We start from the raw sequence: 72,089 nt of genomic DNA, 5'->3' as shown, positions 1-72,089 counted from the left end.
TATCCTACAACTCGAGTTACTATTGTGTCCATATAACAAACCAAGCCTCCTTTAATGTACTTTAGAATGTGAATGATTGCATTCCAATGTCATGCACATGGACAATTAAGGAATTGACTTATCACATTGACTGCAAAGGAGAGGTAAGGATGGGTGACCATAATGTTGCTTATTTTCCTAAACAATATTCTGTATCTCTTATTATTTGAAAGTTGCTTCCCTTGACTTGGTTGAAGTTTAGCATTGTGATCAATAATTGTGTTAAGGGATGTTAAGAAGTAGACTTTAAGTCTAACTCAACCTTACAAAACAGGCTTATAAGGTGAGATTTGTACCCACTTATATATTGTAAATTGGCCTTATCTCTAGTTGATGTGGGACTTCCAATACACCCTCCTCTATCAAGGCATATACATCTTGAGCATGTGACTAGACATTAATGGGTGGTTCAATAGCGGTTCGATAGCAAGTGAAACAATAGACCTAACAAACAACAAATTTCACTAGGATAGACTCTAAGTCTTGGCCCTGATATCATGTTAAGAAGTGGACTTTATGCCTAACTCAACCTTACAAAACTGACCTCTAAGGTGAGGTTTATATACTGTAAGTTAGTCTTATTTCTATTCAATGTGAGACTTCCAACGAGGAACTTGGAATTCATTAGCTCTATGTCCTTTAAAATATTCAATGTTTATTTTCTTTGAGATATTACAATTCTACTTTTGGATTATGTTGTCTCAATTCCTATGAAGTATATAGGTTTTTTGAGGTCTTTTTTCTGAAAATGATGACAAAGGTGTTTTTTCTTTTTGTAAAATTAATGGTGATTGCTACCTATTAGAACAATGTCGTTAACAAACATTGCTTGATAGATACACTCAACTCTTGAATGATGATAAAACACAATGATCAGCCTTACTTCAACTAATACCAAACTATTTGACTTATCTAACAAAATTGTCTTCAAAATCACTTCAAAATCAGGTAAATCTTTGACCATCTCATATTTTTACATTTTGAGAAGCCCTAGATAGTCATAATGCCCAAGTCTCTTGTGCCATAACTCAACAACATTTTTTTTTACTGAAAAAACTACTTGCCCCTCTAGAGTTGGATTGAGTGGAAAACTTTTGCCTCTCATTTTCACCTTGAACAAATCTATCTTGACCTGCAACATCCTTGATTAAGCAACAATTGTCCTCAAAACACACCTTAAAGCCTTTTTCTAATAGTTGATCGACACTTAACAAGTTTTGGTCTAGGTCAGGTACATACAATACATCATAGATTATTCTATTTCCTGGAAGTGTTGGAATGACAATGGTTCCTATTCCTTTTACTAGAATATAACCGTCATGACCTATCTTAACTTTTGAAAATTTTGAAGGCTTAAGTTCTTTGAGAGCTCCTTGTCATGAATCATGTGATTGGTGCATCCATTATCAATTAGCCAGGATTTACTTGAGATATTGCTTGAAAAACAAGTTGCAACAAAAAGTTGCTCTTCCTCTTCTTCATTTGCAATTTTAGCATCTTCTTCTTACTGCTCAAATTTTGTTGTTGAAAATCAAAGCTTATTTGAGTCATTGTCGGGTAGTGTAGAAACTTCATAGTCTTCTTCTACAGCTTCTCATAGATCTAAATCCTCCAAGTAGGCTTGTATTCCAACATTCCAAATATGATAATTTGCACCGTTGAAGACTGGTGGTGCTATTGCTGATTGAATCTACTTCAATGCTTTTAGAATTTACTCTCACATGTTCCTTAAGAATGAAGTTCTAATACCAATTGTTAGTAATAGTCCTTCAAGAACTAAGCAGTATTGCAGCAATTGAAACAAATCATCAGATGAGAAGAAGTGCAACTATTTTGTTTTATAACACACAATTACAGTGTTACAACACAGAAAAATCAACTTCCCAAAAACTAAAAAACATAACTTCCCATTAACCAGCTTCCCAAAAACTAAACATAATTTCCTATTAACCAACATCCTATGAGTCAGGATATAACTCCTCTTAACTGCTTCTTAAAACTGAAATAATGTTTTGATAATTGAAACAACAATAAAACAGAAGTAAAATCCTAAAGCAAACTCTTAACAAGGCTTTTACACTAGAACTGCAGCAATTAAGGCTTCACCCTCTTGAAGACAAAATGGCAATGAAGGTCGAAAGTGGTAAGAATAGAGACCAGGGCTCTAGGAAAATCCTAGAGCTCTGATACCATGTGAAAAAAATAACTGTGGAAAGTAAGCAATTATTATGGAGTTGCTTTTCTTAATGTGAAAGAAAATACATTGGTATTTGTAGGAAAAACGAAATCCTATTTAAAAGGTAATAAATCTCCTGAAACAAAAAAAAAAATCTTCTGAAATAAAGGAAATAAATCTCCAGACACAAGGACTCTAATTTTGGAGCAAACTTACCAAATAAACTCCTAATCCCAATCCCTTAATTATAGGGATTTCTTACAAACAAATCTATATTTATTATCCAATCAATCTATATTTATTGTACAGTAAATATGCAATATTTACACCATATTTCAACTCATACGTTTTCTTTTAAGGCCTGGATCATATATTGTGTGTAGTTTCATTAATTTGAAGTTCTAATATTTTGTCACATTTCTCTTCTTTTTCAGCGGAAGACCTTGAATCATTTTAAACATATAATCTTGCTATCTTCCCCTCAGGTTTTCCCTTGTCTTCTGACTATTGAAATCATTTCCAGACACTTTACTATCATTTTTTAACAGTGAATACACTTGCATGGGTAAACAAGATTGATCATCTATTTCTTAATAAATGTTTCGTGTCTCATGGTGCCTCTGAAATGAATCCAAATGCCAAATAAACAAGATTTCTGGATTTTTCATTTTTTTTTAGAATTTAAAGCTGGTTGATGAACTTTATATTAAAAAATAGTAAGATTTTGTTGGAAATATTTTATCGTTCTTAATTTAAGATCAAATGGAATACTAAGTGGTTGTTTGGTATTAGAAAATGCTTTTGCTTTCACTTTTGAAATAAAAATGTCACTTATTGTCACTTTTGCATTTTATTTTATTTTTGAAGCAAGCTTGTAAACAAGAAATAAAATGGAAATAAGATAGCTTTTTGCATTTAAAAGTGAAAACTATAAATAAAATATATATATATATATATTCAAAGTATGCAGACCTTAAATATGTAAGGAATCTTATGTGTGTGATAAGGCACCATTTCTAAGTTAAGGAAATCCGCTTTCAATCTCTGCGTTTTTCTTTTCCCATCCCTATGGCTTATTATTGCTTTTACTTGGATTTATTTGGTTTACTGCTAAATAATTAATTTTTTCAGGATGGTTATGTGCCTTACCATTCTGCTAGAATTGAGTCATGCCAGGCTGCTTCGCATGACAATTCAAAGAAGGGTAGAGTGTTCCTAGAGATGCTCAATGATTGTTTGGACCAAATTCGTGCCAATCCCTCCGAACATCGAGTTTTCTTCCGTTGTGATGTTAATTTTGATGCTACTTCCTACGGCAAGAATTTAAACTCTATGATTGGGAGGGCTGCTCATATTGAATTTCTGGAGTCTGACATTTTTGCAAGGTTCATAATGTGGTCATTTCCGGAATTATTTCGATAGTGATTCCTATAAAGCCTTGTTTGCATTCGTGTTTTGTAGAGCATTCCCACTAAATATCATCAGAGACCAATTCTGGCCGGATTTCAGTCACAAGTTTACTCCGAATGATCTCCGTGGTATGTGTAAATTGGCTGGAGGATATAGACGTCTAAGCTGCATATATTTAGTCTGCTTCAAGATGTTTATTTGCCACTCGTGTACACATAGCTTTAGGAACAATTCTCAGTAGCGATGTAATTATTTTAGGTTGGGTAGATGACTCTTAATGCATATACTAAGCTTTTATCTTACTGATGGAACGGATTGAACACGCATTGGCACGTATTTAAAATTTTTAAATGTGAATTTGGTTTTCTTTTTCTGTTCTATCAGGGAATAAAACAATCCAACCTATTCACCATTGCTTTGTTAAGTTGTGCAATCTACGCTCCTTGACATTTGAAACCGGAGTTCATATTGTATAAAAACACAGAACTATATATCCTTTCTTTGTGACAGCGGGTGTGATTCACAATTCAATTTTAAATCAGGAGGAATTTGGACCAAACTTTTGCCCTGCTGATTAAGAGGCTCCTTCTTCCTGCACCCCCTATCCCTATCAAAATTACCTAAGTACCCTTCATTAGAAAATGTTAAAAACCTAACCTTTTCCCCTCCATTGTCGGAAGGGTGGACCTCCATCATTGGAAGAAGCATGTAACGCATTGCACCTCTATTGGTGGAAGTCGCGACTCCTTGCAAATCCATTAGTCATAGGCACAACTATCTGCATAGCAGCTTCAACTCGTTGCACCTCCATTTGTTGGATGGTTGTGAAGAGGAAAGCATCGAAGAAAGCATCCTGGGCAACACGAAGAAAAAAACTTGAAGGTTTGATTCCCATTACTTGTATGTTTGTGGGGCAATTTTTTCTGATTTGGAATACATCCCGGATTGCCAAATTTGTAACGTATTTTGGATTTGTTAAAATAATGGATTCTATAAATCTGCAATGTGATTTTGGATTATGCAATGTGATATGTATTTTAACAAAAACATTAATTGTTGTATTTCAGTTTTGCATTTTCTACGTCTTAAATGAATATCAACATAGTATAATTGGTTTTTCGTTGTCACGAATTCCTCTTGTTCACTTTTATTGTTATTAATATGTTAGTCGACTTCACTAACTTTTTTGGTTATGTCAATAACCATTGATTGCTTATTCGTTTTCAATCTATTAGTATAGGATTGATTAACTAATGTACCAGAAAATTCATGACTACTGTTGTTACATAATATCTTCAAACCATTGTGATTCAGTTTACCAAACAATGACAATCACACTTTTTTTTTTATCTCAGATACTATGACATTTTATCCCTGTTTGTATGTCTTGTACTTACCTCCTCTTTTTGTAGCCTAACAACATTGTAGTCTTCCTTCTTTGTTGTCCATTTGTCATGTGAAACCTTAAAATTACTATTACAAAACCAAAGGCATCCCAACATACCCATTCAAGTAAATAATCTCAGGTTCCAAATACCTATATATATACATTACAACTTTAGTACATTTCCTATCACTACTTTTTCTTTTTCATACACACAAATTAAAATCAACTAACCTCATTAAATGTAAATGGCAGAAGGCCATCCTTTCCAACAATTTCATGTTTATTTTCCCAATAGCTCATATATTTGACTATTCCATCTTAGACAACTGATCTACCTCATCCAATATATTACTTCAATAATTCATTTTGAGTAAAATTACATCAAAACAACACAATAAATTCACTACTCAAATAGAAAATTAACATTATGGATTGTACAATCCGTAATATAAACATACATTCCGATGTTTACATTACGGATTTCACAACCTGATATGTAATAATCATTTTGGATTGTATAATTTGTAATGCAATACAAATTTTAGATTATAATCTGTAATATATATTTACATTACAAATAGTACAATTCATAGTATATATTTATTTTTAAGATAATACAACCATAATGTATATTTACATTGCCAATTATATAGTTGATAATGTATGTTTACATTAAGATTATACAATTCATAAGGATACTTGTATTCTAAAATGTATGTTCAATTTATCTTCGAAATTGTATAATATGGTATGTTATTTTACTTTTTAGATTGTATAATCTATAATAACATTTTACTTTTCAAAAAATATGTAATTCAGTACAAGTCAAATTAACTTAAATTACTTGCCCAATTGTGTAATCCGTAACATTTACATATTACGTAATCTGATACTATGATAAAAAAAATGAATGAAATCTTACAGAAGAGCGCAATCAACCATCTCTCACAATCCAACCACAACCACAACCACAACCACAATACCAACCACCACCGTCACATGAAGACCAACTCATATAAAATCCCAACCATTCCTCACACTCATTTGTATTACTTTTGATCAGAAATATTTTTGGAATTTTAAAAAGTTTGAGAGTACAAGAAGAAATACTGTGAGTAATATCATCTTTTTTAGGTCTTTTTATATTACCGAAAGCATGATGTCATATGTAATATAAAAAAAATATACATGATGGGGACAAACTAAACTCGTCTACAAAAACTAAATATACCTATAAAGAGTAGAAGATATTTATTTAATACTAAGAAAAAGAAGGCATAATACCATACAAACAATTTTTATATCAAAGTGGTTATGTCAGTTAGTATTATTCCTTAGGAACAATAATAAGTCAATTAGGGTTTGTAGTTAGTTAGGATCGGGGGATTTTACCCATTTTTGCTTTTTCTCTCTGATTTGCAGGAAACCTGTATAAATTGGGGTTTCCATTTTTCCTCTTGTAACAGATCAAAGAATCAATACACAAAATATATGAGATTTACAGTTTTTATTTACCTTTTCCGATCTTCCTCTGCTTCCCTGTTCTTCCACCTCGTCGTCGCCATGGGTGTTTCTTCTACTCCAACCTTCTATTTTCATTACCATCTTTGATATGGTATCAGAGTAGGTTAGCTGAGTGCTCGGCCTCTGCTGCGCCAAAGTTCTTTGAATCCTAGTGCCTAACCCATCTTTCTTTCATTCTTGGTATTATGGAGCATATGGACCAGTCCATCAACCCTTCCAGCCCCTTCTACCTTTATCTTGGGGAGACTCTAGGCCTCACTCTCCTATCTCAAGTCTTAAATGAAACCAATTATGCCTCTTGGAGCATAAACATGAGAAACGCCCTTCTCTCCAAGAACAAAGTCAAATTCATAGATGGGAGAATCAAGAAACCCCAAAGAAATGACCCCCTATTTGATGCTTGGGAAAGATGTAACATGATGGTCCTATCTTGGATTATCAAGACTCTTTCCTTACAAATTGAAGAAAGTGTCATATATGTGGAAGATGCTAAAGAATTATGGGATGAATTGAAATAAAGGTTCTCAAAAGGTAATTACTTCAAGATTTTTGACTTACTTCAAGATATTCACTCCATCAAACAAGGAGAAAGAAGTGTAAGTCAGTTCTTTACTGATTTAAAGATCCTATGAGAAGAATTAGAGTCTCTTAGACCCGTACCATGTTGTGCAATATTAACTTGGGTCGAGCCCGACATCGACGGTCAAATTTGGCACCGATGTCGGGCTGTCTTAGGTTTGTGTGTTGTGTTTTGTTCAGTGTGTGAGTCCTATTTGCGTGTTATATGTTTGTGCGTTTTGTTTTGTGCCAAAATTAGGAGAATTGGAGCTATTTGGCATGTTGTTTGCATAAAACCATTAAAAACCTTCGAAAATTAACTTCAAAACCACTATGAATAATGCCATGAATAATGTTCAATTATCCTAATTAATTGACAATTTTTTTTGGTAGCTAGAGGTGTTATTTGTAAGAACTTAGAGAATAAAGTATTAGCGTAGATAAGTGTATTAAAATAATGAGACCGAATATTTTATTATAAAATAATCTTATAATATAAATAGAGTTTCCTAAATCTCGTCTCATTATCTAAATACATTTTATCTCTCTAAAACACTGTTCTATTCTCTTCTCTCACTTCTCTCGAACTTTTCTCACTAGTGGATCATTTGTTCGACGATCAGGAGGTGTCTAAGCGATCCTAGCGTCGAGACCTACCTTTCCAACCGATCAATTTCGTGATTCGTCGGTAAATTCTATTTCCCTTTTTCTTAGTGACTTCTTGACTCTTGATCATGCAAGGAATTTCTGTTTGCATGTATCAAGTAGTATTTTCCTTCAATTCTTGGCTCCATTTAGATTCTAAGGTTTGTTTTCCTATCATTAATCGGTGATTTGTAGTTTTTTCTAGAGTTTCCTTGCTGTGCAAGCATCGGTCGTGGTTTTCTAGAGTTGTGCATAATTTCATTGAGGTAAGGGAAGTTAGAATTTCTTTAGTTAGTAATTACTTGTGTATGTTTGGTAGTTTAGGATTTATGAATTGATTGAGCTGAATTCATCATGTTAGGGTATATGAAAATGTGCAATTTGACTGTTTAAGTGTGAAATTGATGAATTGTGACAGTGAATTGAATTAGATGATGTTTGATTTGTTATTGGTTATTTATAATGTGAGAAATCTGTTATAATGTGGGTTGGTTGTGAGTAGAGTCATATTGTCATGGATTAAGGTTAGTTTTGAGAAAGAGGAGTAGTGAAAATGATAATTTGGGGTTAGATACTCAATTAGTCTGTTGTGGTAGTTTTGGTAAGTCAAATAGGACTGATTTGGGCTTATAAGTTGCTTAAAATTGTGCAAAAAGTGGTAGAAAGTGATTTGGGTTTATAATTTGATGATTGGTAGGTTTTGAAGAGTGATTTGGTTAGTAAACACTTTAGAATGAGGTTAGAAAGGTTTAGACACACTTAGTTAAGTTTAATTAAGCGTATACAAAATCTAGAAGGATTAGAAGTTGGGGAAAATATTTAGAATTGGTAATGTTAAAATAGAATGGCTCAATTTCTCACTCTAAGAGCGAAACTGAATTGGTGAAACTTAAAAACAAAGTCTTTTAAAATCTTTTTTCTCAAAAGGTGATGCCTTTAAAGCTTTCTTGAAACGCAAGGTAAAAGACTTTCTAATACAACAAAAACTTAATCGAATAAGTACAGAGTAAATTCGATTAAAAGTAAAAGAGTAGGGATCAGAAAATTCAAACACTGCTTTTTATACTAGTTCGGCCAACCTACCTACGTCCAGTGTCCTTCCAACCACAGGAAGCAAATGCACTATAATAATCAAGGTTTTTATAACAAGGTTTTTATGGAGACCTCAGGTAAAAAATATAAAACACCTCTCTAACCCTCTAATCAAATATAGGCAGTACAATAACTAGACCAGTAGCAAGAATCTCCTCTCGTGTTATCTAAACCCTTTGAGACACCTCTCAAAGTCAAGAACGCCACATGCTCTTCTTCTTGTAGTCACAATAGGGAACCTCAATCCAATCTTCACAAGATTGTAGACTTTGATCTCACAGTTACACCCAAGTGTGCAGAGTTGATCAACCTTTTGAATACACAACAAACTTTCTCTTCAAGAAATCACAAGGAGATGATCACCACGGTCACTTCTTGATTTTTGCAGCTCTTTTTCTCTTTCTACAAGATAGCACTTTCTGAAAAATATCACACAAACTGTTAGATTCACAAAACTTCTTACAGAAATCAAATTCGCGTCAATTTATAGAATAACACATCTTTAATAATTACTAAATTCGCATCAATTCGCGTCAAATTCGTGTCAAATACGCATTTTAATTACTAAGCTACTAATGTAGTCGAATATAACAATTATGTTATAGCAATTAGCAACAGTCAAAACAATTAATTGAATTCCCAATTAATGCAGTCGAATGACATTTAATTCTTGGTCAACATATTTAAAAATATGACCGTTAGACATTTATATCAAGCATTAATATAATTTCAAAACAGTAACATACTTAGTCGAATGCAGCACGCATATAATCGACTATGTAACACTGTAAATCATAGTTTTGAAAAACTTTCTCTTTGAAAAATCTTACAGCACACTTTGAAAAAGGTTTATGCAAAGACACGAGTTTTAATCAACTCACCCCATAATGAAATCGAATTAAAACTGTTATTTTGCCACACAATTAAAATTCAACATTAGTGCTTGTGGTTTTTCTCATCCAGAAACATTTGTCATGCATTCATGTATAAAATCACATATATAACAAAGTGAAATGCAGTGAAATACAATGAACAACACATCAACAACACAATCATGTTCTCATATACGCATATAACATGTAAGCATAGAACATGTAACACATAATTCACATGTGTTATCAATTATGCGTTGTCATCATCAAAAACTCAGATATTACTGAGATTATGGGTTCAGCTAAACCAGTGCTCCCCTATCAACAATCTCAACAGGTAAATTTTGGAGTGAGTTGGGTAATTCTGCAGTTTGGTGCTACAGAATTATGCAAATTCGTTGAGCGAGTAAAGTCTCTTAGCGAGTGGTTGAGGAGTTGGGCACACTGTTTGGACATTCGCATAGTGAGTTGTGTCGCTGAGTGACTGCTTGGAGGGTCTGGATCACTTTCTAGAGGATTCGCACAGCGAGATGAGTCGCTAAGAGAGGGGTTTAGGTTTGGGAACACTGGAAGGTTTATTCGCTCTGTGAGCAGGGTCGCTGAGCGAGTGTTTGGAGGGTCTAGACCACTACTTTGAGGATTCGCCTAGCGAGTCGCATCGTTGAGCGAGAGGTTGAGGTCTAGGATGACTATGAATTTTATTCGCACAATGAGTAGGGCCGCTAAGCGAGTGGTTTGGCGTTTTGGGTTATTGCTTGTGTATTCGCATAGCGAGCTGGGTCGCTATGCGAGATAAGTCTCGGGTTGCTTAGCGAGGGGTTCGCTGAGCGAGGGGTTCGTTGAGCAACTAGTCCTGTTTTGGTTTTATTCTTTCTTTCTTTGTTTTGACTGATTTGAGTTATGTACTGATTTAATTGAGATTGATTATGATTGTGTATGATCAAAGTGATGAGTCGTGATTCAAAGTATGGTTTAAAATTGACGAAAGTAAGTTTCAAAGTGGAATCTCTCTGTGAGATTCAAGTGTTTTAGAATGAATACATGAGCTTAGTATTGGGGGTTATCCTAACACTCTAATGATCTTTCAAACTCACATAGAGAATATTGATACATGTGGTGAGAGTAGTAGGAGGTCCTAATGTAGGCACTACCTGAAGGCCTATTGCACAATAACGGACTAACCTTGTGTGTGTGGTAGGGTGAAACCCATTGGCAATGACTTTGCAAAGCAGTAGAGGCCACCACAAGTGCACAACCCGCCATAGTTCGGTATTCATTCTAAGTCCAGACAGTCAAGCATAACATGTTTAGGATGTTTGAAGTTGGTTATTTCATGTGCATGAATTGAGTATGGTTGTATGTTATACTAATGTATGAATCTTTTTATATCTAACTTACCCTTCTTTTTGTATTTGTCTTTGTATGTGGTTGTGTTCTTCGATTTGCAATGATCATTCTGTGGGTGTGAGCAAAGGGAGATGAACTGTCAGTGGAGCAGACTATTGGTGATGAAGACCCTAGAGTTTAATTAGCTTTATATTAGTATTTGTACATAGTTTTGGTTTATGCGGTTTGTATATAAAGTTTAAATTTATAGTTGTTTTGGATAACTGTATGTTAGACTTTATATTATTGTCAACTGTTCTATCATATCATATCTGTGACCACTCTTTGATATGGTTTTATACTATATTTTTGGGATGTTACATTATTTTTCGTTGAAATTTTTTGTGCTCACTTCTTTTGGTCCATATTTTGATAGAAAAATATCAGAAGCACTTGTAGTAGTTCTAATTCTGAGTTACAAATTTTTTTGAAAACATGACATTTGATCCTTTTCTCAAAATTAGACATATCATATATGAATTTCTTGTAGAAAAAAAAATGTTTCCAACCCAGACTCTGTCTAGCGACACTCAGATCTCCAAAAAGAGGTCATTTTATATTTCTTTTTATTTTTGAAGTTTTAATGCCCTATTTTTCCATACTTTCTTTTCTTGGTAAAAATAGTTATATTTTTATATTTTGATGTTGTATGTTGTATAGACTATAAAATTAATAATTGCACATTCTATACAAAGATTTTGGATGATAAAAGCACAATACAAAATAGTGGCGTGAGTCTAGAAGTTGAGTCGCTATCATTTTCCACATCCAAAGATCAAAATCCTATGGTTGGATCAATGAGATATTATGGTAGAATACAAGAGATATGGGAGGTTGATTACACTAAGTTTTCTATTGCACTCTTCAAATGTAAGTGGGTTGACAATAAGAGTGGTGTCAAAATAGATGAATCTAGTATGACACTAGTTTATTTTCAAAAGGTTGGTTATGGAGACGAACATTTTATCATGGCATATCAAGCAAGTCAGGTTTTTTATGTCAAAGATCCTGCGTCTGACCATTGGTATGTCGCTCTTCAAGAAAAAAGACAAATTGAAGATAAAGAAGAGAATCTAAGTAATCTTCATATTGCCATCAACCATCCATTTAAAACAACAATAAATTTGGATGACGACCCTCTAGTTGATGATGTATATGCAATTCGGGAAGATCACAATGAGGGAATATACATATGACCAATCCATATGATTATGTATGAATTTCATATTTGTGTAAAAATTTATGGCTTTTGTTAAATAATATATGTTATTTTATAAGTCTTTTATTAATCTTTCATCTTATTTATTGTGACAGATATATGACTGAGGCACCACATTTTTTAGGGGATGAAGTCCCCACTTTTAGACCCAATAGAGGAGGGACGAGCTTAAGACAACTTATCCTTAGAAGAAATGCAGGTGAGAGGACACCTATCATTATTGACGTGGTCACTAGAGTAGCACCTGGACCAAATTCAGATGTATTTAGGTCTTCCCTTGGAGTAATAGCACGTGATTGTATCTCTATACTTACTCCATCCCTTGACCATGTATCTGATGCTGATCAGAATCTTATCTGGCAAGATCTATTGGTAAGTTAATCAATATTGCTCCAAATTCTAGTTTAATTATATTGATAAATTTGTATTGATATAAGGTTATTACTTTCTTTATTACAAATGACATTTGATATCCCAAATGTCGCTAGCCTAAGGAGTAGGTGTTTATTTGCAATTGCAGAAAGATTTTGGGAGTTTAAGACAAAATTGACGTCCAAATATATATATTTGGACCAAAAAAAATGAAACTCCATGTTCTAAATATTCTACAATTAACGAAGAAACATGGCGTCAGTTTGTACAACTTCGTTCATCCGAGACGTGGCAGGTAAGTGTAGGTAAAAATCATTCAATTCATCATTCATAATTTTATATCATAACAATTGTTTCATTTTTTCACAACAAACAAGGTCAAAAACACAGGGTATAAGTGCTCAGAATAAAAATCCACATGTATTATCTCGTGGTGGATACAGGAAGCTTGAGGAAAAAAATAATGAAGCAGAAGTCAAATAGTAGACTTTCACTTTCTGAGGGTGGTGACCCTCCTCGTCCTCCTTCACCACCATCTCAACAAAAGAAGTGGAAGTTAGCCTGTATAAGATTATTGGGGTCCTACACTTTCGAATCTGCTAGAGAGATATCTGAAAGAATTGTAAGATGTCATTTCTCATATTTGTTATATATATTACATAGATCTTTCAAATAATTATGAAGTTTTATTATGTTACAAGACTCCTTGGTTGAGCAGCGCTCCCAAGGTTGATTCACAGAAAAAGGTCGTCAGGATATTCTTGCTACAGCTATTGGATGACCTGAGCACCCAGGATGGGTGCGTGCTATTGGGACTAGCATAGGCATATGACAGTTCTTTGGGTCTTCCTCACATCCATCTTCATATGGATTAACTAAAGAGTATGAACAAAAGCTGAAGGAGGACATCAGAAAATAGATCACGCAAGAGATCACAAAGAAGGCCCGGGCAGAGTTGTATGATGAAGTTGCTGAAATGGTTGCGTGCCAGTTTCAACAGCAGTTTGAGCATTATGGCAACCGACCTGCGCCATATCTTGTAGCGGAACATGTGTCCCCTATAGGTAAACTTAATAATCATTTTTGTTTATTAATTTACTTTTTGTATAACCTAACATTTAATTTGACAGGTAGAAGCGACAAAGGAAGTTGCTTAGATGTCGGTGCACTAGGGACGACATGGACGACATGGACGACACTTGTTCATATCAGCTATATATTCTTTCTCCTACTAAGACCATGCTAGTGGCTCGTGGCATAGTCTATGAGGTAGCCATTATAGTGCATGGTGTAGAGCTAGCAGAAGATGAGGTCAAGGTCACGGTGGATGAAGTTGTCATACCAGATGCCCTTCTTCCTGTGCCTACAGAGGAGTTTTTCGCTGTGGCATAGACATTTCAGTCCTTCGCCGCCTAGCCTAGACATTTGGTTGGTGTTGTATCTGACCCCCCGGTAGACACTCCTACTATATATACTCCTCAATTTTAATATTTACTTCTTATTGACGTCAAAACATAACAATTTTTTCATGTAACAGTAGACAGGTCAAAAGGGAAGTCCTACACCGAAGAAGACTCGTTTATCTGAGCACGACCCTCTTGGTGCGTTAGACGAGCTTGTTAACATCATTGTAGTTGCGCCAATGATTGTACCATGAGATTCAACTACATTTGGAAGAGATGCTAAGATCCCATTATACTTACATCAACAAGATGTCAGGGATCTTGCATAAGGGAGAGAAGAAATTAATATTACACTCATTCAGTTGTGGATGATGTAAGTTTATGAGAACTTTTTTATATAAAATTGATTTATCAAGTTGTTTATATCATATCATTTCTTCATTTCAGGTATATGTTTGGTGTCAGTAACAAGATGGGGTTCAATGATGTATATGGGTTCATTGACCCTTATATGACTCATGAAAGAAATAAATTTGATGAAATCCAAGCATACATCACCACCTGCTTTGCAATGGGGAAAGACATATATTTTCTCCCTTATATACTTGCGTAAGTGAAGTTTGTTAACTTTAAAGTTTCATTCATGAATTTTGGTATATGACAATTAAGTTATTACTAATTTCAGGCATCATTGGCAGTTACCTGTGATCTCCATACCAGAGAACATTGTTGTTTGGTTTTGTTCATTGCACAAGTATCCTCCCAACCCTCTTGGACAAGTAGTAGATTGGTAAGAACCTCAATATTTCAACTTTCTTTGTTATATAAATGTATGATAAAGCAATTTTTTTTAATAGTTCCCTTGCAGCACATATGATGTTGTCTGGGAGATCTACTGCTATAATTAAAAAGCTTGCATGGATGACCCTTAAGGCTTGATATTTTAGTCCATACTTTATTACATTTTGTACCATTCCAATGATGGAACTTAACATTTTATAATTATGATGATATATTGTAGTGTAATAGACAAAACGGGTCATATGAGTGTGGTTAATACGTCATGTATTAAATGATGACCACTATTCGTGCACATTACACCAATGGATGGAAAACAGTAATATTTAGGTTTGAATTTTATTTTCTCTATAGTTTAGATTTCATATACACTAATTAAAATCATTGTGTTTTATGCAGAGATTCAATACTCCAATTCCAAAGAAGTTACTTAAACTCGTGAGGAAAGCATTGACTAAATATCTAATTCAACTATATAATAGTAAGTAGTAGATATTAGGATATAGTAAGTTCTAAGTTTATGTTTCTAAGTTGTTTTATGTTTTTGTACATTACTATTAGTTTAACTTTGTACATTGGATTTATTTATGCTTCAAAGTTGATTTATGATTACATTGAATTGATTTATGCTTCTAAGAAGTTGATTTATGATTACATTGAATGCATTTATGTTTTAATATAATTTTTATTGCAAATATATGTTTCTGGATTGTTTTGAACTATTTTGAATATAAAAATATATGCATGTTTGTTTCTGCAGTTGAGAATGTTACAAAAATAGACACGTTCTTAAAAAAACAAGGGAATACGCCTCAGTTGTGACCATAACCGAGACAGAAAGTCCCCCTATGGTATCGATTAAGGTCACAACCGAGGCAGAAAGTCTGGCAAAAAAGCAAAAAAATAAAAAATAAAAAACACTCTATTGCCTCGGTTCAGGTCCCAACCGAGGCAGTAGAGGCCGACATACTGCCTCGGTTCAGGTCCCAACCGAGGCAGTAGAGGCCGACATACTGCCTCGGTTCAGGTCCCAACCAAGGAAGTAGAGGCCGACATACTGCCTCGGTTCAACAGGAACCGAGACGTAAAGTCGTTCGAAAAAAAAAATAAAAAAAAAAACAAAAACCCTACTACTTTGGTTACCTTTGAACTGAGACATAAAATGTTAGACTTTTTATCTCGCTTGTATATGTCTCGGTTCAGAAACCGCTGCTTATGGGTGAAAATAATCGCTGTTGTTTCTCCTGTGATTACTTTAATTTAAATGAATTATTTTTTTATTCACTGCAAGTTCAATTAATTTGTTTATCCCTAATTTATTGTTCCCAACTTACGCCTATATTCTACCATTACAATCTATTAATATTGTAATGTTTGTTGTCGTCCCTTTTGAGTGGTCAACCTTCTATATTGTTCCGGCCGTCTATTGCTAACTACATTATAAGTTGGTTCTCCTATTTTTATAATGTCCTTTTCATCTATATAAACAGGTGAGGATGGTTAGATATATAATATTTCGATCATGATTACCAATTATATAAAATCATTAGGCTCACTATTGATAAAATAAATTAACATAAAATGAATTATTCATTCATAAAGCTTCACCATGTCTGCTGATATTTCAAAGTATCATTTTTGTGCCTTCTTTGCATACATAATCACAAGTCGAAATTTCATAGAAAAAACATTCATTATATTTTAACACTATATTTTCGTGGAAAAGTATAGAATTACAAAATCAGGGAGGAAACAAATAACTAAAGTTTAGAAGCAAAAGCAAGGTTGAAGATTTCATAAGTTAATGATGGACGGATATACAAATGCTGTGTTGATTCAATTACCACATTGGCCACCGGGTCCTCCAAATTGGATTGTATTTCCGACATTTCCTCCTTCATCTCCATAGTGTTCGGCATTAAAACAATCAGGGTCGTCGACAAAAGCCTCTGTCATGTGTTTTTCAGGTCCAAAATCTGTTCTTCCTCGATCTTGAATGGAGATATATATAAAGTAACAAGCATGAACAAAGTTGTTATCTGGAAAATAACCAGATCCCATTTGAGGACTGATAGTGTTAGGAGGAGTAAATGTTCTCCCACCCCACCCCACTCTCTCTGCCGAGGTCAGGTTTGAGAATAATCTCCCTGGATAATATCCAACATCATGCCCAAACAGATTCAGCCACCAATTTTGAGTTTCTCGGTCCTGAAAATGTATATATATACTTTTTTGTCAATGACATAACATTATTCTTAATTTTCACACTCAAAGTTGTATACAGTTGATTGTGAAGTTGTATAGACATCGACGTCACCAAAGTAATAGTAAAATTAGTCTCAATGGAACGCCCTCCGTAGATAGATACTTTGCCCACGCGTGAACCAAGGAACATATACGGATGCGTTTGGACAAAACCTGGGCATTGGAGATTGTAACATCCCGTCTTGTCGAAATTATCTGTCTGCAACATTTTATAAGGTTAGTGAGGATCTTTTTACTAGAAAAAAAAGAAAGTAAAGATTATAAACAAGTCTCTTCTTCTTACTGTCCATAGTGAGTAGAAATAAGTTGCACTGTTACCACCGTATATTTGTGGAGCCACCTTTAACACAGATTAAATGATAAGTATAAAAAAACCTCAATAAATGTAATAATGAGCTAAATATATTTTTATTCTTTAAATATTGTTAAAAATTGTATTTAATCTCTAAATTAAATTATAAAATATTTAGTCTTTTTATTTTATGAAAGTTACGTAAAACATCAATTTTCACAACATGTAAAATATGTATAATATATAACATTCACATGTTATATGTAATGCGTTGAAGAGATGTTTTATATGACTTTCGTAAAATATAAAAGTGAAACACTTTACAATTTAGTTTAGGGATAAAATACAATATTTTTTAAAAAAGAAAAATATATTAATTTAACTTAATAATAATTATTTCAATTAAAACTCACGTGCCACCCCAAAGAAATTTTGTTATTGCCTCCATTCGCAACAAATACTTGAGCAAGACTTTCTTGAACCTTGGTCCTGAGTCTTGGATTATAAATGCTGTTTGTTCCCTTAACTTTATAAAAAGGACTGAAATCTGGTGTAACATATATTTCTGCAGCCTACAAAATTGAATTCAATGATGATTCAAATAAAAACAAAGAATGAGACATGCATTCCATAGAAATAAAATTACAAAATCTGAGAAAAACTTACATGAACACCGGGAACACTTTCAAACATGTTTTGATTATAAAATGATAATTTTCCCTGAATGAGTTCATCTTTTGTTGTTCTTCGAATGGGAACAGTTCCGTTTGGACATTTTTCTTTTTGAAGTCCAAATATAAATTCATTCGATGAATCTTTCGTATTTATCTTTTCAAATGACTTATAACTAGGCATTCTCTGTAAATAAATAAAACAAATATTATAAGTATAATTGACTAAAAGTTAATCTCATTTAAAAATATTAAGAAAAAATAATGTACCTGCAATTTATGATCTTTCAATAAAGGATGATCAAATGCTGGTTGCTTGTGAATATCAACGCAATCAACAATATATCCAAACTTTGTCTATAAAATTCAAAATAGATAATATATAAAAAAATTAATCATACCTAAAGTAAAATAGAATGGAACAGAAGAAGAATACGCACTTGAATGCTTTTAACAGAGGGTTTGTTAATAATTTTTAATTGTGTTTCTATCTCCAAATCATCTATGTGAATAGCATGAACTCTATTACTATCATGACTATTTACGAACCACAATACAAAGAGTAATATCTTGATCATTTCTTATGCAGATCCTTCTATCTATCAAATAAAATATGAGTGTCTATTGGATCACCTTGTGCGATTGCCTCTTTATAGCCATTAGCACTCAAGAAAGATTGGAGGATAATTGCATTGTATGAATCAACAGAAAAAAAAATCAGTTATAAATGATTATTATATTATTGCTAAAAATATTATTTTTATTACGTTGACTGAATTCTAATAGTTTGCACTTCTAATAAAAGAATTATTTCAACCTAATTATAACTAAATGTTATACGTCATTGTAGAAAGATGGATTGCAATTATTGTGTTTTAAATGATTTATTGATTACAATTTATAAATGTTATTTTTAAATTTATTGTTGCCTAAATTGAGATCATGGAGGAATTATAGTCAACTATTATGTTCAGTATTGCATTCATTAATCTTTATTACTAAGAAATTGTAATCAGTTATATTTTAAATAATTATATTAATAATAATTTTCAAGAGATTGCATTATATTTTTTCTTTGTATGGGTTAATGTTCAAGAGGATATAAAGTTCAATAGAAGGACCAATAACTTTCAATTTGAAAAGACATTAATGTCATACACAAAACATAAAATGAGATGAAGTTGATACTATGAAATCTGAGTTCTTATAATTTAGAATTTTAAAAAAAAACTTATAAAGTGAAACTTATACCATGGTTCTGTCATTTTCACGAAGGACTTCAATCCTTGTCTTTCAAGCCATTCTCGAAATGTAAAACTTTCCCTTCTGAAGAAATTTGATAGCGTATTTATGAGGAATGATTTTCCTCATCTTCTAGTGGTCAATAAAAGCTTTTTGGGCTTCTTCTTCACTATCCACCCTTCAAGATTTGAGGCTCATGATTTTCGGCCAACAGTTTTGATGCATTTACGCTGAGATGAAGAAGCCATTTGCAATGAATATAAAGGATGACTTGAAGCAAAGTGACTTTGAGATAGAGTAGGAGAGTGATTCAGGGTGAAAGTTTGATGAACAATTTAACATATTAGGATTTTTCCTTAATGGATTAAGTTTAGAGGGAAATCCAAAACTTTAAACATAACAACACAAACTTCTAGATTTAATCGATTACCCAAATAGCTTAACTGCTTATTTTAATGGGCGTTGTTCCCTCCACCATCACCTTTGCTCCCTTCACCTCCTAACAAAATTTTTAATGATAAATTACCCTTTAATTTTTAATTATTTTACTTTTAACCTTATTTATTTACCAAATCCTAAATCATTTCTCACTTTCACTCTAGCATAGCCTCACCCCCAGCTTTCTCTTACTCTCTTCTCTCTTTGAGATTTGTTTCTTCCACCTCCGTCTCACTCTTTTCTTACTTCCAATCTTCTTCTCCCCTATTGTGACTTTTGTTTACTAAAAGTATGGTGGTGTAGTGTGTAGTTATTGTGGTGTATTTGGTTGGAGGTAGCAAAGCTTTGTTGGTTCTCCAGTGATTAAAAAAAGTGACAAAACTTAGTGGTGGTGCAAGAAGGTTCGGTGGTGGCAAAGCTTCCTCTTAGTGATGGTGGTTAAAGGTGGTCCTGCGAGCTTCACAAGCACGGTAATGGATGTGAAAATGTGTTGATTTTTAAACGGATGTCAACATCCATGAACGGATCTCGACATTCGTTAAAGGAGAAATGAATGTGCCTTGTCCATTGAGGCTTGCACGATTATCTTCTTCTTCTGCACACAAAACACACAGGCAACCAACGAGCACAACAAACAAAATGTATATTCAAATACATTAAAATGAAATGCATACTACGTTAAGCCTAGTAACAAGCTCTTGAAAGATTTGGGCTGAAGCAAAAAGATGGAGTATACAACTGTAGTTTCACTCGTAGAGGAAAATTAGGGTTTCATTTCATTTTCGCCTATTTAATTTGCAATCCACCCATTCACAGCCTCGCTTGCTACTTGCATAATTTGGGCAAATTTGATATTGTTTTTGAATTTTTTTTTCTTTATTTTTTGCGTTTCTGCGTCTGCATTTGGCTGGTAATGCATGATCAATTTGTTCGTACCATCTAAGACTCTGTCTTTGATGAATGCTCAAATTCTTAAATCTGAGGCCTTTGTTCTTTCGACTTTTCTGAATAATAATCGTTTTCGTGTTAGTTTTTCACCACCACACCAGCAACACACAAGTAGAGACCAAAATGAAGAAGAAAGAAAGAATGAAGTGGAAATGGATATTGAGAATGGTAGAGGAAAAAATATATATGAAAGAAAGATAGAAACTAAGAGTTGGAGGGGTTAGATATGGAGAATGGTATAGAAAAAACGGATATGAAAGAAAGAGAGAAACTGAGACTTGGGGGGGGGGGTGCTACTGTGAGTGAAAATGAGTGGTAAGGAATTAGTGTTTCATATAAAAGTAAAAAAGGTAAATGGTTAGAGTAAAAAGGGTAATTTGTAATTAAAATTTTTTTGAGGAGGTGTAGGGAGGACTTGGGGTGGTGGAGGGAGTAGCTCTCTATTTTAATTCAACACACTGAAACAACAATCACAACAAATAGTGAAAAAATCTTAATCGATTATATAAGTTCCTTAATCGATTAAAATGCGACTAATCTCAGGTTTTTGAAAAACACATAAATACTGAGAAAAGTCTAATTGATTACATTATTTATATAATTGGTTAAAATTCACACAATATGTTTCGTACAAGATTTCACTCCAATCAAGGACGTATCAATACATACATCAAAATGAATGTTTACAATAAACGAATGATGCATGATTTGACAGTATTAAATCTTGTTACCACTTGAAGACCTCAAGTAGTATACGATTCATCCTTTAATCCTTGCTTGAGTTTTTGTGCCTCCAATTTCTTTCATTTCCCTGTAAAACAGTCATAAGGTCTTGATGCAGGTACCCAAATGAACTTGAGGTCTTTGCTGTTAGTGGTCTGAGTTGGTTTCTTGGGAATCCACTTAAATTTTCCCTTGGGAACACCAACTTTCTTATAATAACAAGATTTTGCAGTATGACTAATAATGTTACAGTAAAATCAAATAATAGATGAAGGTTTACTCAAATAAGAAAACTTCTTTGAATTTATTTTATTGCTTTTACCCATGTAACATATTCCTTGTTTGTTATAATGACCCTTCTTTGGGATCCAAGCATAACTTCCAAATTGGATCTTCCTAGAGTAAACTTAGATAAAGTACTTGTCAAGTATTCAATTCTCTCTAGGTGAGTTAGGCAATCAATACAGTCTTGAACAACAATTTTCACTTTAGTTTTAGCATTCTTAATAGACTGTAAAACGGTATCAAGTTCAGTTTTCAAACAAGCATTATCATCAACAAGGTTATTTATTTTGTATTCTAAGTCCCTTTTTTCACTATTTAATCGATTAACCTTGTATTGTAGCTTCATTGCTTCAACATGCAGTTCTTGAAAAGCATCTAACAGTTGATAGTACCTATCTTCTATTGGTTCATTCGAAATTGTAGCCATTGCTTTCTAAATTCATAGAACCAACCATTAGACATAGATTTGTCTCTTCTTCTAGAATTTTATCATCGTCATCACTTAAAGAGCAACCTGAATCACAGTCTTCCCAAATTGTATATGCTTTCTTTTGCTTGTTCCTTCTTTTGTCTTGATTTGACTTTTCATCAATCTTTTGTTTCATTTTCAAGACTGGACATTCTGGTTTGATATGGTCTTCTTTGCCACATTGATAGCATGTAGGAGTCATAGCCCTTCTACTCCTTTTGTTGCCTCTAGCATTCCCTGCAAAATCAGAAATAGCATTTCTAGATTTCATGAATCTTGAAAATTTCTTTACCATCATATTCATTACTTCCTTTTCTAGAATTTCTGAATCTGAGTCTACATCACAATCATGCTTTCTTGAACCGTTCTTGATTGTAGTCTTGAGGGAAATAGAGTGTTTTTGTTCACTTTCTTCTTCTTCCCTCAATCTGCCTAACTCATGCTCATGCTCCCTTAGCTTCCAAACAAGGTTTCCATATTCATAGTTGTTAGATCTCTAGATTCTGAAATGGCAGTAACCTTAGGTTGCCAACTTCTATTCAACCTTTTTAGAATCTTGATGTTGATCTCTTCCTTGTCAAAGGTTTTTCCAAGAGCAACAAGATGATTTACAATATGTGTTAACCGTTTCTGAACATCATAGATGTTCTCTCCAGCTTTCATCCAAAACATTTCATACTCCTGAATTAAAGAATTTTTCCTAGCCCTCTTAACTTCATCAGTACCTTCATGTGTAACTTCAAGGACATCTCACATTTCTTTGGCAGTTGTGTAGGTTGATATCTTGAAGAATTCATCAATAGTTAGTGTAGATGAGATGATGTTCTTTGTTTTCACATCATAATGTGCTCTTCTACTTTCATCCAAACTTCATTCTAATAAGTTCTTGACCATTGTCTTGCCATCAGTTACTTTAGTAGGCTCATATGGACCATTAATAACTACATCTCATACACCTTTATCAATTCATTCCAAGAAAATCTTCATTATGATTTTCCAAAAGGGGTAATTTTCACTTGCAAACAGTGGTGGTCAGTTTGTAGATGCACCTTCTCCAAAAGTTTACTGAAAACCTAACCGATTAAAATTCGAGTAAAGTTCGAATTTCCAACTCTGATACCAATTGTAGAAAAAGTTTGGCCAATATTGTCAACTAGGAGGTGGGGTGAATTGGCTTCCCCTTTGAAAAATTAGTTCTTTAAAAAGCTTTTTGAAATCTTTGTAGTTTTCTTGGAATGCAATTAATCAAGAACAAAGACAATGTAAAATTGTAGGGAATGAGAGATTCACAAAACTATTTATACTGGTTCGGCCCATTGCCTACGTCCAATCTTCCTTCAATCAACCTTAGATTGAAGGGATTCCACTATATTGATTGAGTTCGTATAAGCAAGACATACAAAAAACAATCCTCTCAATGTACTCTCCTTTCTAACTCCAAATCAACTATAGTCACCCAAAAAGATCACCCTCTCTCTGTCACCCTTAGAGTAATACCAAATCTAAGTCAAGAACTTCAACAAGTCCTCTTCCTGGCCACACAACAACAAAGGTACAATTAGCCTTAATTGTAGATAACTCTGATTAGGAAATGTACACCTCAATGTGCAGAAATGATCAGCTTCTTTGATAGCACTTCAATCTTGCAAGAATCTTTAAGGATTTCTTCCAAATAGTAGTATTGATTCTTGAAGGATTTCAGGACGCTCCTGCAATTAAGATCTCAAGAAACAAATTAGATATTAAAGATATAAATCACAAAAGTTGTTGAATACATAGAGCACTACATCTATTTATAGATTTATCAGTACTGATACATTTTAATCGATTAACTAATTAATGTAATCAGTTAAGATTTTCTCACAACTTTACCAGATATACATTTGGACATATTTTAACAGATTAAAAGTGCATGCAATTGATAAACAATTCATACAAGCCACAGTATTTAAAAATATGATTGTTATGCACTTATGGCTTTCTATGAAAAAGGTTTTCATATAAAACACATTTTAACTAATTAGGAAATTAACATAATCAGTTAAGTTCCATACTTGAGAAAATTTTGAAAACTTTTCCATTTATAATACCTCAATGCACTCAATAAGCATGTGCAGGCATAACCACGAGTTTTAATCGGTTATCCACATAATCTAATCGGTTAAAACTTTGTGTTTAGCCTCTGTTAAGCATGTATTGATATATGATGAATTTAACAGATTATACAAACATAGTAATCATTTAATTCATGCAAGTATGCAATGTGCAAAGTGTTTTAATCAAAGATTCATTCTTAATCAATGAATTCATATATCATATAGTTCAAGAACAATCACAGATATAATCAAACAATAGTATTTTCATTTTGTTGTGCAATAAACTATAAAACATTTCTTTTGTCATCATCAAAAATACATATGTGAGATATGGGTTCAGCTGTATATTGTTCCCCTATCAACAAGCTGTAATCAGTTCCAGCTGTGGGTTAACCGATTCTAGTAAGTGAATTGAATTGGTGAATTCCAATAAGAAATTTGAAAGGAGAAGCAAGGTTTCAACAAACTTCAATTTGATGGCTTTTTTTTATGAAAGTTAATTAATAGGAAATTAGGTACAGATGGAAGGAAGAAAAGATGGAGGGATAGAGTGAAATTGGAGAGCGTGGAAATTAAACTTGGTCTACAAGAATGAGGAGGATAAAGAAAGAAAAAAAAAAGCAGAAAGAAGAACAAGAATCAAGTGCTCTGTTGTGTTGGGTTAAAGTTAGATTCAGGAAACATATAGAAGGTTTGGGTTAGAGTTTGAGCTTATGGACGGTGACTGATCCCCACCTATGGACTACACTTATGATTATTTTTTTATTTTATATACACAAAATTATTCTACAATAACCTTTATTTATCATACATAATTAAACGAGATTTATTTTTAAAATTGTAAAATATGAATTATATTATGTAAATATTTATTAGAAAGCATATGGTTATATTTGATTCAAAATTGCTTATCAATTTCATATTAGGAATTTTGTGTATGCGAACCAAGAAGCTATAGAAAACAAGAAATAAAAAAGATATCCATATAGTTGGTAAAAAAATTAATAAAATATTTCTAAATGGTTAGTGAATATTATAATTGATTCATATTTTAATTATTATTGAATAAGAAATCATTTAGGACATCTTATTTATATAATCACCATAAAACTAATGTGAATACAAGAACATTTGAATTATATATAACTATAACATTATCTTTTATTAAAAAACATAAAGAATATATGGTTAGAATAACATAATCTTTAGTTGAATCAAGTCCTTGTCGGACTTAGTAGAACTGTATTCAGGTTAGGTTGACAAAATTATATCTCAAATGAAGTGGATCAAGTTTATATTGAATCGAGTCTAATTGGACCCACATAAGACTGAGTAGATTTGGTCGATCTCGAGATGAGTTGAGTCATATCCAATTTTTGGTTGGTTTGAGTCTAAATGACGTTTTGATGAATCAAAGTTGAATCCACATCAAGCTAAGTAGAATAGACCAAGTTTGAACTCATCTCAGACAATGTTTATTATGTTCAAATCTAGTTAGGTTAATTTAGTGTAGTGGAAGGCCTTAACTTTCTTGTTAAGTTGCAATAGTAAAAATGAAGTAAGAACCAATTTATTATTAATGTATAATAATTTTCAAATTAAAATATTTTATCCTAATACTAGCTTATTTTAATAGACACTTTTGAAGGCCATAGATTTTTCAACATACTCATTTGGTGAATCAATAAAAAAAACTTATTGATGGGCAAATTAACCATAGAACAAATTAACTACTCTACTACATCCCTTAGAAGTTTTGTTAATATATTTTCATGCTGCTAGATCATTTATTATAATAAGGTGAGCAAAATTAATTTAGTTAACTGAATTATATAATCCTATAAAAAAATTAAACTATTCATAATAACAATTGTATTGTTTTATAATTCAATTTTAGAAAACTGAACTACAAGTTAACTACTCATTAATTGACCTTTACCTTTCCTTTTTTTTTCTTTTTCTTCCATTGGGTCCTATCCTACATACATTAAATCATGAATCGAGTTCCTTTGTAGCTTTTAGATTGACAGGTGGATATTCTTATGTATAAACGTTTAGCATTAATTGTATTTTTATTAAATAGTTTATTACACCTATTTTCATTTCTTTTTCATTTTACTATTCATTTCATATTTCCTTTCCTTTTGTTATAAAAATTATTCTTTTAATTTTAGATAGAACATCTTATAGCATTTTTAACCATGCAACTCTCAATGGAACCAAGCTTCTTAGAAAAATTGATATTACCCCCAATCAAAATTTGTTGGTAATACATTAAATTTGTTGATAAAACTAAAATTACTGATGATCAAAAATCCGTCAGTAAAATTATCGTTAGTAAATTTTACTAACGGATAAAAATCCGTCCACAAGTGAAGTACGCATTACTGACGAATTTATCGACGAATTTTTTTGTCGATATTATCATCTAGTTTACCGACAAGTTTTCTATTGGTAAGTGTCACACATTAGCGACAAATTTATCGACTGATATTTTCGTCTATAAGGGACGTACACATTACTGACAGATTTATCATGGGTAAAAAATCAATATTCATCAATAATTTGTCGGTAATGAAGATTTACCGAAGAATTTATATCCGTTGGTAAAAGCCCATCGATAATTTTAAGAATTTTTTTTGAAAGTTGATGAAAAAATTAGTAGAACAAAAAATAATTCAATATATTTTACTGTTGATAGAACAAAAATTCTATTCAGTTAGTTTGAAATAATGATAAGTTCAATGTTGAAGGAAAGAGAAAGAGGGCGTGGTGGGGATGTCCATGTTGTAGTATTTTAAATTTAATACCTTATTCCTTTTCAAATTCACTTTATAGTACTGTCAAGTGACAAGAGTATGCTATCATGATTTTTTTTATTTGCTACAATAGCTTTTAGTTAAAGGTTTAATACCCTATTTGGTCCCCACTTTTGTTGGACAATGTCAATTCAATCCTCATTTTTAAAAGTGTTTGGAATATGTCCACAGTTAGTAAAATTTGTGTCTAATTTGTCCCTTCTATTAAGTATAACCAAACGGAGTTAGTTCATTGATGATCTAGCATCAGTTATTGACAACGTGTCAATATATTGTTTTGTGCATGCTGACGTGTAACTGACTTAAAAAAGATATAGCGTTTTATTAAGATAGAGTTTTTTAATTTGGGGAAAATGTGATTTAGGGCATAAATAGAACCAATTAGAGTCTTCTTTAATTGTCTTCTTCTCAGCGGTGGGTCTTCTTCCTCTCCTTCCCCTCGGGTCGCTGTAGTAACTGTGGAGCTTCACCAGGTTCGCGTGGTGGATCGAGGAGAGGATGAGGATCTCTTAACAAAAGGACTTGGTAGAGAACACGGCGGAGGAGTGATTGCGGGAAGGTACTTCATCATCGCAAGGCGACCGTCACAGAGCTGCGCAAGGTAGACGGACCCAAACCTATCGTCCCTAATTTTCCACTTGGGGTCGAAGTTGTGGGTAGCGGCACCGAAAAAAGCCATTTTGTTCGGTTTGAATTTGCGAATCCATGGTAGGGTGAGTGTGGATTGGGAGCGGTAGCAGAAGCAGAGGAATGGTTTGTTCTGGGAGGATGAGTTGAACCCACAGGTGCCATTGTTGTCGCAGAAGACAGTGCAGTTACTGAAGTACGGGTCACGACTTTGGTCCCAATCGAGTTGGATTCCTTTATTGAGGAACTGTTGGAGGAAGCCGAGGATGTCGGTCAGGCAGGGGGAGTCTGAGTACTAAGGGGAGTGGTGGGTGGATCTGCACTAAGGGAAGAGGGGGGAGGGAGTTTTGATGATGTGGCATTGGGAGGGGCAGTGGGAGTAGTTGGGGAGGGAAGGCGACGAGCAAGGATGGAGGAAGGAGAGGCGAGAGCATGTGGCAACTGTACAAATTTGAAGAAGAAAACCCACCGTTGTACCGTGTTCGCAAAAGGAGAAGAAGACCCTAATTGGTTCTATCTATGCCCTAAATCATATTTTCCTCAAATTAAAAAACCCTACTTAATAAAACACCATATCTTCTGTTAATAAGTAACACATCAGCACGCATAAAACAATATATTGACACGTTGCCAATAATTGGTCCAGATCATCAATGCACTAATTTTGTTTGGTTATACTTAACGGAAGGGATAAATTAAACCCAAATTTTACTAACTGTGGACATATTTCAAACACTTTTAAAAATGGGAATTGAATTGATATCGTCCAATGAAAGTGAAACCAAAGAGGGTATTAAACCTTAGTTAAAAGATTAAATACTGGTTCATATTTTAGTGGATTAAAGTTAAAATAAGTGAGACAAATTTATTATAATTTATTTTTTTAGATGAACCATGATATAAAACTAAATTTTACTACTGCTGGATTTTATTTCAAGCATAGTCAAATTCCTTATATCGTATGCACTTTGTTTTATTTTCTAAAAAGCTGAAACAATTTTGTTTTGGGTGACTAATCACGTGAAAGGTTAGAAATATGGGTATCACGTGAGATTTTTTTTATCTCTAATCCAAGGTCCAAATCTTATCATTTTAAATAGTGTGAGAAGTTTTATAAACTTGGACTATTTAGAAACTATTTTCAAAGAATAAATATTTATGGTAGCACACTTTTTTTTTTCTTTTAAATATTTATTAGACTAAGTCACATATTGCAAACTTTCTTGACAGTTCTTTAATATCTACGATTAGAAGGTGATTATTAGGCTTCGATGAAAAACTTGCACGTGAAAATCCTTCCTTAACAATTATTTTAAGGTGTGGCTCATTTATTTATTAAATTTCATCCAGGTCTTAAAAATCAAAGTTTGTATCTAGAAAACCGTGGTCACTCATACATGAATATAAGCTAGAATCAATTTGTCAGACAGTTTTGATCTCTTTATTTATTCTTCCATTTCAGATTTGATTTTCTAACTTTTTAATATAAACTTTTGTTTTGGTTATAATAAATCATAATGTCAAAGAAACAGAGACTAATTTCATCAATTTAACCAGAGTTGTGGGTAACACATACATTTTATGTCAAAGGAACAGAGAAAAACAAGTTCAAATTATATATCCTAGGATGAGATATCATTGAATTTTTAAAATAACTATTTTGCATACAAGTTATATATGATATGTGTTAGCAAAAATCAAAGATGAAGTTTTGATGATGAACAGATTTGCACAAGTCAAGATACACAAAGACAAATTGAAGATCTCTGTATTTTATAAAGCTTTTATAATAATCAAAGTTGATGTAATAGTGCTCAAATATGTATTAGGGTTGATTCTTGTAATTTATATTTGATCTATTTACTGTTGAGAATCATCCACAAGCTGTTTTAATCGATTAAACCTAGTTTTAATCGATTAAAACGAGGCTGGCACTGAAAACCCAATTGCCACTGTAATAATCGATTAAAACTAATAATAATCGATTAGTTAATCGATTATTCCTGAGAATAATCGATTAACACTAGCCGTTGGGGGTTTCAGATTTGAAAAACTAGCCGTTGTACTCATTTTAATCGATTAATACTTGTGTTAATCGATTAAATGTGTTAGATGGCCCGTTTTCGAAGAATGGAAGGGTATTAGGCTGAGTCTATAAGATGACTCACTCTTTATCTCAAAAACAACTTTTCCCTTGTGCTAAAGATCTCTGAACTCTTTGAGAACTCTGTGAGATTGTTGAAGCTAAGGAAACTCTTGTCTGCAAAGTCCTGAAGTGCTACTGCGGTGACAGAGGAATAGCTTGTTCATCCTTGGTGTATCTGAGGAAGTGCCTGGAAGAGAATCATCCTTCGCGAAGCATTCGAAGGAGGTGGTCATCCTTTGTGAAGATTCAAAGGAAGTGTAAGTTCGTCTCTTGTGGTTTCAAGAGAGGTGGTATTTCTAAACTCTTACAAATTGTTTTTCTTTGTGATTAATATTTGTAACTGTTTTGTGTTAGTGAAAAAGGTTTATCTTGTTTGAGATAAGCGACTGGACGTAGGATCCGAGTGATCTAAACCAGGATAAAATCACCTGTGCAATTTTTCTCTTTCCCTTACTCTGTCATTTATATTTAATTATCTGCTCAGTAAGAAAAATTAAGAGAAAAATAATAAAAGGCACAATAAAAGTATATAACCAATTCACCCCCCTCTTGGTTTGTTCCACGCTAATAATTCCGTTGCAGCGATTCTAACAATATGAATTTTCAGTTTTTTTATTGTAGTGCAATAGAGAGATTAGTTCATGGAAATGTGGGTACTATGTGATGTATTGGATTAAAGCAATCATCCACGCAGGAATTTATGTCAGTTGGTCAATGGTAAACACTTATAACTAATGCATGAGTTCTACTATTTTAGGTACCGCACTACATAATAACATTTTTTTAGGGGTTCAATGATCCATCACCAATATTGAAAGAAACCGTTGCCGAAATAGCACATGAATGGGCAAGTTGTCTTCTACAACATGGAGATTAGATTTTGATTATGTGTTGTTTAAGTTTTGATTTAGGTTATGTTTATATTTACAAGTTTAAGTTAGACTTTTTTTAGACTACAAATTTTAAGTTAGACATGTTATTGCTTATTTTGATATTAGAACTCTTTATTATGTATCAGACATGAACAATTGGAAATATAGTTGGAAATACAGGTTCTGTTATGAAAATTTATTGTATTTCAGATTTTGGTTTAATGATTAAACAAATAAAATAAAATAAAATATAGTAAATTTAAGTTTATTATGGTCACAACATACTTAAATTCATTGTCATTCTTATTTATCATTGTACGAACATCTAATTTTAACTCTGTTGGTCAATAACTGACTTAAAATACACATCTATAGAATGTAAGTTTATTGTAAAATAAACTTAAAAAATCCGAAATAACATACTTCAATTATAGTGTTGGTGATATTTCGAAGTTTCATTTTTGTGCCTTCTTTGCATGCATAATCAGAATTTCATAAAAAAACATTCATTATATTTTAACTTTATAATTTTATGAAAAATATAGAATTACAAATAATTAAAGTTTAGAAGGAAAAGCCAAAGATTTCGTAACGTTTATTGATGGACGGCTACAAATGGTGTATTGATTCAATCACCACATTGGCCACCGGGTCCCCCAAATTGGAGATTATGTGCGACAGTTCCTCCTTGATCTCCATAGTATTCGGCATTAAAACAATCAGGTTTGTCGACTACTGCCTCCGTCATGTGTTCTTCAGGTCCAAAATCTGTTCTTCCTCGATCTTGAATGGTGACATATATAAAGTAACAAGCATGAACAAAGTTGTTTTTTTCTGGAAAATATCCAGATCCCATTTGAGGACTGATACTGTTAGGACGTGTAACTGTTCTCCCACCCCACCCCACTCTCTCTGCCGAGGTCAGGTTTGAGAATAATCTCCCTGGATAATATCCAACTTCATTCCCAAACAGATTCAGCCACCAATTTTGAGTTTCTCGGTCCTGAAAATGTATATATATACTTTTTTGTCAATTACATAACATCATTCTTAAATTTCATACCCAATGTTTTATACACTTGATTGTGAAGTTTTATAGACATCGACGTCACCAAAGTAATAGAAAATCTAGTCTCAACGGGAACCCCTCCGTAGATAGATACGTTGGTCGCGCGTGCACCAAGGAACATATACGGATGAGTTTGGACAAAACCTGAGCATTGCAGATTGTAACATCCCGTCTTCGCGAAACTATCTGACTATATTAATTAAGTAAATAAAATTACCATATAGCATAGTATATATATCATTTTATAAGGTTAGTGAGGATATTATTACTAGAAAAAAAGAGAGTAAAGATTAAAAACAAGTCTCTTCTTCTTACTGTCCATGTTGCGTAGAAATAAGTTGCACTATTACCACCGTGCATCAGTGGAGACACCTTTAACACAAAATAAATTATAAGTATAAATTAAACTCAATAAATGTAATGAGCTAAATATATTTTTCTTCTTTAAATATTATTAAAAATTGTATTTAATCCCTAAATTAAACTATAAAATACTTAGTCTTTGTATTTTATGAAAGTTACGTAAAACATCATTTTTCATAACATGTGAAATGTTTCCAATTTAAAAAGTGGAGTTCTACTCTAAAGTATAATATAACATTCACATGTTATATGTTATGCGTTGAAGAGATGTTTTATCTGACTTTCATAAAATATAAAAGGGAAATAGTTTACAATTCAGTTTAGGGATGAAATACAATATTTTATAATAGTTTAAAAAAGAAAAATATATTAATTTAACCTAATAATAATTATATCAATTAAAACTCACATGCCACCCGAAAGAAATTTTGTTATTTCCTCCATTCTCAACAAATACATGGGAAAGACTTTCTTGAACCGTCGTCGTGAGTCTTGGATTATAAAGGCTATTTGTTCCATTAATTTTATAATAAGGACTGAATTCTGGTTTAACATGTATTTCTGCAATCTACAAAATTGAATTCAATAATGATTCAAATAAAAAAAAAAAAAAGAATGAGACATGCATTCCATAGAAATAAAATTACAAAATCTGAGAAAAACTTACATGAACCCAGGGAACACTTTGAAGCATGTTTTGATTATAAAGTAATAATTTTCCTTGAATGAGTTCTTCTTTTGTTGTTCTTCGAATGGGAACTGTTCCCTTTGGACATTTTTCTTCTGGAAGTCCAAATATGAATTCATTTGAATCCTTCGTATTTATCTTTTCAAATGAGTTATAACTAGGTTTTCTCTGTAAATAAATAAAACAAGTATTATAAGTAATATTGACTAAAAGTTAATCTTGTTTAAAAATATTAAGAAAAAATAATGTACCTGTAATTTATGATTTTTTAATAAAGGATGATCAAATGCGGGTTGCTTGTGAATGTCAACGCAGTCAACAATATATCCAAACTTTGTCTAAAATTCAAAATAGATAATATATAAAAAAATTAATCATACCTAAATTAGAATAGAATTGAACAGAAGAAGAATACGCACTTGAATGCTTTTAACAGAGGGTTTGTTAATAATTTTTAATTGTGTTTCTATCTCCAAATCATCTATGTGAATAGCATGAACTCTATGAATATCATGGCTATTTACCAACCACAATACAAAGAATAATATCTTGATCATTTTTTATGTGTCTATTGGATCACCTTGTGCAATTGCCTCTTTATAGCCATTAGCACTCGAGAAAGATTGGAGGATAATTGCATTGTATGAATCAACAGAAAAAACATCAGTTATAAATCATTATTATATTTATTGCTAAATTTATTATTTTTATTAAGAGGGAGGAGTTATAATTAATTATTACGTTTACTGAATTATGATAGTTTGCAGTTCTAATAAAAGAATTATTTCAACCTAATTATAACTAAATGTTATATCATTGTAGAAAGATGGATTGCAATTATTGTGTTTTAAATAATTTATTGATTACAATTTAAATGTTATTTTGAAATTTACTGTTGCCTAAATTTAGATCATGGAGGAATTATAGTTAACTATCATGTTCAGTATTACATTCATTAATCTTTATTACAAAGAAAAGAAATTGTCATCAATTATATTTTAAATAATTATAATTAAATGTTATATCATTGTAGAACGATGGATTGCAATTATTGTGTTTTAAATAATTTATTGATTATAATTTAAATGTTATTTTGAAATTCATTGTTGCCTAAATTGAGATCATGAAGGAATTATAGTTAACTAATATGTTCAGTATTACATTCATTAATTTATTACAAAGAAATTGTAATCAATTATATTTTAAATAATTATATTAATTATAATTTTCAAGACATTATTGCATTACATTTTTTCTTTGTATGGGTTAATGTTCAAGAGGATATAAAGTTTAATAGAAGGACCAATTAATTTCAATTTGAAAAAGACATTAACGTCATACACAAAAAATAAAATGAGATGAAGTTGATACTACGAAATTTGAGTTCTTATAATTTAGAATTTAAAAAAAAAAACTTATAAAGTGAAAACTTTTTTTTTTAATAAAATGCGTATATATATGTCCATCATTTCATATTATTACACAAAATAAATAAATTACTTAAGACCTCTTAATTTTATACTAATTATTAAAAAGTAATATTTAATATCTACCTATAATTTTATTTCATTAATATTGTCTTTAATTTTTATTATATAAATTATTTTCTTATTTTTAATATTTAGTATTTATTGATAATTAACCTTTTACTAATGCGATCTTTAATTCTCTTTATTGTTATACTTATTTAATATTATATATATATATATATATATATATATATATATATATATATATATAATATGTAAACAATTTGAAATAAAAAAGAACATAAAAGTATGTATTTTCTTAATTTTAGCATTAGTCGAATACGCGCAGGATCCTCCCTTGTTGAACAGATAATCATCACATTCCAACTTCATTTCTAAAGTTATTGATTTTGACAGTTTTTTCTCTGTATAGAAATATCACCGCATTTCGTAAAATTCTTTGTTGGACTTGACATATCCAATTTTTTTAAAACTTAATTTCCCTTTCTTATATTTAATTCTTCCTAACATTCACTGCACCCCTAAAGCACACCACACAATAACTATACACTTAATTTATCTTTCACTTTTCGCCCTAGTCCCCTTCCTCCACACCAAAGCACGCACACCCTTTTCCTCTTTCACTCCATTCTTCATTGCAAAAAATATAAATTTATCGACGGTCATTATTTGTTAAAAATTGTAAAAATTCGATGATAATTATTTTTCAACAGATAAAAATTATTTTGGTAAAAGTATTATTGATAAAATTTATTGACGAATTTCATCTCAAGATAATTATTAACACATATTTGTCAATAAGTACCAAGAGATAAATATATAAGTAATTATCGACATATATTCTTTCGCCGTAATTACTGATAGATATATTCTTTAGTAATTTTTGACGAATATATTAGTTATAAATTATTTATTTACTGATTATTTGGTTGTTTATTTTTAAATTTTTGATTTTGATGTCCCATTAAAAAATAATTTTATTAGATTTTTATTGTTGTGTTTCAGAGCTTCTCATTGAATCAATTTCTATTTTCATCCCAAAACAAGATTTGCAAGAAAATTAAAACGCATAAACATAAAATTCATTCACTCGTTCAAAATTAGAAAACAATTTTCAACAAAAAGTTTTCACTATCGTTCTTTATTTTCATCCATCATTTTCGCCTGATGTTTTAAAACCAAAAACATTCCCAGAAACCATTTCATGATTGTGAATTGTAAAATTAAAAAAAAAAAATACAATGAGTCCTTCCTATACCATTTACCTGGACAAACCATCAGAGATCCATGTCCTCAACCAAAAATCAAAGATTCAATCATCTTTATTTTTTTATCTTCACTACTATACAAAAAAGAAACACAAAATACACCACAGAGAGATCAGCAACTTCAACCTCTATGCCAACTTGCAGTATGACTTTTGTTAAGACAATGTTGTCTATAAGACGGGACCGTCTAATATTTTATATTTTGAAGTTTAACAAAATAACAATAAACGAAATATTATTGTTGAAAGAAATATTTGACAAAGTATAATACCTGCAAAAATAATATCGTTGAATGAAATATATCATATAAAACAAGCGTTACAACATCTAAGTGAACAAAGAAAAAGTTTCAGTAAATGCGCTAGAACCAAAGAATCTTATTAATAGTAGACACAATATTAAACGATGTATTACTATGAAAAGGTCAATGCATGATAAATGCACTATCAAATGATGTTTTAGTAAATGCCTATCATGACATTATATGCATCATTGAACAATATCTTTGCTAAACGCACTTCTATATTTTTCCAAAACAATGAAACATGTGCTACATAATGTTTTTGGTAAACACGCTAAAGCTGTAAACAACACTCCAAAAATATGTTGAAAAACACTTTTCTAAACGCACTCTTATACTAAACAAAGATAACTAAACGAAGTGTTGTTAAGTAAACGTCTGATAAAGGCTAAATGATACCTTCATACAAATGTTATTGTGATTCAACGATAAAATTCTTATGAATCAATACTTGGTATCTTGCCAAAAGTGATTAAATGATTTAAAAAGTTGTTTTGAACACGTAATGTAAAGCATTAAATGCACAATGTTTCAAACAACAAAAGTTATGAGAAAAAGAACACCTCTGTCAGCATATATTTCTACTCTACTTTGTGCATATGCCTATTACAAGTATCCACCTACTCCATCATGAACAAGTTAGAAGTGAACATTAGAAACAAAAGAGACATTCATAGAATGTTCTCTCTATCAAAAGTCGTGTTGAGGAGATCATACAACCTACTTTGGATAAAGCACTGCAAAAAGCATGCTTGCTTTGACACAATGACTTTAACCTATGGCTGCTACTTACGAAAAGGCTACAAAATTCTAAAGTTCAAAGATAATAATTGTCTAATGGATCTTTTCTCATGAAGCCTATAAATAGAAGAATCCTTGGTAAGAAGAACAAGAAGGATAAATACACAAACAACGTGAAAGATAAAAGAAAAGCTCATATTTGTGTAAGAACAAAAACGTTGAGGATATATTTCTAAGCCTTATAAAGTCACAAGCTTACATTTTGTAAGAAGAGAGAAAATCATACAAGATCTATTAGATTGAGTTGTATTGTAAACACATCCTCTTTGTGAGAGTTATCGTCTAAGACTTGTAAACAATTCGATTTATTGTACATTCTCAAGAGAATTCAAACACTTGGTGATTAGCTCAATTGAGTTAAACGCCTATTGAAGAGTTGTCTAGTGGAAACTAGGAGTGGGTGCAACTCAACTAGGCAGTGTATAAGGTAGATATCACGATTGTCTAATGGAAACCAAGAGTGGGTGAAATTCAGACTAGTCAGCATAACAAGTGTTATTAGGATTGACTAGGGTTATGTAAGGGTGGTTCAAAATACTCAACTAGGCAACGTATTAGGTAGATACTAGGATTGTCTAGTTGAAGCTAGAAGTAGGTGAAACTTAGACTGGTCAACGTAATAAGTGTTACCAGGATTAACTAGGGTTACCAGAAGTGGTTTAGAATACTTAACTAGTCAGCATAACAGGTGTTACCAAGAGTGATTAGATGTAACCAAAAATGATGCTAATACTCAGTTGTAATCTTGTTGAGATTATAGTGGAACCCACTAACAAGTCTTAGAAGATAACTAGACATAACTTAGTTGAGTGAACCAGTATAAAACAATTATATGTTTATTGCTTTATCTTTACAAAACATTTTATTTACAAACACTATAGTGGCTAGCAAAGCTAATCAATAATAAACATTTTTGTTATTAAACGCCAATTTTCACAAGGTTTTGTCTTTCTAAAAACAATGTAGTAGCTTCGCTAAAAAGCTTGAAAAACACTTTATCTTTGAATGTGTGGTTTTGACAGTGTTTTACAAATTAGGCGTCTAATTAACAATGTAAGACCCGAAAAAATACGAGTCTTAGAAATAAAGTAGTTGAAAGACAATAAAAGATATAATTTTGGTGGGTTTAGATATTTAAAAGAGATATTATTATTATTAGATATTATGGCTAAATAATAATAATAATATATATTATTGATAGACTCAATATAATAAATTAGAATAAAAAGTAATATTATAAGTGAGAAAATATTAGAGATAAAGATGAGTGGATTCATAAATATTAAGATATAAAGAAAGGGGTGGTTTTCTATTTTAGAAACCCTAGCAACTCTAAATCAAAGACAAAAAACAAAGGAAGAAAGGAGATTGGCATTTTGGGAGAAGAAGAGAGAGAGCAACGGGAAACTCTTAGTGTAAAGGAAGATTAATGGTGTTTTAGGGTTGTAAATAAAGCCTTCTGATTGGCCAAGGTATGTGGAAGCTTACCTTTGTTTGTTTGATGTTATATGCCATGAATTATTGATTATCTTGATTGGTTAAATTCTAGTTTTCTTGCATGTGTGCATAATTATGATTATGATTATTTGTGATTATTGTTGGGTAAGAGATTGTGTATGCTTGGACATAGGGTTTATGTAATATTTATGATGGGTTTTTCCTATAAATGTATTGTGTATGTTTTGTTGGGTTATCCCAATAAAGGGTTTGATGCTAAGAGAAAACAAAGTTATGATGCTTGGGGGTTTCCATGCAAATAATGTAGACCATTAGGTCTCACTTTGTTTTAGTGGAGATGAGTTAAATTAGTAGGGCACATTTGATTCATTTGAAGAGAGAGAAAAGCCAAGTGAGAGAGATAGGAATAGAAGAATTCACTAACACAAAAATAGCTTTTAGGCTTTTGACTTCTGTTAAATGTTCGACGTCATAGCGGGAGACGTTAAATTGACGTCTGTTATCTTTGAACAGACGTCAATTAACGTTTGTTGCACTTACAACATACATTAATTTTTGGGCTGTTTTTTTTTTTAAAAAAAATCGTCAATGTTTTCTTTCATTGAGACCATGAAAAATCAATATCGAACACAAGAATACACCACAAAAATTTCAGAAATTTTAGAAGTAGTAACAACCAATTAAAAGTGCAACAACCAATGAAAATGTAACAACTAATATACATAAAAATCCAAATGAAACTAATTGTGAAGTGAGGGAGTAGACAGGTGGCGATGTGACGGTCCAAAAATCGTCGTCGCGAGCCCAAGAACTGCACTAAAAGCCAATGAAAACGAGTTTTAATCGGTGTAAATAAAAGATAATGGTTCCAAACGTAATATAATAGGTGTAAAATGATTTTAAACGGTGCAAAGTGGAAGAAAAACTACTTGAACGTTAATGGTGAACGAGAGAAAGGAGAGGATGAAGTTGATCGCGACGAGAGAGAAAGCGCATAATTGGTGCTCGCGTTCTGGAGTGGGTAAAAATGCAGAGTATTTGACGTTAGCCACCCTTCCCAACTAACGTCTAGGTAGTTTTTCTCGCTCTTTGCATATGTGTTGAAGATGGAGAACATGAAGAAGAAAGGTTTAAGCAGGGGTTGAAGAAGCGTGATTTTGGTTCGTCCATAGTTCTTGTATCCGATTCCAACATGTAAAAGGAATTGAACAACAGCTTGTATTTAGTTCTGCACCCTCTACATTCGGTCCCACTACATATTGGAGATATGAACACTGCTTGTATTCGGTTCTGGTTACCTTTGTATTTGGTTCGGGTATTTTGTTCACCATGGTCTGCGATTGTATTCGGTTCCATGATGGCTTATTCGGTTCCAACTTCCCAGTGTTGTTGGATGACTATATAAATAACATGTATTTTGCTAGCTGCAAAGTTTGGTAAGAGTGTGCTATTATATATGACCTAAGTGCTTGAATATTATCTAACCATATACTAAATGACAATACAACCATGTTTCCTTTCTTATTAGTCATGCAGATTGCAAAGCATTTTATGTGAATTTCAAAATAATTTATGAAACTTGTCTTGTATTGAAAAGTGATATATACATTTTTAAACTAAAATAAAAATTATTTTATTTTACTAAATTACAATTTTTTTACATTTTCAAAATTAATTTTAATAATTTATTTTATTTTATTTTTCTCTTTATAAATATTTTTACAATTAAATATAACATTAACAATTACCATTTTATATTACTTTAATAATTAGGGGCATTTTTGTAATTTTTTATTTCTACCAATTAAACATTTTTTTTATCTGTCACATCGGTCAAATCCTACACTAATTCTCGGAAACTTTACTTCCAAATCCACTCTCACTCACCTCTAAATCCACTCAAATAAACAACAATCAATTCACCCTCAAATCTCCTCAAATTCATTCACTCACTCTCCCCCAAATCATTCCTTCAAAGTAAACACACCCTAAGAGAGCTTAGGAACCATTGGGGGAACCTAATTTCGTCCTCTCTCTCATCTTTCACATTCGACAACCTCTCTTGTTTTATTTTTATGTTCCATTAAGTGTTAAGCCTCTAAGATTATCCTATTGTAATTCCTTAATTGGATTCTGAGGTTATATTGAAATAATTTGCTTATTCTTTTTATTACTGTTGTGATTTATGTTTATTTATGTCTTTTGTCTTTAAATCAATTAAAAGTAATGATTTTTATGTGGTAACAAGTTAGCACAATGTTAATCTACATGCATATTGATTATATGAGTAAAAGAGTTTCTAATTAAAATTAAGAATGTACTTTTATTAAGGTTAGAAAGTTTCATATGATTGAATGAGTTTTTGTGAATAATTAAGAATGTACTTTGATTAAAGATAAAAAATTCAACAAGAATTAATTAATAGTTTGTTAAAACAAAATCGTCTATACAAATAAACGATCTCATGTTTTGAAGTTTAACCAAATAATATTAAAACAGGTTAATAACCAGAAAACAACCTAGGGTAAAAACATAATACTTAAAGCCTAAACCCCAAACAAACAAAAACTAGAACCTAACCCCAAACATAGAAATCATAGGAAAACACTTAAGCTAGAACAACCAGACACATGACTAGACAATGTCTTGTCTAAAGGTGTCCAAGAGAGAATTGAGCTAAACGCTCAGTGCTTAAAATACCTGAAGTAGGTATTTGGCTTCTCTCAAAAACAAAAATAGGTTGAGACAATGTCTTTGACTAGAACATTAAAAAACATAACTATTAAAACTAATAAGAAAGCATAAACAAGCTAAATGTTATCTCTCTACAAAGACACAGAAGTCAAAGAAGTGTTTACTTGGATCAAAACGATACCATGAAAGAACAAACACCTAATTTGTGTTGAAGTGTTAAATATATGTTTGGTATCTCTAATTAAAAAGCTTAATTGAAAAATGCTACCTGATGGTAGGAAATCAAAAAGCACTTTATTGTTTTAAGCGAGCATTAAATGATATTAAATGTTCAACGTAAAAAATAACAAAAGTGATAAGAAAAGTCATATCTGTTGCATGCACAGTTTACTCTAATTTTGCAGATAAGTTATTCTACACGTATCTACAGTGCTACAAATCAAATATCAAATGTGGACGTTAAGGACAAAAGAGATAATCATGGAATGTTCCTCTCTTAAAGAAAAGTCTAAAAAGAACGTACATCCTACTTCAAGCAAAGAACTGAAAAAGCATGTCTGCTTTGACAAATTTGACTTATACAACTGTTGTTGTGAAAAGAAGAAAGAGAAAACACAAGCATCGAGGCTACGAACTACATACGCAGTCTAACGGGCGAATATTCATAAAGCCTATATGTTGATAGGGGGAGCTTAGTTTCTATACATATTGGCATGTTATGATAAATAGGTTTAAATGATTAGAAATGCTTAAATCATTAACATGTTAGTGCTAGATGTTTGAATCCATTCATGTTTAATGAAATAGGTCTAAAATAGATTAAGAATCTAATTTCTGGTAATAATAATCAATTACATTAGTGGTATAATCCATTAGATTAAGCCAGAACACTTAGAAAGCTAAATAGGGGCAAATCACTCTGTTATAATCAATTATATAAGTTACATAACCGATTAAAATAGAGAGAAAGACATAATCTATTATATAAGTTACATTATATGTTAAGAACACTAGTGCAAAAACAACGTATAACAGCACGCGTTCAACGTCTAACCACTCAATAGCCAACGTTAAAAATGACTGGTGGCAATTTTGTAAATAAATGCAATTATTAAACGTCGTTTAGAATTATAATTCGACGTAAAAGGATATAAAATGTCGAATGCCTCAACGTTAGACGTCAAAAGGTTAGTGAATTCAATAAAAATTTGAGCGGGAGATTGAAAATTCATTAGCTTTATCTTAGCGCGTGAGACCCTCTTCTCTGCTCAAACTTTTCTCGAACGAAGTTTGACGACCATCACATGTAATCTTTCTTTCATTTGATACAAATGCATGTTAATTAACTACTTTAGGTATGATTTTCGTTTTGTTTTCACCGATTATTTTCGTGTTCTTGTCCTTCATAGGCACATTCTGCTTTCTCTCTCACTGGTGACAACACTTTATTCCGATAAACCCACCTTTTGAAGGTTAGTTTCGTTTTGGTTTTGAAGAACTTATTTGTTGAACTTGTTTGTTGTTGTTGTTTAGTTGAACTTGTTTGTTGTTTGTTATTGTTATTTGTTGTTGATTCTATATTACCGTTCATAGTTATGCTTTTTAGGTCTTGTAGAGTTGTAAAAAAGGATTACAATTAATTAAACAATATAAAAAAATTGATTAATGTCGTATATTGACAAAATACGACTTCAAATTAACGTCATATATTGATGAAATTTGACGTTAAATTAACGTCATATATTGACAAAATTCGACGTTAAATTAATGTTGATTTTTTAAATTCGACGCCAATTTACGTCTCCCAATATGACGTCGTTCTCGAATTCGATGTGAAAGGCCAAAAATATTCGACGTTGTATATTGTTTTTATACTAGTGGGAAGACAAATGGATGACTAATGAGACTAAGTGTCAATATAATCGATTATATAAGTTGGATAATCGATTAAAACATAAAGTAAGGTCTAATCCATTATAAGCATAAGTGTTGAAATAATTGATTATGCACATGCTATAATATGTTAAAACAGAGAGAAAAGCATAATAGATTATGCTGATAATATAATCGATTAAACTGTGTCAGGATTTAAATCTTCTCTATAAACCCGACTTGAGACTTGTTTATTTAACGTTCTAAGTTGCAAATACTAACATATTTTTTGAGATTTTAGTACAAGGTCTCTCAAGTATTGATCATACATTCAAAGATTCATTCAAGATTAAGTGGACTTCACTGTTATTGATATATCTACACTAGAAGAGCGTGTTCTGATCACTGAATCATTCTTTATACATTGTGTCGCAACCGGGATCGCGACGAGACAGCGACCCGAAAAACAAACGGGTTTGAGAAAAAAAGATTTTAGGAGTCGCCACCATAATTTATTATGGACAAACTATGGAAAACCAAAAAAATAAGACATTGTCTGCGAAAAGTAGATTTTTAGGTTCGGGAATCGGTTACGCGTAAGGAAAGTGTTAGCACCCTATCACGCCTGCCCAAAGACAGTACCTTTAATTAAATGTAAAAAAGTTGACGTGGTTTTTTTTTTAAATGTTTAATTTTCCCTAAAAAAATAATATAAAGAAACTATTAAGAGACAAAAAAAATATTTTTTGTTTTATGAACCCGACAAGAATTGACCTTGGTCCTACGTACATCCATTTATAATGGACAATCAGGGATCACGTAGTTCTTTATGTAGAAAAAGGTTTGTGAGTTTGTTTGAAAATTATTATTGATTGATTTAGATTTTTGAAAAAAGTGAATCCGAAAAAGATTTGGTTTAAGAAAATTGACATCTTTTTGATTTTGAAGATTTTGTATTTTTTTTATTTATTTAAAAAATGGTGGGAAAAAGAAAGAAACTGGCCATAGGTCGACACATACTTAATAAAAAAAATTATGATTTAAAAAGAAAACATTATTTGTGTATAGGAAAAAAACATACTTTAGAAAAAAAACTTCAGAGTACAATAAAAAGACAAAAAGGAATGGTGCAGAGGCGACATACCTTTTTAGCTTTCAGTATTCCCTAGTTCTCCCTTGGTGATCTCTTTTGGCAAAGTTTCTCTAACTTGAGAACTTACTTTTCTGTATATTCTTCAGTATTCTTGCTATCTCTATTATTTCAAAATCTTTTTCTCCCCCCTCTCTATGGCAGAATGCGTATTTATATACACACATTGCAATATTATGGAAATCTTGCCTTAATTGTGAATTAATTGACAAACAAAATGGGGAAAGAATTGCCTTAATTGTGAATTCAATGACAATAAAGAAAAATAGAGAAAGAAATAGTCATGGTTGCCAGAAAATAAATTAAATAATATTCAAAACATTGATTATCATTATTATCAGAAAATCATATTTTCCTCTTTAAAAGCCACTGATGCAACAAATTATGTTAATATACCATTTTAATTATTGTTTATAATTATTAGCATAATATTAATTCAAATTATTACTATATTAAACTAACATTTCAAAAATATTGTATTAAAGTCATTATTTTATCCCTTTTTACCCACCATTAATTATTATTCTCTTATTCTTTATTATTTTAAATATTTACTTACCCGGACGAAATTGGGTGTTAACACATTGTGTAGCACCTATGCGTGTAGCTAGGTTAGAGATTGAGGGTATTCATCTCTTGTATTGGGTGAGAGTGAGTGTTTTCCTCTTTTATTTGTGTTGTAATCTGATTTAAGGATGGTGAGGATATCAATTTAGAGTTTCATTGTATTCTTAACTCAAATTTGATTTAGTGAAAAGCCTCTCAACTAAGGTTGTTGGAAGAAGATTGAATCTAGGCTTGTGATAAGCTGAACCAATATAAAGTGTTGTGTGTTTTGATCTTTCTCTTATCCTTATTTACTTAGTTGATTCATTTATCTTTGATTATTGATTTCAAGTTTCAAGAACTTATAAAGATTTGAAAAAGATTTTGAAATAGGTTAAATCCAATTCAAACCCCCCCCCCTCCCCTTCTTGGATTGAGATATAAAGTCTCTTATTTTCTAAAGCTATATATAGAAGTTCTCTCAAGGAGAAAATCAAGAGGTTAAAAAAAGAGGATAGCTAAAGTGCACAAAACATACAACAACATATCCGTCCTAAAGAGAAAAGAAGAGAAAAGAGCTCAAAGAAAAGAATACATCTAAACTGGAAAAAAAAAAAGAGAAGTGAAGAGAAGAGAAAAGAGAAACAGATAATCTCGAGCTTAAACGTCAAATCTCTTACTGTTGTAAGATTATAGAGAGAAACATCTGTGAGTGTTTAGATTGCATTGTATTGTAATCAAATCCTCTCATGGAGAGATTTAATCTTAACTGTTTGTAAGCAATCGTTGATTACAATTCTATAGAGAATCGAAACACTTACAACTGAACTCTTTTATGTTGAGGAATTTAGGCACGGTAGTTTAGTACGAGGAGTGGTTCGAATACTCAAGGAAATCTCGGCAGGGTGCTGAGTACTAGGAATGGTGCGAATACTCAAGGAAATCTCGGCAGGGTACTGAGCATTAGGAGTGGTGTTAATACTCAAAGGAAATATTGGCAAGGTAGCTGACTACCAGGAGTGATGCTAATACTCATTTGTAAACGTATGAAGATTATAGTGGAACCCTCTACAGAGGAGACTAGACGTAGTTCAGTTTGAGCGAACCAGTATAAAATATCTTGTGTTATTCTCTCTTCTCTTTATTAAACGATCCTCTTAAAAAACTTGCAGTTGAGGTTTATATTTGAAAATATAAGAACTTCCAAGATAAATGATCCTTTACTTCTAAAGGAAGTTCTTATAAACACTACAGTAGAAATACTCTGAATGGCACAACGATGTTATCAACATATATATTTCAAAGTCGAGCGTCTAAGCTTTTGAAAGAATATTTCAAACACTCGACAACATGCTATTATCAGAAGGGTTATGAAAAACGTTTTCCAAAAGCATTATTCAACCCCCCTCCCTTTCTAGTGTTTTTCAGGTACTTCATAATTATGGCTAGATAAATTTGAATCATTTCGTGTTGCTTTTGAAAACTAAAGGCTTAGGCAATCCAGACTCATCATCCATGAAGTATGCGGAGTTTCTCCATGACATCGAAATATTTTGGTGTGTTTTCCTAACTTAGGTGTATGTATATAAATATATTAGGAACAAGATATTTTGCCCATGGTGATATTGGGACAACGACTAATGGAGGAAGAAGATAGGATGCATGTGGAAGAGGAAAAAGATGGAAGGGCTAAAATGTCATTTCATTTAGCATATGGAGGTGTAGGAAGAACATATAGAGGTACAGTAACCTGCCTGGTCTTGTATACTTATGTATGTTTGTATTTAATATTGTAAATACAATGTGTGTGATTCTCATATTTTATAGTTGTATATAAAAACAATCATGTTCTTTATAAATCTTTTGGTATTATAAAGTAGGTTTAATTGCTTGGTTGATTCTGACTTTCAAGGTAGTAGGTCTACTTGGTCCCCGCTTTTAAAAAAGTAACAACTTTATCCATAGTTAGTTTAATGTGCATCAATCAAGTTCATTCCATTAATTTTTCATTGACATTGTTGATTGTATAGTGATAAGGCAAAATAGTGTTGTGATGTGGCAAAATACATTTGCAACGTGTGAAAATTTAATAAATAAAAAGAAGGAAAAGGGAAACACAGTAACATCAAATTCGAATCATCACCTTCGTTATCTCTACACGCGCTTATTCTACATTTGTTATTCCCTTCCACTCACATATTTTATCAATTCCTCACAACATCTCATTCTCCCTACATTTTCTCCATAAAAGGGAACAAGCATTAAGTTCAAAATTTTAAAGATTGTTTCTCATTCAAGACAATCAAAACTTCCCCTCGTTTAGCCAATGTAAAATCCAAGAAAGCGAAGTAACCAGAAAAATCATAGATCTTGAGGATCTTGTAGTAGTCCCCTACACCTATCTTGGTCAAAACTGAATTGTGAGCGAAAAAGTTTTTCTTTTTATTTGTTGTTGCAAGGGTGGAGAAAAGTTATGTGCTTTCTTGGGTTTGGAAAGATAAAGAAAGGGTTGGGTTTGACTATGTGCACGTGACTGCAAAAGGGGTTGTGCGGGTGACTTTAATAACACCAAATCTACTAGTGTTAGTTGTGAAAGAAGAAAAGTAGAAAGGGGATGGTGCTGCCGATGCCAGCAGTGCCTTAAGTCACAAACAACATCGACAAGATTGGAAGTAGGTGAGGACAGTGGCAGTTGTGACATTGCAACGTTATCCCTAGGTTCGTGCTTTTTTTTCCTTTAGTGGTATTCAGTGCTCGAAGTCGATGGCCATAACTCCAATCGTGGAGCTCTTGTTCTGCTCTGACGTCGAGTTGGTAGTGGAGGAGGCCTCTTTCGAACTCGATAATTTTTTTAAAACCCTAATCCATAATTTCCACATTAGAAAGCCTTAATAGATCACACGTTGCAAATGTCTTTTATCACATCACTACACTTTTTTGCCACATCACCACACAATTAACGCTATCAATGAAAAATTAACGGAATGGACTTGATTGATGCATATTATACTAATTGTGAATGAAGTTGATACTTTTTTAGAAACGAGACCAAGTAAGCATGCTGCCTTGAAAGTGGAAACCACCCAAACAATTAAACCTATAAATTATTAGTATAATTTGATGAAAAAGACAAATATCATTTTATATATTAAATAAGATAATGAGTTCATTTTTCAATGGTAATATCTTAAGAATGAATGAATTGAGATGTGTACAAAAATATTTAACATGATAATTGTAAATTTGCATGACTTATTATTTGATATGAAAGAAAAGTTCGTAAAATAGTTCAAATGAGCATATGAAATTATATTGAAATCAGTACAAACAAGTCGGATAATGTATGTTTTAACCATTACTCTATGTCTAAAAATTTGTAATCTTTGTCCATGATAATAAATAATCTACATCTACCGAATTTCAATCCATGTTAACAATCCAAATTAACAAGTCAACTAAGGGGTTGTTACTTCCTGCACCTCCCATTCTTCTTGTACCCCATAAATTATATCCTATTTTATCTTTTATTAAAAAATAATTCAAAACCCTAATTTCATATTCTCTTTCCTTCTTTGCGCCGCAAAATGTCCTGCATTTTCCTTCATTTTGCTTCATTTTCTTCTTTTACACAAAGTTGTGTAGGATTGAAGGCAAAATCCCCATTCAATGTATGATGGAAGGTGAATGAGTGAAAGAAAAAGAAAATTTGGAGAAGAATAACCATAAAATAGTTGTTTGAATTATTCAAAAAAGAAAAACAAAACTTCTAAAATGGATGTTCTGAAACGTATTTTCTAATCTAAAGACATCTTTCGGAATATACATACTTCTTTTATATTCTAAAATCACTATAAGGATATTTTGAATCCAAAATATATATATAAAAATATAAGTATTTTAGAAAGCATTTCCTTCTAGAACACCTATTTAAGAACTTTTTTTTTATATTTCGAAATAACAATTTCGAAAGGTATTTTCTATCCAAAAATACCTTTTGAAATAGTCATTCAAGAATATAAAAAAAATCTAAAATAATTGTTATGGAAAGTATTTTCATATCCAAAAACATATTTCAAGACACTCACTTTGAAAACAATTTATATTCGCGATTTAGAAATATCTTTCGGAACAATGATTCTGCAATATAAAAAATATATTTCAAAATAAATACTCTCAAAAGTGTTTTTGGATTCGAAAATACCTTCTAAAACCTCATTTCAGAATTTTTTTACCTTTTTAAATAACCTAAAAGAATTCCCTGTGATTATTCATTTCCAAATTTCCTTTCACCTCCCATCACACGTTGAGGATTTGAGCTTCAATCCTACACAACTTTGTAATGGAAATCTATCTAGGGAGCTTAATGGAGATCCATCCAGAGAGCTATAACTTGAACCAATGTTAGGAGGATGGAAGAACAAAAAGGACTTTAATATTGTGGAGATTGTGTTTGAAGCCTGTTTTTCTCTTCTATTAATCCTTTTTAAATATATACATATGTCTTTCTTTAGACCTTGTATTTGAGAGAAGGACCTACCCATCAAGGAAGCTTAGTAAACGTTGACGATTTTGAAGATTTAACTGCATCCAACTCAGAGGTCCATAAAATATGTGCTTATAGTCAAATGAAAGCCCTTTGGGTCTAGTTTCCAACAAAATAATCAACTCATTTGGAGTTCCGTGGAGAAAGTTATGAGTCAAACAGTCAACAAAGTCAAAGTAGGTAAGATAATGTGCAGAGGTGGGTGAACATTGTTTTAAAAATCTTTTCGCAAATTAGCCTCTAATGGTTTATAAAGATAATGTGCAAGAGTCTTAAGATGATTAGACGCTATTATGAGTAAATGGACAACGTTCTAGATAGAGAACTAATAAATCACAGATTTTTATATTGGTTCACTTAACCCTAGTTACGTCTAGTTCTCTCTTAGGAACTCTTAAGGGGTTCCACTAATCTTTTCCAAGATTACGCAAGTTTTGCCTCTTTAGAATATCAACGAGTATTCTCAACACTCCTGGTTACAACAAGTATTAGCACCGCTCCTGGTTTCCTAGTCATCCTGACCAGATTGAGTTTAACCCTAGACAATTATGTATACATTCAATTCAACATGAGTTGAACAAGCAAGTTGAGTTCTCTCCAGAACTTACAACAAATCCATAAATGGATTTTCTACAATGCAGATGAGTGACTCTCAACAAAATAATATGTGTGCAAATACAATACAATCTGTAACACTTGACAATGTTTCGCTCTTTACAAAGATTTTTCTCTCAAGGTATCAAACAATATAAGAACACTTCAAGCTTTTCTCTCTTTTCTTGTTGCTACTCTTCTTATGTTATTATGCAATTTTTCATAAACAACATCTTCTCTTCAAACTTTCTTCTATATATAGTTTATGTAAGAAGTTGACTTATGAAGAGTTAGTGGCTTTTCGAAATGAAGTTTAATTTTAGTCTACTTTGTAGGGTCCAAAGCTTTTTCTCATAGCATTAAGCGAAATTTGAACTTGTATGTGACAGAGCAAATGGCTTCAAGGAAACATTCCTAAAATGTTCTTCTTCTCTCATAACGTCTTTTTCTTGGATGTCGTGATTATGATCATATCTTTCTACTTTATTGATTTGCACAAATATCAAGAGACAGTGATATGATCATAAATGGGTCAAGTAATGAAGAGTTTCAAAGTGACAAAAACACAAAAAAGAGTATAATAGGTTTCCTTTGGGTGTGTATTTGCCTTTTGATTTCTTTCTCTTAGTTCTTGTGAATAATTGCTTATAAACTCTTCTTTCTCTTTAAGAGTAAGCAATGTGGGACTTTCCATAGCTTGGTCTTAAAAAGAATAGAAGAGAAAGTGAGCATTTTTAGGCGTGTAGGAGTTAGGAAGCATAGCTAGTGTTAGTTTTTGAACTCTAGGAGAGCTAGGAAGCTTATAAACCCTTTTGGAATGAGAGAATTAAGCAATATGGGGCTCCCATGCACCTAGGGACGTTGCAGCTGCTGCTGGACAGAACTTGGAGCCTTCCAAGTCCCACATCTCTTGAAACTTTTCACCAAAGTCATTCCAAAAGCTATATAAGCAACCTAGGGGTTCTTCTTTGTAGACACACCTTTGCATTGAATGAAATTTGAGTTGAATTGCAATCTTGCATTCTTCTTTGAGATAGAATTTTGTCTCTAAAGTCCCAAATTTGGGCAGGCCTTATCTTGCTCAAGCAAGTGGCGGTCCTCTTCATGATGCTTATCTTGGAAGCTTGTTCAAGTGGCGCATCTTCATTTCCTAAGTTTCCTTTTCTCTAATCTCTTCCATTTTTAATTTCTCTTCCATTTCTTAAATGTCATTTAGTATATTCTCTCTAGGTATGCACTTCCCTATCATGTGGTATCATGAGCCTTAGGTTTTTTATCTCTTAGGAATTGCGTGAAAATACAGTGAACTTGTATGATTTAGTTTAGCTTCATTTCTTGTCCGTTTTCCATGAAATTTTTTTTCCTAGTTTCGTCTGAATGTCTAGTTTCATGAACATATTTTACTTTTCTCAAATTCGTTCTGTCCTGTTCCCAGTAAATTTTTTGCTCAACTGTGTTCATCCAGTTTTCTGCTGTTGAATTAATACTCCACTGTTTTGCTTGTTGTTGGCTGTTTGACATTTTGGTGGCTGGAATTGCTCCCTGGACGTTGCTACACCCTCTCAATACTCTTAAGCAAGGAATCAACACTTCAAATCAATGCTTTGAGGGACTAAACCGTGGCTGTCCAGAGCCTTGTGCAAGTAGACTTTTCATCAAACAGCAACAATGCTATTGGAGGTCTTCAACAAGTAGGTGTCCTATTTCCTTTTGTTTGTTTGTTCCAGCTGTAATTTCTTGTCTTGGCTGGATTGTATGTGTCTTTTCTTGCTTATTAGCTTTGAATTGAGTCATATGTTTTATCCTCTTTAGGAGTTTTCTAGAGTATTTTTCTGAAATTGCATAGCTAAGAGTATTTTTACATCTCCTTGCTTGTATGATGAATTGAGCTTGATCATCATTGGATTTAAGCGTGTGAACCTTGCTTATTTGTTCTGTATAAATAGAGGCTATAAACCATTACAATTTTGCTTCCAATCAAACACATTTTCTTCATTAAAGTGGCTTGGCCGAGACATTTTACCAAGTGCTGTTTGCTGTATCAAAATAAAATCAACAAAAAAAATTGGTTGTTGTTTGGTGTGCTTGGCCAAGAGTTTTCTCATTGATTGGTGTGTTTGATTGCTTCATTTAGAGCCTCTTTTTCATTTCCAATACAGAATATATTGGTTTGAGGTTTGCCAAAATTATTTCCAGCATTAATTTGGTCTTGCTCTTCATGTATACTTAGTATGTTGATGTATATTTGCTTCTTGGTTGTGTAAATTTCTTTGTTGTCTTGTTCATTTTGTGCCACTGTTTTGACTCCATTTTCTTGCTATTTTGTCTTCATAAAATCATTAGAGTGTTGCCTCCTTGTTTTTGTGCCAAGTTTCTTGATTTTTTAGGTTCCATTTTCATCATTTGTCTTGTAGTTTTCATTCTTTCTTTGGCCTCTACCATGTGCTGTCTTGATTTGGCTTCTTTGCATTGAAGTGGATTGTACATCTTTCCATTTGCTTTGGACTTGAGTTGGTGCTCTCAAAGTGGACTTGTGAGACATTTTACTATCTTAAAAGAAGGGTGCTGCCCTTTCCTTGTTTTTTGAGACACTGGCTGTGAGTTTTGAGTCGTTTCCTTCCATTCTTTGAGTGAAACCGTGAGCTATTTTGTGGCTGCTGCTTTGCCTTGATTTTTGGTTGTTTCTAACCTGTTTTGTGTGTAGCTTGCTGCTGTTTTTTTTTTTTTAACATGTCTGCAGGTTCCAGCCATGCTTCATCTCATGGAGATAGCAACCATGGAAGCCCTTCTAGCAAGTTTGATGTGATGAAGGCCTTCCAACAAATGCAACATCAACTTGATGCTATGAGCAAACGGTTAAACGCGGAAACAAAGGCTAAAGGGAAGCAATCTCATGGTCATGATCATGGTTCCTACAAGAAGTAGCAAGAAGCTAGAACCATAAATGTATACCTCCCCTCGCCAAAGAAGCATCAAGAAGATAAAGCTATGGACCAAGGCCTTACACTACCAAAGTTGAACTTGCCTACTTTCAAAGGGGAAGTCGAGCCGTCTATTTTTCTAGATTGGATAGCTAAAGTTGACCAAATTTTTTTATTTATATAGTGTAAATGGACCTTTGCGTGTAAAGTTAGCTTGTTTAGCTTTAGAGGGATACGCCAAACAATGGCTAAATAGGAGATACTTAACCATGGCCTCACCCGCGAGTACATGGGAACATTGCAGGGACATTTTGTACCAACGTTTCGTACCTCCATACTACCATAGGGACCTCTTGATTAAGCTCCAATGGCTTAGTCAAGGTAGACGAAGTGTGGAGGAGTATGCTCGCGAGCTCGAAGTGCTCCTACATCATACTAACCTTAAAGAAAATGATCATGCAAAAATAGTTAGATTTATTAGTGGACTTAATAGCAACATCCAAGATATAATTGAATTCCATGATGATGAGACTTTAGATGTAGTGGTTCATAGAGCCATGAAAGTAGAGAAGAAACTCTTTAAAAAAGAAGCTTGTCAAAACAAATTTTCCAAATCTTCAAGAGATGTTTTCTACAAATCCTCATCATCAAAGGATAAAAACAAGGATGTTTCTAAGGAGCCCACTAACAAATCGTTTTCTCATTTTTCTTCTAACCATTCCTCTTCCCCACCTAAATCTTCTTCTAGACCAAGTCACATTAAATGTTTTAAATGTTTAGGACATGGTCATATAGCCTCTGCCTGCCCCACCAAAAAGGCAACATGCATTGAGGGTGAAGTAATTGTGACTAATGAGTCTACGTCTTCCTTAACTTCACCAACCTATAGCTCTTCTTCCTCATCAAGTGATGCCAAAGAGAAGGTCATTCTTACTTGTTTAAATGACGACAGAAAAGAAAGAGAGGAGAGAGTAAAAGAAGAGACTGAGAGAAAAGAAAGAGAGGAGGGAGAAAAGAAAGAAAAAGAAGAACTTGTGAGAGAAATAGAGAAGGACAAAGTCTTAGTCAAAAAGGAAGTGTTACTGAAGGCACCATCCACTCCCATCATTCAAATAGATCTAAACCATGATAGGGGAGTTTTTCAATCCTTCTACTTTTCTCCGTTTACTAAGTTTTCTTTCTTTGTTCCAAAAATATTTTGCACAACTTTTTCACCTCCTTCTTTCCTTCTTTCCAACTATTCCATAAACATTTGTGAAACATGTCATGAGTTAGTGTTACCCCTTTGGGTCCATTCAACTCAAGACAAAAATAATTTTTTCTCTAAAAATGGTCTCCTAGTTTTCACCACTAAATGCAATAAAAATATCAGGAGACTTTCTTTTACTATTACTTGTTTATATACATTGATTGGTCAACATAAATTCATTCACAAAATGTTTAATGATTTTTGCAGGTTGACATTTGATCCAGGAGGAGTTGCTTTGGTTTATACACAAAATAAGTCACTAAATCTCTCTTTGTTGCAGGCTTTTCAAGATTTGAGGTCGAATCCTCTCCAACCTGGGGGGATGATATGATCATAAATGGGTCAAGTAATGAAGAGTTTCAAAGTGACAAAAACACAAAAAAGAGTATAATAGGTTTCCTTTGGGCGTGTATTTGCCTTTTGATTTCTTTCTCTTAGTTCTTGTGAATAATTGCTTATAAACTCTTCTTTCTCTTTAAGAGTAAGCAATGTGGGACTTTCCATAGCTTGGTCTTAAAAAGAATAGAAGAGAAAGTGAGCATTTTTAGGCATGTAGGAGTTAGGAAGCATAGCTAGTGTTAGTTTTTGAACTCTAGGAGAGCTATGAAACTTATAAACCCTTTTGGAATGAGAGAATTAAGCAATGTGGGGCTCCCATGCACCTAGGGACGTTGCAGCTGCTGCTGGACAGAACTTGGAGCCTTCCAAGTCCCACATCTCTTGAAACTTTTCACCAAAGTCATTCCAAAAGCTATATAAGCAACCTAGGGGTTCTTCTTTGTAGACACACCTTTGCATTGAATGAAATTTGAGTTGAATTGCAATCTTGCATTCTTCTTTGAGATAGAATTATGTCTCTAAAGTCCCAAATTTGGGCAGGCCTTATCTTGCTCAAGCAAGTGGCGGTCCTCTTCATGATGCTTATCTTGGAAGCTTGTTCAAGTGGCGCATCTTCATTTCCTAAGTTTCCTTTTCTCTAATCTCTTCCATTTTTAATTTCTCTTCCATTTCTTAAATGTCATTTAGTATATTCTCTCTAGGTATGCACTTCCCCATCAAACAGAGTACATAAGTATCGAAGTACTTTTTCGTACACGCATTAACTATTTTAAATGTTAAATAGTGTAGTGTGTTTAGGACATTTTATCATTTGTCATTTCACTAATAAATGCATCGTTTGGTGAGACAAATGTTTATTCATCAAATGATATTTTTTATAGAATTTTTTGATTGATATAGCACTATATGGATATATTCTTTTAGTCTTAGTATCACATAAGAGACAAACTTTTGTTTCCATAAGAAGCTAGTGAACATGCTCATAGACTCTATTATGAGATTTCAATGAGAGACACTTGTTCTTAGACGTTGTTTATGATTTTCTAATTCATTTAATTACTTTAGTCTAGAAAGCATTACTTCAACTCTTGGCTTTAGACGTTATCAGATGCTTCTTTGGTAGATGCTACTTGTTTAAAATCAACTCTTTCTATGTAACGATATTTTGTTTATTGCTGCCTGCTAAACTTCAAAACTTAAAGTATTTAGACAGTCTACTCTCTAGACGACTTTTGTCTTAACAAGGATATTGTCAATTGGGCTAGTTCTTGGGCTCCTAGTGTCACATGGGCCTTAGTAAAGGGAGAGCACCCTTTTTAGCTTGCTTAAGCCTTAAGGTACATTCTAGAACTTGGTTGGTTGGATGAAAAGGCTCTCATGCATGCACTTGGCCAAATATTCAAGAGAAGACTTATATTCTTTGCACTTGGACATGATGTACCTCCTTTAGATTCATGAACTTTAGTTCCTTTCTGGATACACTCCTTCACCGACAAAAGGAATCTACCATTTGTAAAATAAATGTGAAAATATATGTTTGAAAATTTTTGCTAAAAATGTATCTTCTCTTAAGTTCACTTAGGATAGTCTTTTATCAAAACTTCTCCTTACCATTTACTTGTAAGTTGGCCTAACCTCCTTCAAGAGCATCTTAAAACTCACTCTACACGCCTATCTTCCTTCATCAATTTATAGTTTCCGTTCATCTTTGTTCATCTTTCTTCATATTTCTTCATATCCAGGAAGCTTCATCAAGTTGCTTGAAGAGCTTTCAATCACTAAAGAAGAAAATGAAGCAAAAGAGAGAAAGGTGCAAAGAATTTCACGGTGCAAGAAAAGAAATGTATGTAAAGTTATAGTTTTAGAGCTTTTAATATTTTTTAATAAAGGGTAAAATTGAGATATTATATTTTATGGGGGAAAGAAAAAAGGGGAGATGAGAGTAGCAGCCCAACTAAGGCCATCAAAAGCCTTTCAAAAGAGAAACATCACAAAATATCGAGATAAATAATTTACTTGGCTCAGAAATATTTAGTTGAGTCTTATGGTTTAAGTAATTAATTTTAAAGAAACCTAATTATCGAAAAATTTCAATTTGGTATGGAAAACCTTCCGTTTTCCTTTCTCCGATTTTACGAAACTATTCAAAATCTAGTAATATTCAAAGATGCACTTGGGTCGTCGGGGGTTTGGTCTAATTTTTAAACATTATAAAGGAGTTTTTGATGTTAAATAAAATACCCTTGAGTTCACTTCAAATTATAGAATCACTTTTAATTTTATCAGTAAATAAATAGAACCTAAACGAATTGTATTAAATAAGGGACATCTTATCATTAACGAAAATGGCTGTCAGTAATGAGATATCAAAATTCAAATTTACCGACAGGCAAAATAAATTATATTCCACAACTTAAATTACGATCATAATTATCAAGATTCTCTCATACACTGGGGCCTATATTTTAGTTTTTCTAGGTGTCCATGACCTTTTCTAGCAATTGATAGTAATTCATAAATTACGAAAAATTGAAAGATATGAAATAATTAGATGCATGAACTCTAAATCAGATACAGGTTAGCTCTCGGACAGTAGAAAATTACACGTTGAATATATGGAAGCAGCAGCCGCATTCACTGCTAACTCTTTCTCGGAGCTATTAAATGTCGATGCTCTACACAGAATATCAAAATTGTCAAATTTCAGACCGTTATGGTAGATTCTGGACAATATATAATGCATGATTAAGGGGGAAACAGGAACATAATTACAATCTGTAAATGGCTTAATGCTTCTAAACTTCACAGATAGTATTCACAAAAGCACTAAAAGATATGTCGAAGACTCATTTTCAAAGATAAACACGTTAAGTTTTCCAAATCAAATATATGATTACCATTAAATTCAGGGAAAATAAACATGGGTAAAAAGTATATTGAACACAATCTAAACTGAACCAAACGTCCGTGATAAAAGATAAGGAAAACCCAGTTATTTCACTATCTAAACGGAAAATTTAGCGTATAATAGAGCAACAAACTTAAGATACGTAATTGATAACCCTATGTAGAAAGTGATAATTTTCACAAGAACAAAAGATCCAGTACAGTGGATAAGTATACATGAGAGGGAACAGAATTAGTAGTCTTTCTTGAAAATGCATAAAGCTGTTTCAGTTCAATAGCATAAAATAGATGTGCACAATCTCTTCTAAGAGTAACTCAATGGAGATCAGAAAGCCATTATATGCAAACATAAAATTCATTACACTAAAGGAAGGAAAGCAACGAATAGTTTAAGATTTTTTCCCGTTATATTAATGCAGCAATTCACTACATAAGCACAATGATTAAATTACAGCATCACAAGCTATATGAATTAAAAAGAAAATTTCCTGCTTTACAACGTGTTTATGTTGGATTAGTTACAAACTTGAAATAAATTTCAAGAATGCTATGTACTTCAATCTTACTCTTATTTTATTTCCCTAATCTATAATGAACAGATGGCTAACAACAAATTAAATTTGCTTTCTTTTTTCAGAAGTATAGTTCACTCCTAAATTCCAAATACTGATAAAGTCCATATTGGGAGGTTATGTTCGTGTATTTCTAGTTTAAAGGGACAAACCTAACCAAAAGTACCAAGTCTACAACATCGATAAAAAATAATTTTATGACAGGTGATTAACACATTTACCTGGAATTATTTTCAGAATTTCCCAGCTGTTGTAAACCAAAAGCAACACTCCAATTTACATGTTGAATGCCCTGATCACACAACAATTGCTTTTCTTTCACTTGATTCAACCAACACTCCTGAAATCAGCAACAAGGAAATGTTCAGATTTGGATGAAAAACAAAGCTCAAACTTTATTCTCAGTAACTTGGCATCTTGCTAGGTAGGAGCTGGCAAAATCCTAACTATCGGTTTATGAGGACCCCCTAGTATTATTGGGTAGTCGTCCTAGACTCTGTATTAAGCCAAATAAAAAGTGATCAATTGTATAAGTACCCTCTTCCTCCAAAATTCAAATCTCTACCATTCCAAAATATTCTCTTCACTGTTAAAACCTTATTGAAAGGATTGCTTGTAATTTTATGTTTTGTACACACATGTAATGTTATATATAATGAAGAAGAGATACAAACAAGTAACAAAATCAATAATGAGAAATATTTGCTAAGATATGTCCTTATTTGATGTAATATCAAATATCATATTTCTCTTTTAATGCAATCACATATTTAACACTCCCTCTCAAGTTAGACCATATGTATCTAAGTCAAGTTTGTTACAAATGTTATCAACACAAAACCTCAAGAGACATACTGAACAAATCAATCAATTGGTCACTAGAGCTGCCAGTGTCAATAATGACAAAGCTGCATCAATTTGCTGCAGGCGTGAAGATGAAATGTTGAGGAACTAGTAACAAATGGTGGCACGTAGCTACATGGTTTCATTATAAGTCTGAATTCTCAAAAATTATCAATTGTGACAAAGAGAGCATCAAGATGAATGCTCTCCGTGGAGGGCTAGATGCTTGGGATATAATTGAGGGGTCATATCGTGTCAAAGAACCCAAACAAAGCAAGGGAAGTCATAAGCCAACAAACAACAATAGAAACATTGTCAAATTCCCAAACGTATCAAATCTTTGTTCGCCTGTTTGTTTACTAAAGAGTTTTTTGAGTCTTTCAATTGTGACATTTGCCAACTCTCAAAACACCACCATGAATCATATCCAAGTAGAAATATAAATAGTACTTTCCCTTTTGATTTAATTCCTTTCTATCATTACCTTATTTGTCATTGCAGAATGCCTATGATTTATGTTAGGACTTAGAGAGTATAGGAAAGGAGAAAAGGGAAACAGAACACTTAACTGTTAATCAGTTAAGTGAGGGGGCGGGAAAAGGCCTATATATTAGGACCCTTTATTGTTTCAGTTAGCCAGTTGTGTAGTTTGTAAGTGTTGATCGGTCTTAGCACCAGGTGGAGGAGGTTAAGCTCCTAAGATACAGTGTATTCTTGATTCATTGTTGTGAATACCATTCATACTATTCCTTCTTTACAAGTTCTTGATTGTTGTGTTTGAGATAGAGAGAGAGCTTGTTAGGAATTCCTTCCCGAATCCCTAACAAAGTGGTCCGACCTGCCGGATCAGAGTGGGGGTGAAGGATCAAGAAGTAATCGAGAAACTGTCGGATTCCCATTTGGAGAGGGGTGTCGGATTCTTGGGGAAAGGAGCGTGATGGAAGGAAGAGACAATTGTTGGGAAAGGAGGATCAGCGAACAGAAAAGGGAGCTAGCAGAATGGAAAAAATATATGCAAGAAATGCGGCAGGAAACTAGAGAACTCTTGCGAGTTCTTGGAGGAAGGGTGTGGACCCAGGAAAAGGGATTAGAAGGCAGTCCAGGGTCTGTAGATGAAGATCAACATTCTATTAACGAGAATCAGAAGAGAAGGGAATGCTGGAAGGAGGAACTGGATGAAGACCGAAGAGACGTCCAACCTAACCGGGGAAAAAGGGTAGAACTACCCACTTTCGAAGGGTTTGATCCGTTGGGGTGGGTCTCTAAGGCAGAGACGTTCTTCGAGTTGCAAGGGGTGGCAGAGGAGGAAAAGGTGCGCCTAGCTGACATCAGTATGGAGGGGAGCGCTGGCTACTGGTTCAGAGCCTGGAAGGAGAAAGCCAAGAATCGTTCTTGGGAAGCTCTCAAGGGGGCAGTGGTGGTGCGATTTGGAGAACGAAACGGGGGTACCATCTTTGAAAGGGTGGCGGCCAGTAAGCAGTCGGGAACCACGGAAGAATACTTCCCAGCATCGAACGTGAACGATCATACAGTCAAAACGGTCTACCAGTCATTGGCCAAGCAATCCGAGGCCATAGAAGACCAGTCGTCTTGGGGACGAACAAGCGGTGAGGTGACACGGTCGGAGGCCGAGGCCAATCACCCAGGCCGATCGGGAGCCGCCAAGAGTGTGGGGTCAGTTTGGAATAGGCACGGTCTGCTAGGGAACCGAACGGTATTGGTCATTAAATAACGAACGGTTGCATGCAGGGTGGAGGAGCCGAACGGCATAAAGATATGGAGAAGAGAACCGCACGGTAGAGGACTGTTGGATCCGAACGTGAGAAGACCGGAACCGAACGTGAGGGAACTGCTGGAACCAAACGGTTGAGGACTGCCAGAACCGAACGGGAGAGGATTGCCGGATCCGCACGGGAGAGGACTGCCGGACCAGAATGGAAGAGGACGGGAGGAACCGAACGGTCTTATAGCTACAGTAAAAGGTTGAACGGTTTTACACTCAAAACGGTCTCTTGGTCATTGGCCGAACGGTCTTACAGTCCAAACAACCTCTCAGTAATTGGCCAAACGGCCTTACCATTAGAATGAAGGATGAGGAGGGAAAGGTGGATGGAAGAATCAATGCCCGGGAGAGAAGGACAGACTTGGTGAAGAGGTGGACCAACGAACAAAAGAAGGGTCTTGCCGTTCGTGAGGCACCTGCAGAGGGGAGAGAACTTTTTGAAGCTTTGAAAGACATCGAAGACCATTTCCTCACGGCTAATAATTCTGGAAATGAGGTGACCAGAATGCTGGAAGCTAATAAAATCCAAGAAGGATGGAAGTTATTGGAGGAAGAATTGCCACCACCCAAACCTCCAGACCTGAATTGGAGGGCAGTTGCCAAAGGATTCCATTCATATGAGTACACGATGATGAAGCGGATCAAGGAGATCAAATCTCACGTTTCCAACCTTGAGGACAAGGTTGATCTTCAAGGGGGGAGTAATGTTAGGACTTAGAGAGTATAGGAAAGGAGAAAAGGGAAACAGAACACTTAACTGTTAATCAGTTAAGTAAGGGGGCGGGAAAAGGCCTATATATTAGGACCCTTTATTGTTTCAGTTAGCCAGTTGTGTAGTTTGTATGTGTTGACCGGTCTTAGCACCAGGTTTAGGAGGTTAAGCTCCTAAGATACAGTGTATTCTTGATTCATTGTTGTGAATACCATTCATACTATTCCTTCTTTACAAGTTCTTGATTGTTGTGTTTGAGATAGAGAGAGAGCTTGTTAGGAATTCCTTCCCGAATCCTTAACAAATTAAGTGATGGAGCTACCACAAATGGGATAGAACCAACTAGTAGCAAAGAAGACAAATTCTTTGGAAAATAAATATCAAAGACAGCCCACTGTAATCTAGAAAGTGAGGAGCCTAAAGGTAACAAATGAGGAGGAAAGTGTTGTTGATAATTTACCCATTGCATTGGAAAAGGAAAAAGGATCTTGAGTTAAATATCCCATTTCTCAATATGTTTGCATTGATAGTCTCTCTAATAGACATTGAAGCTTTGTCGTTGACATTGATGCCACTAAAGTTCCTACCACAATCCAAGAAGCTATGAAAAGTGAACATTGGACTCAAGCCATAAGGGAAGAGATGGATGCACTAGAAAAAAACTCAACACGTTGATACATACAAGAGTAAGTAGCCAAATCAAGCCAACTTGGTAAGAGTAATTATTTTCTTCTATTCATCGATGATTTTTCAACAAAACATGGGTGTATTTTAAGTATAAATCAAAGGTGTTTGAGAATTTCAAGTAGTTCAATGGCCCATTGAGAAGTAAAGTTGCCTTGATATTTGTTAAGAAGTAAACTTTAAACCTAACTCAATGCCACAAAACCGGTTTGTGAGATGAGGTTTGTACCTATATATATATGCTTTTAATTGGTCTCATCTCTAACCGATGTGAAACTTCCAACAAACATCCCTCACGTCAAGATATTTACATCCCAAACGTGGGATTAGATATTAACAGGAGGTTTGATAGCGACCCAATAGCGGGTAGAACAATATGCCCAACAAAAAAAATCTCATTAGAATAAGCTCTAACAATGACTATGATACTATGCTAAGAAGTAGACTTCAAAGTCTAACTCAATCCTACAAAACTGGTTTATAAAGTTAGATTTGCACCCTCTTATGTACTCTAAATTTTCCTTATCTATAGTTGATATGGGACTTCCAACAATATCAAAAAGCATGAGATATTCACATCAAAAGAATTTCAAATGTATGGTTAAGATCAACAAATCCTATGACCCTTAACAATGTCTAGATACCCTTAACAAAATAGAGTGACAAAAAGATGAATGAGACAATTCTAGACATGGCAAGATACTACAATGAAGTTTTGGAGAAAAGCAATAGCTTATGTAATTTATCTTTCAAATTGGTCTCCAACAAGTATGTAAGGAAAAAAAACACAAGAATGGAAAGGAAGTCAAGCTTTTCCCATCTAAGAGTTTTTAGAAGCCCCGGTCATGTGCACACACATACCATATGAGAAAAGAAGCAAGTTTGATGATAAAATCAAGAACAATTTCATCGATTAGTACTCAAATTCCAACAGCTACAAGCTTTATAATCATAACTCTTAAACTTAAAAGGGAATAATTTCTTTATTTCTCACTCACAATTATTAGGTCAGCTGACTTATATTTATACATATGTTATGAGATAAAAACAGAAATTAAAAAATAAAACAGTAAACAATCCGAGAGACAATAAATCCCTATAATTGTGGGATTTTATTCTTGTTACAATATCCTAATATTAAATTCAGAATCAAATCTAACCAAACAAACAGAACAAAAGATAAATATAGATTTCCCTAAATAAAAGCTAAATTCACTGCGTGCTTCTTGACAATAGCACAAGGAAGACAATCATAATTCAACATGTTTTCAGGTAGGAGAATGGGATTGGGGACCACATGATGGAATGTACAACCTTTTTCCATGTTTAGAAGAAGATGACTAAGAGCAATTAAGGATAAACCAAGCAACATAGGAACCTACTACCCCACCAGCTACACCAACTACAAACATTTAAGAAGATGAAAGCTCTAGTGAAAGAGTTCCAAGCTTTAGGAGCTTATAAGAAATTTATGAGGTAACAGAAAATTTAGATAATCCTACTCCCGTTTGCTTATTTGTTGATGATGAGTATGTTAAATTCCAAGTTGTAGAGAACAAAAGTCAGAACATTGAAGAAGAAATCAAAGTTATTGTTCAATGTATTTGTTAGAATAGGCATTAAATATATTTAGGAATTAGTTGTATTGAGAAAAAGCTATATACTTATTAGTTGTCCTATCTCTATATATAAGTATCCATGATTGATCTTTGATCTTGCTTATACACATTGTATTAGGATCCTATCAATATATATATGAGAACATATAAAGAGAGTTTTCAAGCTCTCTCAATTACTCTTTTAATTATCTTAACTTGGTATTAGAACGAGTTGATCCCACTCTGCTACTCTCGTCTCTGCAAATTTTCCATCTACCACAGTCATCCATCATTCTTCACCTCTACTCTCTTCGAAAACCTCCAAATTTGGAGCATCCTTCTAGGTGATGGCCAACCTTGTTAACCCTAGAAGCTTATTCACATCCACATGTTGCCACACATGTCATCAACGTGCTAATGGAACTCCATGTCTCTATTATGATGGTAGGAACTTCATTCCAACATGGTCAAAGAGCATCCTAGTTGAAGGTCACCCTAGGGATTTTATCTACCTTAGTTGTTTTATTCTTATCTGCCAATGGAAACGTATGAGCCCGCTATTTCTTTCTCTTTACATGGCTTTCCTAATAAGACAGCTAATGTCTCTAATGTTGCTAAATCCCAAGAAAACTTGAGGTTGAAATCTAATAATTTGGCACAATCATCTAAATCCTAACTTCTCAACTGCTTGCATCTCACAATCTGTGGAAGGCCAAAATCCATGAATAATTGATTCAAGTATCTCTGACCACATTTTTGGTAATGCTTCCTTCTTCTCATCCCTTTGTCTTTCCAAATAATCCTCATTTCATAACCTTAGCCAATTGCTCTAATATCTCCTCCAAGGGGGTTGGTCAAGTATCACTTTCTACTTCCTTCGTATCCTTTCAATCTTATTTCTTTAAGTCAATTAACCAAGTCTTTAAATTGTTCAATAACCTTTAAAGTAACTCAATTCAAGTGCCAACTCTTTTGTCTCCACCGACTCTGACAACTGAGTCTGACCTTCCAATTGCATTCCTCAAAGGTATATGTTCCACCCGTAATCCCTCTCCACATTATATTACTTTGAGTTATCATATATTATCTTCACCTTTTTATATCTACCTTTCGTCTATTTCTTATGTGTCCATTTCCAAATTTTTCAGTCATGCCTTAGCCCATCTTGGTTGGCATCAGGCCATGCTAGATGAACTAAGGGTTCTTCAAAATCTAGAGGTTTGTACTATTTTGGAACTAGTCCAAATGTCTTGTTTTGCTTAAAAATTCTGTATTGATTTCCTCTTCAATCTATACACACCCAAGGGAGCCCAATTCCCCCTCCACAAGATAAAAGAGTCTTGTCTATACAAAGAATAAAACTGTCTAACTGTACAAAGATACATCAGATGTATTTATATGAGCTTATTCCCGCCCCCTAACTGTTATTACAGTTAAGCCTCTTAAACTCCTCTCAACTCCTCTCCAAACTCTTCTTTTTCCTCTCATATACCCTTCATATTCTGTCATTACCCATCACCCGATGATCAACCTTGTCCTCAAGGTTGAAATTTGGAAACTGATCTCTGATGTTTAATAAATCTTCCCAGGTTGTTGAGAGTTTGGGGTGCAATCTTGTGGGCATAGAAGACTGTGTACGGGGTCTAATCTTCAAATACACCCATTCATCGACCTTAATCGTTGCTGGTTTCCGTTTTCGAAGTAGTTGTATTGGGAAAATGCCCATATACCTATTAGCCATACCTATATTTGTATTTAAGTATCCATGATTGCTCTTTGACCTTCCCTATATACATTGTATCATGATCCTATCAATATAAATGAGAGCATATAAGGAGAGTTTTCAAGCTCTCTCAATTTCTCTTAAATATAGTCTCTTTCATTTATCTTTATTATATTTTACTATATGAGCCTAGGCTTGTTTCTATATAATCCAATGTACATGACACATATAATATGTTTCGTTGTTGTGCTTGATACGCACAAGGATTCAATCTTATGATTCAAGCTTTTATCTCTACACACTATCTAAAGCCTAGTCAAAATTTTGCCTTCCCTGTGAACCTACTATCTAAATTTTTTTCTGAAAATTGTGTTCCTTTTATTTTTGACAACACCGTGAACTTTCTTTCTAGCTGACAACTTGAACTTTCTAGCCGACAACTCCAGTATTAGAATTGCCCTATCCAAACAATCACTGCACTGCCAAAACTGCAGCCATCAAAGTTGCCCTAATGACTCCTCAACATTGAGATCTTGTGACCATGATTGCCAAGTGGACTAACTATCCTCAAAAGTAATTTTAGTAAATCATTGTATATGCATGCTGAACAGTTTTTCCAACAAAGATCTCTTAAGACTATAAGCCTACCATTGTTTAACAATATCTAACATTTACAATACTCTACTAGCAAGTTTCTCTTACTACTCTACAACTTGGTTCACCATACACAATTCTACACAACGCCATTGATGACATCACCCATCTGGCATCTAGTTTTAAACATAAATTGATTTCCATTAGCAGCTTTCAAATTACAAAGAGAAATTAATAAGGATTTGCTGCTCTTGATTGATATACATATAATTAGAGATACAATGCTAAGTTGCTAACTAACAAAGTCAGAAATTTAAATAACAGATTATGATGTCACTTAGCACCAAACGAGAAACTTGCTAGTATATTATACAAAATCACTAGAAAAAGGTTGAAGGCACTAAACTGAAAAGAGAAAACCAAAGGGCAGTCCTAATTCTGATTCTAATAGCTAAAAAAAATTAAATACTTACACCCCCACTCCCTTAAAAATAAAAATAAACACAAATGAATTTAGTTTATAGCAAATATGCAAATCAATGCATAGCATATGCCTAATTTATTATCTGCACGAAAACTCCAAAGCCTCCCTTTGCAAGAATGGTGCCAAAATCTAGCATCGAAATAAACCTCTCAATGTTCACCAAGATTCACACTAAGTAGTTCTTTGCTATGGCAGCCAACATTAGAAAAATGATCAACATAAACAAACCCATGAAAGGAAATAAAATAAATTCCCACTCAAAGTTGCAGCCATCATAATCATTAAGACCAGAAAAATAAGTCTGGTACTTGTAAAGTTTGAAGGAACAGGGATCAAAAACAAAGGTAATATTTTGTAGAAATAGTCGAGGAAGCTGAATTTCAAATTCTGTTATATTTTTGAATCAACAAAAATACATTAGAAAAAAAGGGGGAGAATACCTAAACCAATCTGTAGTCGTTTCAGGGGTAAAAACCAGTTTTTGAAACCTGTATCACATTTTCCAAATCCTACTTAAAACATACTAGCTAAAAACATAAACTGAAAACAAACCAACCACCACGTTACATTTCTTGTATGCACACCTATTCCATCCCCCATAATACGTGACTTTGCCTGTATGAACACCTTTTCCATCTCCCATAATTTCTCATATAGCATTTACTAACCCAATAGAAGTATAGAGTAAACAATTAAAGAATTAAAAAAATGTTATCTCTTTTGCACTCACTAGTTGCTTTTCCTCTTTTGAAAGTGCTTCATCCATATGATTAAACAAAGCAGTCCATCTTGCCCCATGCAAATCTGCAATTTGGCTAGTGGGTAGTCCCGAAAACATTTTCATAATGTAAGGATCACAATCTTGGTTATTAGCAAATTCCTTTGATATAAGGAATGGTAACTCAGTAGTGATAACAGATCGAACTCTCCTCCTACTTCGTCGCAAAGCTGAAAAATGTAGAAAAAAGTACAAAAAATAACATGTAAGTAGTTCATCTCCAAAACTTGGCAAAATGAAAAGGATATGGCTTTTTACCTGAAAGGCGCCCTTTGATATCTTGATGCAGAAGCTCCAACCATTGAGAAGCAACAGTAGCAGCTGGAAAACACAGAACCAGCCATATCAGAAAAGGCTCAAGGAATCATTTGTTTTGAGGAATCTTTCTTCAGTATCCCAATCTATCACTAGTGTAAAAAACTAATTTCAGAATAAGTCAGCTCATTGCTAGATTTTAAACTCTAAAAAGAATGAGAGAATTGATCTTTTGCATCAATTATGCCTTACATGAAGTATTGTAAAGACAAGCATAAAAGAAGACAAAAAACTAAACTAAGCATAATACTGCACAAGCATAAGGGAAACAGTTACAAGCCTTTTAGAGAAAGAGATGAAACTGTTGTGACATTAGAAGATTCGTCGTTTGACAAATTGGTAGAACTCGTGGATGCCCTAGTTTCAGATGACAATTTCAGAGCCAAAACATCATCCTCCACAACATTTGTTGACTGTGTCATACAACTTTTAAGACTTCCTTTCTCTACAGTGCTACCGTCATGATCACGGACTTTACCCTCCAAAATAAGGAAAGAAGAATCATTCGCTGTTACAGGAAATTTTCGTGCTTGTTTGTTCCCTGAAGAGCTATGTAGGACCCCTTCCTCATCGGCCACATTGTCTTTATCCCTCTTACTAACGTCTAAACTTCCATGTATTCGGTGTGCTGCTTGCTTGCTCGGCATGCTTGTGCTTTCATGTTTTTCAGACCTTACAAGATTCTCAATAATTGAAAGCACTTGTTTTCTATTTCTCACATGATTTATAATTCCAGGGTTCAACTCATTCAGCAGTCCACTTGGAGCAGCAATCTTGGTAAACCGGTTAACCTGTTCCCTCTTTGCAAGTTCCATCTTTTTCTTTAGCATTTCACTCTTACTTTTCCTCCCACGTTGTTTCGGCTTTGGAATACCAGCGTGAGAGGGTGACCAAAAGCCATATTCCTTCATTTGCTGCCATTTCGTCATTGGATCTTTCTCCTCCAAAGGTCCAACACAGCTTCCACTCTCTGATACATCTTTCATCTTAAGAGGATTGCGCCCTCTAGAGGAACTTGCAGGTTCCAAATTCACTGAGCTTGAAACATCTTCTGCATTCAGATCCACATTAATTCCCCTTGAAACTACTAAATTATCATGTCCTTTTTCTTGCTTCTCAGTCAAAGATTCTTCGGAAAAATTCTCAACATAGGCCCCACTCTTGCATGCTTCAGCGTTAAGATCCAAAGGACTAGCCGCAAAATTCACCACTTCCGGACAGGCGTTCCTTCCTATTTTCCCTTGTTGAGAAGACTCCGAGGCACCCAATGACCACTGCACATTGTTTTCCTTGATGGTTTTAAACTCCGAATAACCGCTATTAGCTTCTGAACAATATTTATTGAAATCCCAAATTAAAATTCAGACTAAGATAAAATTATATGGATTGAATTTTACAGAAAAAAAAACAATTAAATCCGAATTTAGATGAAAAGCTGAATCCTTTGGAGATAAAAACACATGCTTTGAAAAGCTTGAAACGATGTAGTTTGGATGAAACGCTAAATTACCCGCTGAGATAACAAGGGAGTCAAGATCTTTTATCTTGACTCGTTTATGAGTGTTGTGTTCGGCGTGAGTGCTTCCTCGCTTCTCCCCCGCGATCTGAAACACAAAGGTCGAATGAGAAGATTCAGATTTGAAAGGAAGAATCGAAAGAAGAAAAAAAAACTGACCTTGGAATTCGTGGGGGAGGACAACATCGACGCTGTTCCAGAATTGCAATCCTCGTTCATACGTTGAGACAAAGGTTGCACTATCCGAATGTCGTCGGAAGGAGAAATTTAGGGTTTGTGGAGATGGATCTGAGGGGTGAGAGTGTGTGATAGAGCGAAGAGGGAAAGAGAGAATAAAGTTTGAATTCGCAGATAAGTGAGCGCGCGTTCCTCTTGTGTCCTGGGCTTTTACAAGCTTACAAACTATGTGGAGAAGACACGCGCACCAATGTATTTTCAAACATTCAAAAATTGAAAGATCTCGATGTTTAAACTACGATTGATTTGTTCCTATGTAGTTCCGAATAAAAAAATAGTTTTCTAATATTTCAGATTTGTAATTTCTTTTTCATTTGAAAATTTTTCAAACATATTCAAAAATTGAAAGATCTCGATGTTTAAACCATGATTGATTTGTTGTTATGTAGTTCCGAATAAAAAAAATAGCAATTTTTTTATATTTCAGATTTGTAATTTCTTTTTTCATTTGAAAAAATGACATGTAAATATAAAAAAAAAAAAACTATGTTTTCATGAACGAATATTATTCATCCAATGTTTCTTAGAGTTTATCAATATGTTAACTACAAGAGTTGTTTGCATGGAAAATGAAAGTGTCTATTTTTCAATTAAAAAAATGGCATGATTATTGTGTTATGTCAAAATTGTTCGTATGAAAATATCATTGGGATCAAATTATCGTAATTCCTAGATAATCAAATTTATTCATAAATATATAATGTAAGCTTTTAATAAACTAATATGAATAATCTTAATTTTATATATATATATATATATATATATATATATATATATATATATTACAATTAAATATATTCTAACTATTTTTGTAGTTGTGGGATTTTAAGATTTCATATTTCTTATAATTGATTTTTTTAGTATGAAAATTAATTTTTTAAATTTTTACATAGAAATTATGCAAATTAAGATAATGAGTTAAGAATACTCATAATTTATTTAAATTGTTTAAAAAAGTTAACTCTAAAATTCAACAAAATCAATTTTTGCAAACAAATTAGGAAAAATAGGAGAAACACATGAAAGAAGATTGAATTGTATTTTAAAATCTTCTAAAAAAATTGCAAAGTATTATCTAATATTAAGTAGTTAGATGATGGTCTATATGACAGATAATTCATGAGTTTTTTTTTATGGTTTCTTTCTTTAGTTAACATAGATAAAATATTATGTAATAAAACAAATTAAGGAATGAAATATTTCTTAATATTTTTAACTAATTTGTCTAATAGTGCAAACTAAGTCTAATTCTCAACCAATTGTCTAATAGATCAAACAATATTTTCACCACTTGAGATTTGAACACATGACCTTTAACCTATCACAAATGGCTCTTACCAATTAAACGACAATGCACTTGTGAAAGATAGACCTCATTTCATTAACAGAAGATATTCCACTATAAAACTTATACATAATATTGTATTAATTCTCTAGGTCTTACAACTTTTACTAGGAGGTATATTAAATATTGTTAAAAAATATGTAAATAAGTTAAATGCAAAATTAAAGTATTGTCTAACTTGTGTCTTGTTTGAGGAAGAAGTTGTTAAAGTACATGCAGTGTTTTTCACTAAAGAAATGTGGGATACTTTAGCCTTGGCTCATTGGTGATCCATAGAGGTATGAAAAAGTAAATTAACCATTTTGAGACATTAATATAAAAGTTTTAGTATTGAAAAAAATAGTCAATGTCATGTATGATTGAACACTTACAAATTCTACTTAATAGTTTAAGATCTCTTAGATCAATATAATTATGATGTAAATGATAAAATCTTACACTTTGCCGCCAATATAGAGAGCTAAGACATATCTCTAAGGGTTTCCAAAGACCTTGAGAAAATGTATTTGGGATAACTTGTAGGAATTCATGTAGAGAGCTAAGGCATATCTCTAAGGGTTTCCAAAGACCTTGAGAAAATGTATTTGGGATAACTTGTAGGAATTCTTATTGTTCATGAACAATTTGAACAAGGTGATGAGAAGAAGTCAAAATGTATAACTCTATCTTTTAAAACCAAGCAAAAAGGTAAGAAAAAGAGGTCATCTAGAGTTGTGGAGATAGTAGATGAAGACTAGAATGAGTTAGACTCTAGAGGAGATGATAAATTAAATCTCCTAACAAAGAAATTTAGGAAAAATATAAACAAAACTTGATTATGATAAAAGTAGGAGACTCAAAATTAAAGACAAAAAAAAGGTGGTATGTTATGACTGTAAGAAACCAGACCACTACAAATGATAATGTGTTAACCTAATAAGCAAGATCAAAGATAAGAAAAAGAACAAAAATCTCATGGCTACAAGGGAGGACCAATGTGTAACGTCCCGGCAACTCACAGGGACCGTTGACTGCCCCCACAGACCACCACCAGGCTTTCCAGTGTGCTTTGTCCTCACTCGCACACTTTCTGGGAAAACTTCCCAGAAGGTCACCCATCCCAGAATTACTCCAGGCTAAGCACGCTTAACCATGGAGTTCTTATGAGTCAGGCTACCGAAAAGTAAATGCATTTTGGTGATATGAGTAGTCAAATCAATTCCTTTAAGCTATCCTTCAACTGTATAGTCCCATACCTACACAGTCTCCAGATCCCTCTCATTCCGGTGTATGTCCGATTCGTCCATGTACCCCTTCCACACGAAGCTGCCAGGAGCCGCTCCTTGTCTGTGCCCCCTGCACCATGCTTCTTGCACCGGCGTCACTCCCCGCCCTCGTCTCCGTGCCCGGGTGTCACACAATGCCCTTAGCAGCTTCATGAGGTTAATGAACCATGTCCTTAGGTAATGTATAGGAAGGTTTGTTGTAGTATACTTTGATGATATCTTAATCCATAACAAAGGTCTTCATGAACATCTTGGCCATCTTAGGCATGATTTGATTCTTCTTAAAGAATATCACCTTTTTGTCAACTTTAACAAATGCACCTTTTGTCAATACAATGTTATTGTAGAAAAAGTTAAGTCAATACTCTCAACCACGAGTGGAGGTAGGAGGAGGGTGAATTGGTTTTACCCTTTAAAAATTTGTTCTTTAAAAAACTTTTTGAAATCTTTGAAGTTTTCTTGGAATGCAATCAATCAAGAATAAGAACAATATAAAAGTGTAGGAATAGAGAGATTCAAATAGTTGTTTATACTGGTTCAGCCCACTGCCTACATCCAGTCTTCCTTCAATCAACTTTAGATGAAGGGATTCACTATATTGATACAGTTCTTA

The 72,089-nt window shown here is 33.2% G+C and overlaps 4 protein-coding genes, 1 non-coding gene and 1 pseudogene across 9 annotated transcripts in view; 3 read left to right on the top strand and 3 right to left on the bottom strand.

Annotated features, from left to right (window-relative positions):
• LOC124840922 (uncharacterized) overlaps positions 1 to 4,003 on the top strand; it is a 22,799-nt gene extending 18,796 nt beyond the window's left edge. For 3 of the 4 annotated variants that reach the window (XM_088101263.1, XM_047317062.2, XM_047317061.2), the window contains 2 exons: positions 2,650 to 2,700; positions 3,347 to 4,003. In XM_088101263.1, coding sequence (XP_087957389.1) covers positions 2,650 to 2,700; positions 3,347 to 3,637 — 342 coding nt within the window. In that variant the 3' untranslated portion in view covers positions 3,638 to 4,003. The remainder of the gene's footprint in view (positions 1 to 2,649; positions 2,701 to 3,346) is intronic. The other variant, XM_088101267.1, reaches the window with a different exon arrangement.
• Positions 4,004 to 16,641: 12,638 nt separating this feature from the next.
• LOC124840923 (protein neprosin-like) lies at positions 16,642 to 18,687 on the bottom strand. Its single transcript, XM_088113490.1, has 7 exons — positions 18,550 to 18,687; positions 18,380 to 18,466; positions 18,105 to 18,296; positions 17,852 to 18,010; positions 17,430 to 17,486; positions 17,199 to 17,345; positions 16,642 to 17,089 (listed from the first exon to the last, which is right to left on the bottom strand). The coding sequence occupies exons 1-7, from the start codon at positions 18,685 to 18,687 to the stop codon at positions 16,718 to 16,720; spliced, it is 1,152 nt and encodes a 383-aa protein (XP_087969616.1). The 3' UTR covers positions 16,642 to 16,717.
• Positions 18,688 to 20,694: 2,007 nt separating this feature from the next.
• Positions 20,695 to 20,776, top strand: LOC124840924 (small nucleolar RNA snoR117). The gene has a single exon (XR_007029079.1). It is a non-coding gene; the product is annotated as a small nucleolar RNA snoR117 (small nucleolar RNA).
• A 10,543-nt stretch (positions 20,777 to 31,319) lies between these two features.
• On the bottom strand, positions 31,320 to 33,451 carry LOC148204960 (protein neprosin-like). Its single transcript, XM_088109615.1, has 7 exons — positions 33,314 to 33,451; positions 33,146 to 33,232; positions 32,874 to 33,062; positions 32,616 to 32,774; positions 32,159 to 32,215; positions 31,887 to 32,033; positions 31,320 to 31,777 (listed from the first exon to the last, which is right to left on the bottom strand). The coding sequence occupies exons 1-7, from the start codon at positions 33,449 to 33,451 to the stop codon at positions 31,403 to 31,405; spliced, it is 1,152 nt and encodes a 383-aa protein (XP_087965741.1). The 3' UTR covers positions 31,320 to 31,402.
• A 16,982-nt stretch (positions 33,452 to 50,433) lies between these two features.
• Positions 50,434 to 54,599, top strand: LOC148204959 (uncharacterized; annotated as a pseudogene).
• Positions 54,600 to 56,486: 1,887 nt separating this feature from the next.
• Positions 56,487 to 69,071, bottom strand: LOC124836151 (uncharacterized). Of its 2 annotated transcripts, none has more exons than XM_088101249.1 (7): positions 68,789 to 69,071; positions 68,624 to 68,717; positions 67,394 to 68,437; positions 67,057 to 67,119; positions 66,751 to 66,968; positions 57,821 to 57,939; positions 56,487 to 56,795 (listed from the first exon to the last, which is right to left on the bottom strand). In XM_088101249.1, the coding sequence occupies exons 1-7, from the start codon at positions 68,846 to 68,848 to the stop codon at positions 56,699 to 56,701; spliced, it is 1,695 nt and encodes a 564-aa protein (XP_087957375.1). In that variant the 5' UTR covers positions 68,849 to 69,071; the 3' UTR covers positions 56,487 to 56,698. The 2 variants fall into 2 exon arrangements, with proteins under 2 accessions (XP_087957375.1, XP_047167202.1); XM_047311246.2 differs by having other exon boundaries at positions 67,394 to 68,440; positions 68,789 to 69,070.
• Positions 69,072 to 72,089: the final 3,018 nt, after the last annotated feature.

The sequence above is a fragment of the Vigna umbellata genome, chromosome 1 (genome assembly GCF_029865625.1).
Source record: "Vigna umbellata cultivar VRB3 chromosome 1, Vumbellata_1.0, whole genome shotgun sequence".
Classification (NCBI taxonomy): domain Eukaryota; kingdom Viridiplantae; phylum Streptophyta; class Magnoliopsida; order Fabales; family Fabaceae; genus Vigna; species Vigna umbellata.
This window is presented reverse-complemented; position numbering and strand designations above follow the sequence as displayed.

Excerpts from the sequence above, each read along its gene's own strand:
- LOC124840923 (XM_088113490.1), bottom strand. The coding sequence starts at position 18,687 with ATGATCAAGATATTACTCTTTGTATTGTGGTTCGTAAATAGTCATGAT. Across the intron at positions 18,011-18,104 it reads AAAGTGTTCCCGGTGTTCAT|GCTGCAGAAATATATGTTAC; the intron begins GTAAGTTTTTCT and ends TCAATTTTGTAG. Across the intron at positions 17,346-17,429 it reads ATTTCTACTCACTATGGACA|ACAGATAATTTCGACAAGAC; the intron begins GTAAGAAGAAGA and ends AAAATGTTGCAG.
- LOC148204960 (XM_088109615.1), bottom strand. The coding sequence starts at position 33,451 with ATGATCAAGATATTATTCTTTGTATTGTGGTTGGTAAATAGCCATGAT. Across the intron at positions 32,216-32,615 it reads AAATTTCTTTCGGGTGGCAT|GTGTCTCCACTGATGCACGG; the intron begins GTGAGTTTTAAT and ends TTTGTGTTAAAG. Across the intron at positions 32,034-32,158 it reads ATTTCTACGCAACATGGACA|TCAGATAGTTTCGCGAAGAC; the intron begins GTAAGAAGAAGA and ends TAATTAATATAG.
- LOC124836151 (XM_047311246.2), bottom strand. The coding sequence starts at position 68,848 with ATGAACGAGGATTGCAATTCTGGAACAGCGTCGATGTTGTCCTCCCCC. Across the intron at positions 68,441-68,623 it reads CTCCCTTGTTATCTCAGCGG|AAGCTAATAGCGGTTATTCG; the intron begins GTAATTTAGCGT and ends AATATTGTTCAG. Across the intron at positions 57,940-66,750 it reads CAAAAGAGGAAAAGCAACTA|GAGTGTTGGTTGAATCAAGT; the intron begins GTGAGTGCAAAA and ends TGCTGATTTCAG.